At 47.6% G+C, this 57,116-nt stretch overlaps 3 protein-coding genes across 3 annotated transcripts; 2 read left to right on the forward strand and 1 right to left on the reverse strand.

Moving 5' to 3' along the window:
• Positions 1–6,137: 6,137 nt before the first annotated feature.
• Positions 6,138–14,238, reverse strand: Slc66a1 (solute carrier family 66 member 1). The gene is made up of 7 exons (XM_059255292.1): positions 13,978–14,238; positions 10,329–10,458; positions 9,689–9,776; positions 9,139–9,281; positions 8,894–8,986; positions 8,020–8,205; positions 6,138–6,597 (listed from the first exon to the last, which is right to left on the reverse strand). Exons 1-7 carry the CDS (start codon positions 14,139–14,141, stop codon positions 6,520–6,522), a joined length of 882 nt encoding a protein of 293 aa, XP_059111275.1. The 5' UTR covers positions 14,142–14,238; the 3' UTR covers positions 6,138–6,519.
• Positions 14,239–17,690: 3,452 nt separating this feature from the next.
• LOC131904233 (aflatoxin B1 aldehyde reductase member 2) lies at positions 17,691–25,194 on the forward strand. The gene is made up of 7 exons (XM_059255293.1): positions 17,691–18,012; positions 20,438–20,625; positions 20,799–20,903; positions 22,759–22,855; positions 23,036–23,135; positions 23,815–23,944; positions 24,330–25,194. Exons 1-7 carry the CDS (start codon positions 17,691–17,693, stop codon positions 24,489–24,491), a joined length of 1,104 nt encoding a protein of 367 aa, XP_059111276.1. The 3' UTR covers positions 24,492–25,194.
• Positions 25,195–39,388: 14,194 nt separating this feature from the next.
• LOC131904234 (aflatoxin B1 aldehyde reductase member 3-like) lies at positions 39,389–45,513 on the forward strand. The gene is made up of 7 exons (XM_059255294.1): positions 39,389–39,664; positions 41,736–41,920; positions 42,109–42,213; positions 42,428–42,524; positions 42,765–42,864; positions 44,592–44,721; positions 45,106–45,513. Exons 1-7 carry the CDS (start codon positions 39,451–39,453, stop codon positions 45,265–45,267), a joined length of 993 nt encoding a protein of 330 aa, XP_059111277.1. The 5' UTR covers positions 39,389–39,450; the 3' UTR covers positions 45,268–45,513.
• Positions 45,514–57,116: the final 11,603 nt, after the last annotated feature.

A 57,116-nucleotide genomic window follows, 5' to 3' on the forward strand; every position in this document is an offset into this window, starting at 1 on the left:
CTTTGGAGATCAGTCTTCTGTCAGATGTGGGGTTGGTGAAGGTCTTTTCCCATTCTGTAGGCTGTCTTTTTGTCTTGTTGACCGTGTCTTTTGCCCTACAAAAGCTTCTCAGTTTCAAGAGGTCTCATTTATTAATTGTTGCTCTCAGTGTCTGTGCTACTGGTATTGTATTTAGGAAGCGATCTGTGCCACTGCATTCAAGAGTACTTCCTACTTTCTCTTCTATCAAGTTTAGTGTAACTGGATTTATGTTGAAGTCTTTGATCCACTTGGACTTGAGTTTTGTGCATGGTGACAGATATGGATTTATTTGCAATCTTTTGCATGTTGACATCCAGTTATGCCAACACCATTTGTTGAAGATACTTTTTTTCCATTGTATAGTTTTGGCTTCTTTGTCAAAAATCAGGTGTTCATTGGCCGGGCGGTGGTGGCGCACGCCTTTAATCCCAGCACTCGGGAGGCAGAGCCAGGTGGATCTCCGTGAGTTCGAGGCCAGCCACACAGAGAAACCCTGTCTCGAAAAACCAAAAAAAAAAAAAAAAAAAAAAAAAAAAAAAAAATCAGGTGTTCATATGTGTGTGGATTAATGTTAGGGTCTCCAATTTGATTCCATTGGTCTGTATGGTAACCACATTTTTTTATGTTTTTTTTTTCTTTTAATGTTTCCCTTCTGTAAAACTACTCGTGATTTTACTCCTTAAAAGGGGCCCAAGAGATGGATTTGGGGCTGCTCCCTTTAACCCAATGTAGGAGGCAGTTGCTGGTCAGTTCTTGGGTGCACCCCAATGAAAAAGATCAAGCTTGCTTCAAATTTGGCTCAAATTGCAGTAGTGGTCTTATTCTCCAAGTTGGGATTAACACTGGTTGTCCTAGAACTCACTATGTAGACCAAGCTGGCCTTGAACTCACAGAGATCCACCTGCCTCTGCCTCCCTCTGCCTCTGCTGGGATTAAAGGTATGTGCCACCACAGCCAGGCCTGAGGGGCAAATTTTACAGTATGGATTGTCTCTCTTTGGGACCTGGGACTGTGTAGTTGGAAGTTTCTTGGGTCCCACCAAGCACCCCCCCCCAGTCCCATCGCCCACTTATAGAATAATCATTCAGAGGCTTAATATTATTTATAACTGCTTGGCCATTTGCTCAGGCTTATTACTGACTACCTCTTACACTTAAATTAACCCATAATTCTTATCTATGTTTAGCCACGTGGCTTGGTACCTTTTCTCAGTTCTGCCTTGTCATCTTGCTTCCTCTGTGTCTGGCTGGCAACTCCTGACTCAGTCTTCCTCTTCCCAGAATTCTCCTCATCTGCTTACCTTGCCTATACTTCCTGCCTAGCTACTGGCCAATCAGCGTTTTATTTATCAACCAATCAGAGCAACACATATTTATAACATATAGAACGATATCCCACAGCAGGGCTGTCTATGCAATGTAACATGAATAACTAGGGGTGAAACTCTTGACTATCTGAGCCTGCTCCTTAGAGGGCAGAATCCTCTATAATCAAGATACCTCAAGATAGATTGTGGAGTTGGGTGTGGTGGTATAAACCGGAATCCCAGCACTCGGGAGGCAGAGGCGGGAGGATCATCCTTGGCTACCTCTAGAAGTTCAAGGTCAGCTTGGGATATGTAGACAGTTCCCTAGGACAAACTGGCTGGTGCTTTTTCTCCCTTGCTCTAGAGTTAGATCTTAATTTGTGTCTCCCTTACTCTGCTCAATTGCCCAGGCTGGCCTTCTTACTTGGGTCTTGCTAAATTGTCCAGGCTGGCCCTTTTACTTGCTTTGTAGCCCAAGCTGATGTTCAACTTGTGCTCAGCCTCTCCAGTGCTGAGATGAAAGGCCTATGCCACCAAACTTGGTTTTCTTTTCTTTCTCCCTCTTTTTTAAAAAATTTATTTCTGGGGGGGGGAGGGGCAGAGGAGTATCAGATCTCCTGGAGCTGTAGTTACAGGTTGTGAGCTGCCTGATGTAGGGGCTGGGAATCTGAATGCAGGTCTTCTGCAAGAACAGGATGTGCTCTCAACCACTGAGCCATTTCACCAACCAAGCTTAGTTTTCAATAATTACTTTTAAAAGCATGAAATTCAGAATATAAACATATAAACTCACAAAACTCTTGAAATCTATTTAAATTGCTGTTTTTTGTTTTTTGTTTTTCCCGAGACAGGGTTTCTCTATGTCATTTTGGTGCCTATCCTGGATCTCACTCTGTAGACCAGGCTGGCCTCGAACTCACAAAGATCCACCTGGCTCTGCTTCCCGAGTGCTGGGATTAAAAAGTTGTGTGCCACTGCCACCCGGCCTTTTTTTTTTTTTTTTTTTAAGATTTATTTATTACATATACAGTGTTCTCCCTGCAGAACCAGAAGAGGGCACCAGACCTCATTACAGACAGTTGTGAGCCACCATGTGGTTGCTGGGAATTGAACTCAGGACCTCTGGAAGAGCCAGTACTCTTAACCTCTGAGCCTTCTCTCCAGCCCCAGATTGCTGTTTTGGTGCTTTTTTGCACTTGCTATTTTTAGGTTTTTGTTGTTTTTAAGACAGGGTCTCAGCTGTGGTGGCACACACCTTTACTGCCAGCACTTGGGAGGTAGAGGCAGGCAAATCTCTGTGACTGTGAGGCCAGTCTGGTCTACAGAGTGAGTTCCAGGACAGCCAGGTCTGCTGTTACACAAAGAAACCCTGTCTCAAAAAAGCAAAAAAAAAAAGACAGGGTCTCTGGCTGGAGAGATGGCTCAGCAGTTAAGAGCACTGGCTGCTCTTCCAGAGGACCCAGGTTCAGTTCCCAGAAACCACATGGTGGCTCACAACTGTCTGTGATTCCAGTTCTAGGGGACCCAACACCCTCACATAGTCATATTTGCAGGCAGAACACCAATGTAGCCTAGGCTGGCCTCACAATATCGTTAAGGATGTGATGGACACCTGCTTCCTCGGTTCAGGTCCCAACGAGGATGTGTGGAGTCTGTGAAGAGAAAGGAGGAGACAGACACGATCCGAGGGTGAATGGGGATGGCTGCCCTCAAGTTTATTGAAAGAAAGAATACATCTTTTAAATGTTATACTTGCATGGAGGACTATGGCAGAAAGGAGGCATGTGAGCTGGAGTGTGGCTTGAGATCAGGGATTGAGGAAGCTAGCATGGGCCTTGACAAGTTAATAGGCTCCAGTCATGTGTTGATGGAAGGGCCACGAGTTCCTCTTGCTGGACATAGGAATTTGTCTCCCTTTTTAGCAAGCAGGAACTTTCTTCAAGCCCCTGAGGAAATGGGGACTCGCCTAAACGCCTGACTTTGGGAAAAGGATTTTCTTGGGGGAACCTGACACTCTACTATAGAATATTGTAGTTTCTTGTATGGCTTAGTTATCCAATTAACTAAAGCTTAAAAGTGAGCAAAGAAGAGGCTAGACAAATATTATCATGAACCTGAGTATACCTTGGGAGTTTATAAATCTTGATTTTCAAATTTTTTTTTTTTTTTTTGGTTTTTCGAGACAGGGTTTCTCTGTGTAGCTTTGCGCCTGTCCTGGAACTCACTTGGTAGCCCAGGCTGGCCTCAAACTCACAGAGATCCGCCTGGCTCTGCCTCCCGAGTGCTGGGATTAAAGGCGTGTGCCACCACCGCCCGGCAAATCTTGATTTTCAAATATCAAGCATATGCTACTTATCTAAATATTCTAGCAACTTGGTATTAACTTGTGTGGGAGTAGGTAGTTATCACCCTGTATGATTCTAAGGTGGAAGGGATTTTTTTTCCAAAGAATTATTTTGTTTAGAAAACCTACCATTGTACACATTTGCATCCTTCACCAAAGCCAGCACCAAATTTCCCAAAGGGAAAGGCATAACAGTGAGAATCACTGAAAATGAAAGTCAAGGGTGCTGGAGAACTGTGATCTGCAAAGTTGACATCTGCAACTTTGTCAAGCAGCAATGGTCGCCGTGTGGTCCATGCCAAAGACAGTTGCTAGTGGCAGGCCAGTCTCCCCACTGCCAGTCTCTAGACAGTGTCTCAGGCGTTTTATTGAGCATCTATCTACTGTATCCTGGGGACACAGTGGTGTAGAGACAGATGCTCTTTGCCCAGTTTTCTGATGGGGGTTTGGAAGTGGGAGTAGCTGTATCCTCAGAGCTGTGTTAGGTGTGGCTGGGACAGAGGCTAGGAACTTATCAATTGAGCCCATGGGGAAAGCAATCTCTGAAGCCAATTCAGAAGGGGTGGAGAAGCGTGATTTGGGACTCCCTCTCCAGGAGAAGAAGAGATCTGGAAGCCATACTGTGCTAACTGTAGTAAGTAAAAATAAATAAATAAATAATAAAAAAATCCCAGGTCTGATAAATAATCAATGAGAATCCTAGTCTGGGAGCTGATGTGAGCTATAGTAAGACCCTATCTCAAAGAAATAAAACAAATCTCTCTCTCTCTCTCTCACACACACACACACACACACACACACACAACTATCTGACTCACTATAGGAGGAGTCTTTGCAGGCACATGGTCCAGCCTCCCCTCCCTTTGAGTGGCTTGAGAAGACCCTCCTGGGTAGGTATATTTCCATTTCCGTGGCTGAGCCTGGACTGGAACCAAAATGCCCACACACGAGGCCTGAGGAAAGATCTGAGGGGCCTACTGTACCTTCAGGCCACATCGAGATGAGCACCCCACCACTCCTTGACTTGTAAAAAGCAGCAGAGGTGTGGGCGAGGGAGGAGAGGGAAGCCAACTTCTCGTTAGTCAAACTGGCTGTTTCTCCAGGAGCCTGAGGAGATGGCTAAACTCCCTTGGATGGGGACACTAACAGAGTTACCATTTCTTCACCCATGTGCCAGACACCAGGACATAAACCCAAAAATGAATCTCATGCGGTCAGCACAAATACCTTCTACGGCCAATAACACTGTTTTTTTTTTTTTTTTTTGGTGTTGTGGGAGAGGGCAACAGGCGTAGGGAGCTGGCCCAAGTCACAAGGCTCACCAGTGGCTGAGGCAGGCTTGAGATCCTGAAGTCCCTGAACCACTCAGCAGGGACAGACCTGGCAAACATAACCAGGCTCTGCACACCTCCTACTCTGACCCCTACAGGAACACTAGAGCAAACCTCCAACTAGAGGACTCAAGGTTAGGTAGGCTGCGTGGTCTGTGCCTGAGTAGAGACCACACCTTCTGTCAGACAGGCATTCCCACAGCAAACACATCTCCCCTGAAGAGGTGTCACCCGACTGGACAAACGGACGGGGGCTGTTCGGGCAGGACTGTCACTTCCTTTTCTGCTGCCCACGCAGCTTCAGTTCGACCCTGAACCTGAGGTCATGTGCCATGTGGAGGCCCCAGATCTGCAGACTTGGAAAGGTGCCATCCGGTCCTAGGAAAGTAGCAGAGAGCCAGGTCCCAGGATGGGACGGGGCTAGACATCCGGCTGCAGCCGGCAGTCAGTGGGAGCACCGCATGCCTTGCCTGGGTCTGTGCCAGGACCCGCTCTCTGCAGCTGCGGGCAGGGAAGCTAAAGGAGCACTCTGAGGTGGCTGCCCTCTCGTCTGTCTGTCAGGTGGCCTCTGGGTTTCTGGACCTAAAATAATATATGTGAACAAGCTGGGGCTAACAGGAAAGGTAGCTAGTTCTCTGTCCCCAAGTCACCCAAAGTGGTGGCCCGCAGGAAGGAGGAACGAAGTGAGCTGGAAGCCACCTTTCTCCGTCTTTCCGCCTTTGTCACTTGTGTGTCCCCTCTCCTCCTGTCCTCCTCCTCCACCCACGCTTCCAGTCCCCACCTTCTCCAGGAAAGCACTGGTCTGCCCCTCTTCTCTACCTCCAAGGTGACCTTCGCTGAGCTCTGACTCTACAAGACACCTGACCACATGCCTCGCTCTGGGCTAAACCACCTCACCCTATGCAACCCCGGCGAGCACGCAGGGAAGCACGGTCAGGCCAAGCCTCTGGGACCGTCCAACCAAACCCCACCTCGTTATCTGCCTCGCAGGGAGCCACTGATGGGTAGGGCCCACCAGGGTAGGACACATCAATAAGAGGACATGGATGCTGGACATGGGTCCCCCACCAGTCTGGACTTACCCTAGGTCCCTGCCCAGACCCCAAGCACCATGGGAGGGAACAGCAGAAACAGGTCCAGCTGAAAGGTATCATTTACTAGGTTGTATCCAGTCACAGGGACAACCCTGGGTCCCCTGGATATGATATAGCCTGGGGTACACAGGCAGACTGAGGTAGGTGGATGGGGGGTGGCCACACCATCTTCTGTGGTCTCCGCTATGGGTCCCCTACAGGCTCCTGGAGCAGCTGTCTTATACCTGAGAGGTATGTCCCGGCACAACATGATCCAACTCCAGACCTGTCTAAAGGCCAGGCATGCAGGGGAGGCAACCAGGCCCAGAGTTCCAGGCCTCCCTCAGGCCGCCTCCTAGGCCCAGTCCAGGGGCAGCAGTATCACTGCCCACACTTCGCTCTTCCTGGGATGGCAGCTGAGGTTCCCGTCATCTAGGGCACAGGTCAGCTTGGGAGGAGGGGCTCTCGCTCTGAGGCGGCAGCAGAGGTGTGGCTCCTGTACACCAGGAACTGGACGGAGATCTGAAGACGGCGTTAAGACCACAGCAGACACCCTGGGCTGGCGCTGTTCCCACCACTCTTCCCTGTTCTGCAGGTGACAGGGGCCCCAGGACCTCCCAGCCTTGCTCTTGCTCGCTCTCACACCGCCCTGAGTGCCACCCCCGATCCCCCAGCTCGGCCATCAGGAACCCTGGAATAAGACCGTCTTCCTCTCTACGACACTAAGAGGCTGGGTCATTTGGGGCCTTTCTCTCTCACTACACCCCACGGGGACGTAGCAAATGTTGAAACAAGGGCCATGTTTACTTTCTGTCAAGTGGGACCCAAATAATATCCAGTTGGGCCACTTGGCAAACATTGACAGAGCACTCACTGAGTGCTGGGTGGGCCACAGGGGAGGATGCTCAGACACTGATGCCATCAGCTGTTACCCCGGCGAGCCAGCGACTACTGACTCAGATGAAAGGAGAGAAACACTGAGGACTGATGCTTTCCGCTGTGTCCCTCAGTGAGGAGGCAGTGGAGGTCAGGAGCCGAGCCCACTCCCGCTTGCCTTCATGCTCTAGCTCTCGTTTCCAATGCAGGGGTGCACTGACTTTTCTATTCCTCGGGGCCTTTGCACAGGCTGCAGCCGGACTCTGCTGCCTTGCTTTTCCCTGAATAACTTCTCCCCCAGTCCAGGTGAGATGACACCTGCTGAGGCCTATTTACCCCGACCCAGGGCAGTCCAGTGGTGATACGCTCCTGCCGTCTTTCCCTGCAGCACTTGGTACCACCGGAGCGAAGTAACTACCTAAAAAACCCGGTGCTTCTGTCCTTGCTCACGGATGGTGCTGGTCCTGGCTAGGTGCCTGACACACAAAAGAGGTGCATACTCTTGATGAACAGATGGACTGATGGATACAGGATGGACGGATGGGGGTGGGTGAGTAGATGGAATGATGGATGAATAAATGGGAAGTTGAATGAGTGTGTGGCTGAGTAGATAGATGGATAGGGGGTTGGATGGATAGATAAATGGACAGATGGATGGATGGGTGGGTGAGTGGGTGGATGGATGAGGCTGGAAGGGTAAACAGGATGAATGCAAGGTTGGACTGTAGATGGGAAGATAGGTAGATGAATGGATGTGTGGATGAATACATGAATGGATGGGTGGATGGATAGACAGGTGGAGGGGTGAGTGTGTGGATGAGTTGTGGGTGGGTGAATGGATAGATGATGAATAGGATGATGTTGGATATGGGCAAATGGAAGATGGATAAAAGGCTGGATTGTAGATGGAAGGATGGGCTGATGAATGGATGTGTGAGGGAATACGTAAATAGATGGATGCGTGGACAGATGTGTAGATGGAGGGGTGGACTGATGGGGATGTGCATGCCGAAGCAGAGGCTGCCTTGCCCACATGACTTTGCCAACACTACACACCTTAAAGGATACAACGGTGTCGAGCAGCAGCACACCCAGGCTGCCCACGAGCCAGGGCAGGTGGTGCAGCAGGTAGCTGCCCTCGCTCTGGCCTGCCTCAGGGTTCTTGAACAGCACGCTCAGCCCGTACAGCGTGTTCCCCAGCATCACCAACGCAAACAGTGAGTAGGAAACGCCCTGGGTTGACTGCCGTAGGAACTGGGAGAAAAGGAGGTGATGTCAGAGACCTCAGAGGGTTCTTGTCTACAAGAGCAGCACTTGGGAGGCTAAGGCAGGAGGATCATGAGTTCAAGGCCAGGCTTACACTATATAGCCAGTGAGGGGTCAATCTGGGCTACAAAAAGAGCCCCGTCCCCTAAACCAGAAAGGGCTCTTATCACTCCGGATTGTAACCGTCCGTGTGTGTGCCCTGGGTGGTACATACTCAGCTGGTTTTTCATTGTGTGCCCAAGGCCCAGCATGGACTTGGCACCCAAAACAGCCCTATCCAGGGCCCAACTCCAAGCACTTCTCCCAGGACCCCAGACATCACGGCTGCCTATGCCTGCTGGCCGCCGGCTCTGAAGCCCGCAGGGACTCTTCCTGCCGGGCAAGCCTCCAGTGGGGGGTCCTCATCATCTCCTGTCCACTCTCTGGCTTCTCAGCTCAGCAACTCCCTCACACCTGACCTCCAATGTTGCTGAGACACAGTCTCAGGCACCCCTCCACAGCAAGTGTCATGGGGCCAGTTTCCCAGAGGCAGAAAGAGGCTCAGTCAGCTGGGTGACTTGGCCCACATCAACAGCTGCTGTGGTCAAGATCTTCTGAACAAAAACTCCCGCACCGTACCATTGCTCAACCTGCCAGTCCTCCTTCCGTGTGACCCACACCCCTACCGAAAGCTCACATTGGTGCGGATCTGAGGCAGCCTTGAGAGCAGGTACAGCACGCTGGAGACGGAGCCAATGACAAAGCCGATGACCTCCTTCTTTGTGAATGGCTGGGGGGCGGAGAGGCGGAAGCGGGCATTCACTATCTGGTGGGAGTTTTAGGGAGCAGTCCCCCCAAGAGGGAGAGTAGCCCCCACAATTTAATATCTACATGATCATGCAGGGGAATGAGATTCAGCCCACCCATGTTACCCTCCCCTACCTTATTGCCAGGCTCCACAGACAAGAGCATCCGTCCCCGGAAGCCTTCCCTGGGGAGAGCCACAGGATCAGCGATGCTTAACAGTGGTGTGATACACACCGTCCCCAAGATGAACAAGAGCACAGAATTGATAGGGGTAGACACTGGATTGAGGCAGGAGAGAAGCCAAGGTTAGGTATCTAGGTGACAGCAGACAGCCTGGGATGGGAGTCCCAGCCTTGCTTTTCAGTAGCTGTGTGACCTTGGACAAGTGACCTAGCCTCTCTGTGCTTCAGTCCTTCATCTGTAGAATGGGGATACAACAGTACCCTTCCCCTAGGGATACAAAGGAAAGACAGTCAGGGCAGAGGGGTCAGCACTCTGCCCTGGAGGCTGCTCTATGACTCACCCTCCTTTCTGGCTCTGAACCAGAGAGAGGAGAGAGAGGAGAGAGCAAGCGGGATCTCCCTGCAGCTTCATCTGTATGTGTCTCCATCTCAGCTTGCTTCAACTCAGGTCCCAGACCGTCCAAGGCCAGCAGAGCCCGACCCAGAGTGACCCCTGGACTCACATGGAGAAGGCCGGTTCTTGAACTTGTAATGGAAGTACAGGGTCAGCATCACGAGGTCAGCCAAGACGTAATACACAGCCGTGTAGGTCTGGGAAAGAGAGGCAGACCCGAGTAATGGCTGCTGTCCTGGGCCGATGCAACCACCCTGGCAGCCCTCCACTGCACCCCAGCTGGTGACCAGCTCTGGTCAGAAGGCTCCCTGTTCCTACCTAGGCGAATGAGGGATCAGGTGGACAAGGGGTCCTGCAAGACTCCAGCCTGGACAGCCAACAAAGCATCGAGTGCCAAGAGTTGAGACAAACAGCCAAGGCCTTCCCGACTGACCCTGGTTCTGCTGGCCATGGAATGTCTGTGGTTCCCAAGGAAAGCCCCATTTGCTACTTTGAGGGCCCCATGCTCAAAATTTTAAGTTGGGCCCCCAACCTCTCAGAACCACAGACTATGGTGTGGTATGCTTACATGGCAAACGGGGAAAACTGAGACTTGAACAGAAACCCTGACTCACCCATGGTTATACACAGCATGGTGGCCATGGAGTGGCCGACAGACATGAAGTCCCAGCCTCTCCTCCCACAGCTGCTCCCACTTGTCCTTAGCTGCCCTGCTGTGCCTGGGACCCACCCACCTGGGACCCACGCACCTGCAGGGGTAGCTGGTCTGCAAGGAAGGAGCCAATGAGGTTGCAGGAATCTCCACCGATCCAGCCCAGGAGGAACCAAAAGGACAGGGCCTGGTCCATGTTCCCTGTCTTGCAGGCCTTGATGTATTGGCTGAGGAAGAGGAGGGGACACGTGCTCAGAGGCTGAGGCCTAAGAAGCCACTTTAAAGGGCCAATAAGAAGACCTTAACAGTAGGACTTTGGCAGTGATGGGCAAGAGATGGCCCAGGGGCTTAGGCTGGAACCCAGAACTTCAAAGGCAATATCCTCAGAGCATTTCTTTGATCTGTGGAGGAATTTTACCAGTGGGAACCCTTACCAGCCCAGGAGCACAGCAGCTGTGTATCTTTCCAGACAGGCCCACAACCTTATTCAGGGTCCCCCCACTGCACCCTGGCATCTCCAGAAGGGACCAAGGGTCTGTACAAGTTTCCGAAGCATGTGCCCGGCCTTGAGAAACACCTTGGCTTATTTTTAAAATCTGGTTGGTGGGATTGAAAGCATGGGTAGGGCAGCTGAGGTGGGTCTGAGGCCCGGCCCGGCCCGGCCCGGCCCGGCCGCTTTTAGGAGTCATTGATGGTAAGACACGCAGACCTTCAGCCTGGTCACTGTAAGGGTGGCAGAGAAGGAAGGGTGGCCAGACCCCGGTAGCTGTTTCACAGGCTTTTGGTCCCTTGGCTGTCTGCCCTAAGGCCCTTCATGCTGTGGCTGGGTTGGGTATGAAGCCAAATGTAATGAAGCCGCTGCTGCTAAGGGGTCTGGGCACGGACCTAAGCCCCCTGTGGCAGTGACTCCTTGAGTCCCAACACAAGGACGGTCAGGTCGATGAGGACACTGCACACTGGGGACCAAGATGGTTGTGTCACTCCTAGGATTCACCCTGGCCAGAGCCTCTAGCCTTGATGCTCCGTTGCTCCTGTCACTACTTGCTTGCGACAGGCCTCAGACAGTCCAGGCTGGCCTCAGACCCTCTGTGTAGGCATCCTCTCCTGGGCCTCAGACAGTCCAGGCTGGCCTCAGACCCTCTGTGTAGGCCTCCACTCCTGGGGCTCCAATCCTGCTCTTGACTGTTACACATGGTGGTTCACAACTGCCTGTCACTCCAGTTCCAAGAAATCAGACACCTTCTTCTAGCCTCTGAGAGCACTGCACACGTGATGCACAGACATGCATGCAGGCTAAACACTCATACATACAAAAGAAGAAGAAGAAAATTAAAGAGAGAGAGAGACAGAGAGAGAGAGAGAGAGAGAGAGAGAGAGAGAAAGAAAGAAACTCAGAGCCAGGTACAATGACACATGCCTTTAATCCCAGCACTCGGGAGGCAGAGACAGGTGATTCCTATGAGTTCGAGGCCAGCCTGGTCTACACAGTGAGTTTCAGGCTGCTGGGAATAGATAGTGAGCCTCTGTCTCAAAATTAATTAATTAGTTAATTAATTAATAATAAATAGCCAGGCAGTGGTGGCTCACGCCTTCAATCCCAGCACTTGGTAGGCAGAGGCAGGCTGATCTCTCTGAGTTTGAGGCTAGTCTGGGTCTACAGAGCGAGTTCCAGGACAGCCAGGGCTACGTAGAAAGACTCTGTCTCGAAAAACAAAACACAACAAAATAATAATAACAATAATAATAATAATGAAAAATTTTAAAAAGAAATTCATGAGAGTAGAGAGACAGCTCTACAATTGAGAGTGCCCGCTGCTCCTGCAGAAGGCCCAGATTCAGCTCCCAGCACCCACATGGGGGCTCCCAACTATCTGTAAACTACAGTCCCAGAGGATGCAGATACTGTCTTTGGGTACCAGGCACCAAGCACACATGTGGTGCACTTAAATACATACAAGTAAAACAACCAAACTCATAAAATAATTTTTTTAGAGAAAACAAAGAGAGACTCAGGAGTGGATGCTACATGTATAATCCCAGCAATTTAGAGATGGAGGCATGAATATCAGGAGTTCAGGGTTACAGGGTCTCCCTAGATAGCCCAGGTTGGCCTTGAACTCATGATCCTCCAGTCTCAGCCTCGCAGAGACTGGAAAGGGGATGGGGTATTACAGGATACATGTTATGCATATGGAGGTCAGAGGACAACCTCTGGTATTAGTCCAGACCTTCCACCTCGTTTGAGGCAGGGTATCTTGTTCACAGCTGTATATGCCAGGCCAGCTGGCCCACAAGCTTCCAAAGATTTTCCTGTTTCTGCTTCCTACTTCACTGGGAGCACTGGGATCACACACATACACCACCGTATCCACCTTTACGTGGGTTCTGGGGATTCAAACTAAGATCCTCATGATGAAGTAGCAAGCAATTTACACTGAGCGATCTTCCCCAGCCGACAAGCATACATTTTTTTAAGATTTATTTTTAGTGTATAAGTGTTTTGCCGGCATGAATGTATGTGCACCATGTGTGTCCCTGGCGGAGGCCAGAAGAGGGTGTCAGATCTCCTGAAACTGGAGTTAGAGGCAGTAATCATATGGGTATTGGGAATCAAACCCAGGTCTTCTGCAAGAGCAGTGAATGCTCTTAACCACTGAGCCATCTCCTCAGCCCAAGAGCAAATTTTTTTGTTTTTTAAGACAGGGTTACTCTGTGTACCCCTGGTTGTCCTGGAACTCTATAGACCAGGCTGGCCTTGAACTCACAGAGATCCACCTACCGCTGCCTCCCGAGTGCTGGGATTAAGACTGTGTGCCACCACAGCCCAGCCCAAGAGCACAACAGCCTTGGACGATAGAACTCTCAGTGAATTTCTGATTTCACTTCTGCCTGCCTCACCCTTCACGATGACCAGCCAGGCATGACGGTAGCTGTCCCTTCTCTCACACACCTGCTGTTCCTGGCCAGCTGCTTCCTGCCTGCTAATAGCTCATACCCCCAAGTTCTTCCTGGCTGCGGCCCTTCCTGCCTCTGCTGAGTGGCCAGGGGCTCTCTTTCATGCTTCACGTAACTGGACACTGGCACTATGCCAGCTTTCCAGCTTGTGCACATACTGGGTAAATGAGATCTAAGGCCCAGAGCAAGGCAATGTGACCCGGGTCACAGCCAGGAGGTGGCAGAGCTGAGTGTGGACACTCTGGACCCCTGTGCAGTAATGTCCTTATCCCCCAGCCCAACAACAGCCACACGATTTTGTAGTTCCCGCTTCCGTCTTCACCATCAGCCTGTCTTTATTTGAAGGACACAGCCGTGTCTAGTGCATCCCAGCCTGCCCATTCTCCAACCCCATCTCTTTCCAACAACAAACAGCACATTACCTAGCCCTCATCTTGTCTGGAAAACAGGGAAAGGAACTCTGCCTATTTCACGGGGCTGTTAATGAGGACCAAAGGAGGTAAACCCCACCAGCACTTAGACATGGGCCAAGAACACAGTGGGGGCTCAACACATGGTAGAAAATGTTACTGTTTCAGCAGCAGCATCCCTCAGCATGAGGTCTGGCCTGTGAGGACTCCATGCAGCGTCCCACCTTCAGAGCAAGCTGGCCTCCAGTGAATGTGATCAAGGGAGGGAGTAGACCTGGCCTGGACTCTAGACCATCCAGTGGAACCCTCAGGGCAGGACAGGGACTGCTACCAACCCCGAAGCCTCACCTGCCCCTGCCACAGAGTCATATATATACTCACGGGAAGGTAGACGCAGCAAAACAGAGAATGGAGGCCAAGCCCAGGCCCACGCTGGCCTCATCCCAGCCATCCTGAGCACATTCACCAAACACATCCCAGATCCACTGGATGGAGCCGTTGGGGCAGAGGGAAAAGTTGCTTGCGCCCAGCGTCCTCCAGACCATGGCTGCAGAGGGAGGGTCCCAGCAGGGAGGAAGGCGGAGGTGTAGGGACACAGTTCAGAGGCTGTCCAAACGCTCGTCCTACAAAAAGGGAAAGAGGTCTTCAGCGCTGGGAGGTCTAGCCCTTTCCACGATCCTGTGATGTCAACTGGCCCTGTCCTCTACACAGTGAGGATAATGTCAGGCCCTACTTCATATAGCTGCTGTGAGTTAAATGCGTTCATATGCAGAGGGGGCGGGCCTGTATGCCAACAGCAGCTTTGGATACAACTTGTGAACATGTAGGGTTTTTTTCTGTTTTAGAGGTCAGATCCAGAGCCCTGCATGTGTTGGACAAGATGTCAACAACTGTCTTGCGTCCTCGGCATTTTTTTTTTAACTTTGTATCTCAAGAGGGTCTCACAAATTGCCCAAGCTGGCTTTAAACCTTCAACCCCCCTGCTTCAGACATCTGAGTGCTGGGATTACAGGTCTGAACCACCAGGCCAGGCTTCCATTCCTGTGTCATTTCTATACTCTGACAAGGTCTCTGAGGCCAGGCCTCACTGGAGGGAAGACTACCCTTGGCGTCTTTTGTGTACGAATGAGAAGGTGGTTCCTAGGGTTGCCCAGGTACCCGGATAGGATGCTGGGGCCCATGTTCCTCACAAAGCCTGAAAGACATGCATGACACCTACCTGCAAGGAAGCCACAACCCACACCAGCGTATGGCTGGTGGAAGGATCAGGAAGAAAGGAGTCCTCCTAGTTCCTTGTACCTGCACAGAGTAGGACACTGTCACTTGTGCATGAAAACCTAGAGAGGGAGGGAGAGTCACCTCCTCCAGTCCCTGGCATGCGTTCACACATTCTGTCCTCGGCCTGACTCAATGGCACACTCCTGGCATATTCTGGAGGAACCTGAGACCACAGTAGGGAAGTCATCTGCCAGGGCCACCCAGCCAGAAAGCAAAAGAGTCAAACCCCCAAGCGTGAGGCTTCATTGGAGGCTGCCATGGCTTCCCCTTTTGTCACTGTGCTAAGAGGGTGCTTCCTCATCCAGATGGACGCACTCCTGGACTTTCTTAGTTCCCGCTTATGCCAGGGAGGCCTGACCGCCTCACAAAGCTCGGCTGGACCCAGGACTGTTGAGCTTGCGATGATCAGGCTAGGGAAAGGAAGCAAGGCAGCTCCTTTTCTCACGAGGCCCAGACTCTCAGAAGACCTAACGTGACCAGCTACCAGAGCTGGGGGGAAGGGTGCCCCAGGTCACTGTGTGGCCAGCTTATTGGGGTAGCTCCAGTATGGGGCAGAGAACGGATGGAAGGCTCTTCCCTGGTCTCCGTGGCTGGTGCAGATAGTATCAGCATAGCCAATTTTGAGAGCAATTACCTGACACCTTAATTCACACACAGTCCAGGTAAGAGCTGTGCCTAAGAAGCCCTCTTGTTTATCAGCCACACACATCCTACTGGCCTCCCCTGCTCCATGCTCCCATGTAGGTTCTGAATAGGCCTCCACAATTCACACATCCATACACTGTCATCCCTCAGGCCGGGTAGGGAACACTGTCCCCATTTTAAAGGTAGGGTTGAGTGGCTTTGGGCAAGTGAGTCAGCCTGTCTGAGTCTGTCTATGAACCAGGGCTAATATCGTTCTGAGCTAAACATAGCTCTGAGCCCCACATCTGACCCATATTAGTGATGTTTTAAAGATGAGAACGCAGTATCTTGACCACTGTGGAGTCTCTCATTCCCTCTCACCAGGCTAGGCAGGAAGTGAAGTAAGAAGCTTACACTGTGGGTGTAAGCAGTCCTCCCAGCTTCTTTGAAGACTCTTCCCTTGATACCAAAGTTTGAGCCTAGGACCTCATACATGCTAGTCACGTGCTCTACCACTGGGCTACATCCCTCAGTCTGAAGGATCCTGACTCTCATGGTTCATTTCCAGAAAGGCTGGCTGGGAGACAAATCTCTTGAAATACCCCACTCCTCGCCAACTCCAAGCAAAGCCAGGGAGATGCTTCCCAACAAAGTAGATACAGGTTCCATTTTGATACTGGATCAAGTTTGAATTCACAGAGACAGGGTCCCAAGCACCCACAAGAACTGTTATCCTAACTTCATTTCCTAGCCCAGGTCCTCAGAGTCCCAGGCACCTGCACACGCTGTTTCTTCCTCTAAGGAATCCTTCTCCACCACAAATGCCTGGTAGAAATAGCATGACCCATTTCTAAACTGTCTTCTCCAAGAGGCAGTTGCAGTGACCTCCTCTTGTCCCCCGGAACACACTTCTGGAGAAGACGCATCCCTATCCTTGTTAAACATTGCTCTTCAAACAAGAAGTCTCTCTCCTTCTCCCTGTTTGTGTATTTCCTGTTCTCGTGGTCTGGATTTATTAGCTGCACAACAAAGGCTCAGAAATGCAAAAGAAAGGGGAGGTAGCATGAAAAAGAGGAGAAAAGGGGAGGAAAGAAAAAGACATGAGAAAGGAAGAGGGGAGGAGGAGAAGGGAAGGGAGGAAACTTGTGAATTTCGGGGGGGGGGGGCTAGGACTGAGAAGTCCCTCTGAGCAAGTAATGGAGCTTCAGCGTTCTGATGCATATAATAAAGGGAATCATGAAAGGTACTTACCTCCTAGACTGACTGCAGACTTCAATAAAACCCAGTCCAAGCCATGATAATGGCATGAGCCTAGGAACTCATACATGTCGGTCAAGTGCCCTACCATTGAGCTACAATCCCCCAGTATTAGGAAGGACTCTGACTCTCACGGTTCATGTCTAGAAAAGCTAGCCAGGAGACAGTATCTCCCACCACACTCAACTCCTCCAACTCCAAGCAAAGCCAGAAAGATGCTTCCCACTGAAGCACATTTGACACAGTCAACAGTAACATTCTGTTCTTGCTGTAGTCCCCTGGGTCACATAGTAGCACACAGTATACACTAACTGAACAAGATCTGAGACTATAGCAGCCCTCACACTTCTAACCAACCCTCCTTGAAATCCTGCCGAGAGAGGGGGCATTCTGGACTCCCTACCTGCGGACCTGGGGAGAATGTGTCAGGAGATCCCGCATTGACTCCGGGATCCTACCCACTCTAGGCCTCCAAACCAAGGCTCTAACTCCTTCCGGTGACTCTGCCGGTTCCGAGGGATAATGACAGGGCAGACGCTGGGGCAAGCGCCGCAAGGCCCCCGCCCAGTCTGGGGAAAACAAGGCAATCAGAAGCCAAGAGACCGGAAGGCGGGGACCGGCAGGTGAGATGTGGAGCCAGACCCGAACTCGGATCCCAGGCCAGACCGGGTATCCCGCGCCCCCAAAGGGGACCGGCGCCAGGGGTTGTGCGGGGCTGGGGGAGGGTGTAGGGAAGAATTGACAGGGCCCACCTGGAGTCCCGAACCCCAGCCAGGCTGCCGCCAGCCCCCTGCAGTCTCACCAAATGAGGATCCACAACCGGACTCAGCTTCAAGGTCCGTACCCCGCCTGGGTCAGCTGATCTCCGCGACGCCCCGCCCCGCCGCGCGCTGTGGGCGGAGCCCCAGGCGCCGGGGCGCGCAGGCGCAGTCTTCATGCTGCGTGCGGCGTCTCGAGCCGTGGGCCGCGCTGCGGTTCGCTGTGCGCGTCGCTCCGGGCCTTCCTTAGCGCGTCCTCTCGCCATGTCCCGGCCTCCGGCACCCGGCGCCACTTCGGGCGCCCCTCTCCGGCCCGCCACGGTTCTGGGCACCATGGAGATGGGGCGCCGCATGGATGCGAGCGCCAGTGCCGCGACCGTCCGCGCCTTCATGGAGCGCGGCCACAGCGAACTGGACACGGCCTTCATGTACTGTGATGGCCAGTCCGAGAGCATTCTGGGCGGCCTGGGGCTTGGGCTGGGCAGCGGCGACTGCACAGGTAACCGCTACACCTGCCCCCCCACTCCCTGCACCGAGTAGAGCTGAGCTGGTACCCGCATCCGGAGTGCACCGCCCAGGGTCTGCACCTGGGAGCTTCGTGAGCTCCCATATCCACAGCTGTGTGGACCCCAAGCTCCTAAGGCACCTGTAGTCCTGAACTACTGAACTGAACTTTGTCCCGCCTGTCCTTTGAAGCTTCTGGAGTTGCAGCTCGGGGGCCGGTGCTGGGAAGCTCCCTAATCTCACCTCGAGCCTGTTCTGGCCCCTTGCTTCCTACCTCAATCCTTGCCTCCCAACTCTCCATTTGCCCTTAGCCGCCCCCTCCCCCCAACCAGGCTTTGTGCTTATGCCCTTCTCTCTTACCCTCACCAGCCCTGTGCTCCAGGAGCATGTTTCTCTTTCCGGTCTTTGGTCATCTCCTAGACTTTGTCCTGTGCAGTTAGTTGACAGTGCCTGTGCGTCTTAAGGAGATCTGTGGCAATGCCAAGGGCCCTAGGGGGCGGGGGTCGAAGGTAGCGTGGGGAGAGGGCACTTCCAGCCTTTCTATCCACGCTGTGCCGGGTCTTGCAATGGGGGCGACTACAGTGGAGAGTGACTAACCCACAGAGGGAGTTCCGATCCCTCGTGGAAGACTGAGGCCGTGATTGCTGGGGAGTAGCTTGTGGAGGCCCCGGGGAGAGCAGTAAGCAAAGCTCATAGAGCACTGAGGCTAGACCTTAACAGTGTAAGTAGCACTGTGCTGGGTAGAGAACAAGAGAAAGGGGGCACTGGAGGCTGAAGGCTTAGCTGTTCCATGATGGAGCTTGAGAGTGCAAAGTACATGTATGGGGCAGGATGGTCAGTGGCATGTGTCCCTTGATGGAAGATGAGGGGAACCGTCCCTCATTTGCTTGAAACCATTGGAGGTCTTAGGAGTGTGCCTGATATATAGGGAGGTCTCTTCTTTGCCTTCCCGAGACTCCTCCTCCCAGTTCCTGTGCAGTGGTCCTCCCCAAGGCCCCTTAGACTCACCATGGTAGAACTGGAGGGGCATAAGTAAGCCAATCTCTCAAGCCCAACACTGCAGAGTTTACCTGGCCGATTTGTTTATAATGATTTTCTCTTTCTTTCTTTCTTTCTCTCTCTCTCTCTCTCTCTCTCTCTCTCTCTCTCTCTCTTTCTTTCTCTCCCTCCCTCCCTCCCTCCCCACCCCTTCTCTTTCTTTTTGGTTAGTCCTGGCTGTCCTGGAACCCCCTCTTGACTCACTAGAGGCCAAAGTCCTCAGGTCATTCCTGTGGCAGAAGTTCACATGAGAAGGCCTGGGGGGGGGGGGTTGTAGCCAGGAGATGCTGTGGTCTTCTCTATCCTGTGGGTAGATCAGAGGGCTCCCCTTTGTCTTGCTGAGTCCACATAAGCAAGTATCAGCGTACAGAATCCATCTGTCCATCATCAGGCCAGGTAGTTGGGGTTCCCTCTCTGGGAAGAAATAGTGCTGAGTCCATGACTGGGGAGCATCTGCAGTGGATTGGAGGTGCAGGCTTCTGGGGGTCTGAAAGATTGATTGCTGTCAAGGAACACATTCAGGTCCCTGTATCTCTTCCTTAATTTGGGGGGGGGTTGTTTTGTTTTATTTTGATTTTTCGAGACAGGATTTAGCTTTGGCTGTTCCAGAACTTACTTTATAAACCAGGCTGGCCTTGAACTCAGAGATTCGCCTGCCTCTGCCTCCAGGGATTAAAGGCATGTACCACCACTAACTGGCTTTTATATTTTTTTATACTTGGTTAATTTATTTGTATCTGTGCTTTGCCTGCTTGTATATGCGCCCACAGAGGCCAGAAGAGAGGGTTGGGTTTTGGGAATCGGACCTGAGTCCTCTGCAAGAACAATAAATGCTCTAAACCACCGAGCATCTCTTCAGCCTCCGTTGCATAAATTCTTACATAGCACTTAGTGGTCTCCCTGCTTTCAGGCCTGTCTCACTGAGTTCCTTCTCTATTTTATGGCCAGAGGGAGCGAAATGATGGGCTCGTCATCCTGACAAAACTTGGAACATCAAGTCTAAAGATGGGATGGTGTTTGAGCACCTTTGGGGTGGAGTCTGCACTCTTCTCGTGTCTCAAATCCTGTACCCCCTGCCCTGCGATATATATAGTCTTAAAATTCAAAATGCAGCCTTGTGTGGCAAGCACCTTTATCCACTGAGACAGATTACCAGCCAACTTTTAATTTTTTTTTTTTTTTTTTTTTTTTTTTTTTTTTTGGTTTTTCGAGACAGGGTTTCTCTGTGTAGCTTTGCGCCTTTCCTGGAACTCACTTGGTAGTCCAGGCTGGCCTCGAACTCACAGAGATCCGCCTGGCTCTGCCTCCCGAGTGCTGGGATTAAAGGCGTGCGCCACCACCGCCCGGCTTACATTTCTTAATCATTATAATCTTCCTGCAAGTGAAAATTGCCACCAAGGCCAACCCTTGGGATGGGAAGTCACTGAAGCCTGACAGTGTCCGGTCCCAGCTGGAGACGTCACTGAAGCGGCTGCAGTGTCCCCGGGTGGACCTCTTCTACTTACACGCTCCTGACCACAGCACCCCAATAGAGGAGACGCTTCGTGCCTGTCACCAGCTGCAGCAGGAGGTGAGGGTGGCCCCTGAGCTCAGAGGGGTGATCTTTATACCTCTCATCCTGACTCTGCCATGACAGTGAGGCTCACTGGGCACCCAGGACAGAGCTGGGCACAGACGCCACTGCCACCCAGTCGGTTTTCCCTTCCTGGTTCCCTGGGCTGAGCTGGGTCCTCTCCCCTGCAGGGCAAGTTTGTGGAGCTTGGCCTGTCCAACTATGCCTCCTGGGAGGTGGCTGAGATCTGTACCCTCTGCAAGAGCAATGGCTGGATCCTGCCAACAGTGTACCAGGTGAGGGGAACGTGGTGTGCTGGGGCTACCTCAGAGCTCAGCTGATCCCAAGTCGTCTTGTGCTTCAGACCCCTCCTTAGACTGTAGCTTGAGTTTTCCTGCCTGGCCCACAGTCAGGACAAATCTCTCTCACCTGCCAGTCCCACAGCCGCTCAGACCCGACCAAGTAAACACAGAGACTTATGTTGCTTTCAAACTGTATGGCCGTGGCAGGCTTCTTGCTAACTGTTCTTATAGCTTAAATTAATCCATTTCCTTTAATCTATACCTTGCCACATGGCTCGTGGCTTACCGGCATCTTTACAAGCTGTTTCTCATCGTGGCGGCTGGCAGTGTCTCTCTGACTCAGCCTTCCACTTCCCAGCTTTATTCTCCTCCTTGTCCCGCCTACACTTCCTGCCTAGTCATTGGCCAATCAGTGTTTTATTGATTAATTAGAAACACATTTGCCATACATCCCACAGCATTAGACCTCTCCAGAGTAGCCTCCGCAAAGCCTGTGGGTACCACCTAGTTTCTCACCAGCCTCACAATGGTGCACCCGCTTTCTTACGGCCTGAGCACACACACCTTGATCCCTTCCTCCCATCCTGCATTGCAGCCTAGAGCATACCTCCCCACATCCTAGAAGAAGTACTCACCTTTGACCCAGAAGGCCCTTTCCTGGGAATCCCCTCCCCACAAGCCCTCGGGGCCTCCAGTCTCTGAACGCCATCTTCATCCACTGAGCCACCTTGAGTACCTCCTTCGTCTCAGAGCCCACCTTTACTGCGTTTCTCCATGGATTTTTGTTATTGTGTGTGTGTTTCCTTTGTGGTACTGGAGATTGAACCTAAGACCTGACACAATGCTTATACCCCTCAGCCCGCTGTCTATCTTTTTAATTTTATTATTGCATCTTTTGGAAGCAGAGAATTTGCTAAACTTTTGAGTAGTTGTGATTTCAGCATCCAGCCCATAAAGGAGGCCTAGAGATATCTGTAGATTGATAACCCAGGCCAGTTTCCCCTCCCTGTGCCCAGCACTCTCAACCCTACTCCATACTACAATCTCTAGAATTTAAGAAAAAAGTATTATTTAGTCCCTGTGCCCTCCAGGTGAGATTTGAAATAATTGAACCTGGGAAGGTTTAGATTTAGAGTTTTCAAAGCAGAAAATTTCAAATCTGGGCATACATACAGGCACACACATGGATGTCTGAGGCAGGAGGATCACTATGAGTTCAAGGTGAGCCTGGGCTACAGAGCAAGACTATTTCAAAAAACAGAAACCAGATTTAACAGGTGAAAACACTTGGTGTGCAACCATGAGGACCTGGATTCTCATCCCCTGGTTCACACGCACAGCCAGGAGTGATTGCCCAGTTCACACATACAGCCAGGTGTAATTGCCTGGTTCACACACACAACCAGACATGGTTGTGTGCACCTGTTACCTAGTGCTATGAAAGGAGACAAGGGAATCTTTGGGGCTTGCTCGGTGCCCACCCAGCTCCAGATTCGGTGAGAGGCCCTGTCTCAGGAATAAGGCAGAAACTGGTACAGCAGGACCCCCAACATCCTCCTGTGGCCTCTGCACCATACACATCTACAACACATACCTACAGACACACAAAAATAAGTAAAAAGTGGAGGACTAGCAGGCACAGGGTACAGGTCCCTAACCCCACCTACTGGGGAGGTTTAGGCAGGGGGATCACTTGAGCCCAGGAATTTAAGAATAGCCTGGCCAATTTACCAAGACCTAGTCTAAAAAAGACAGGCTTCCAAAATAGATTATTTTTAAAAAGAGGAAAGGTGGGTCCCTCTCCTTGATACATCCACACTTTGCAACAAACCCCTCTCCTTCCCTGCAGGGCATGTATAACGCCACCACCCGGCAGGTGGAGAAGGAGCTCCTCCCGTGCCTCAGACACTTTGGATTGAGGTTCTACGCCTACAACCCCTTGGCTGGTATGGGCTGCCATGGGGACATGCTCCTGGAGGTGGGTGGGCGTGTCAAGCCCAACGCTGTGGATTACTGCCCTATTGATGCCCTTTCCAGGCTCCTCCTCCTCTCCAGAGCTGGGTGGGACCAGGCAGCCTCTGGGCGGAGTCTGGGCCAGGGTCTGACTGTGGCCACCCCTCCCACAGGGGGCCTCCTGACGGGCAAGTACAAGTATGAGGACAAGGACGGCAAGCAGCCCGTGGGCCGCTTCTTTGGGAACAGCTGGGCTGAGACCTACAGGAACCGGTGAGCTGGGCTTCTTGGCATCAGGATGGGTTCTTAGCTGTGCTCCCAGGGATAAAACCTCCTACTGCACACTCTCCCCGTTTCTCGATTCCTTTTTTTTATTTTTCGTGGTTTTTCTAGACAAGGTTTCCCTGTGCGACAGCTCTGGCTATCCTGGCATCTGCTTTGCTTTGTAGCCCAGGCTGGCCTTGAACTCACAGAGATCCACCTGCCTCTGCTGAGTGCTGGGATTAAAGGCGTGCACCTCCACTGCCCAGCTGTGATTCTTATAAGAAATAGCAAATCCTAAGGTTTCTCTTTTTCTTCTACCTCTGTAAGGAAGTGAGGAAAGCCCAGACCTTGTGGTCACATAAGCCATTGCTACACCGAGAAGTGCCCTGCCAGGAGGGAACCTTGGGTAGAGGCTTGGGCGGCCAGCGCCAAGTCTGGGTTTACAGCAGCTTCTCTGTTGCACGAGGCGGATGGTAGACAGGTCTAGGAGTTACCAGTGAGGCATCTAGGGAGCAAGTGGGCAGCCCAGGAGCTTCTTAAGCCCTGTAAAGGAGGAGGTCTACTCCCAGGGAGAGAGAGACCTCCTTTCCATGCTACAAGATGGGGTGGGAGCAGTGTCTTGATAGGCTCTGGCTTTAGTTCCCAGTGTGACCCAAGATTCTCACCCCTGGCCACTCTCCCCACTCAGCTTCTGGAAGGAGCACCACTTCGAGGCCATCGCCCTGGTAGAAAAGGCCTTGCAGACCACCTATGGCAGCAGCGCCCCCAGCATGACCTCGGCTGCCCTGCGCTGGATGTACCACCACTCACAGCTCCAGGTAGCCCAGCACCAGGAACTCATTTTCTGCCCCTTTAGGGGATCCACAGTTGCCTTTAAGTTATTTCTAGAGAGAGTACTTCCTCCAGAGCTAGAGAGGTCATTTGGTGTATAAAGTGCTTGCCAGGCAGGCACGAGGCAAGTGTCTTATAAAGAGAGGGTGGGTTTTTACTTAAGTCTCCCCAGGGACGAGCTCCTGTGACAAGGGGCAAGAGTGGAGTCACATACATTGAGCTGTCAAAGACCCCTTCAGACCTTCCTGGGTGTTCAAGACAGATAGACACAAAGATCCCAGAACTTAAGAGGGGACAGGCAAGGAGGGGCATGTACGACAGGAACCACCAAGTAGCAGAAAGGTGCTGAGATCGGGCTGTCTCCCCTTGCAGGGCACCCAAGGGGATGCAGTCATCTTGGGCATGTCCAGCCTGGAACAGCTGGAACAGAACTTGGCCGCCACTGAGGAAGGGCCCCTGGAGCCGGCTGTCGTGGAGGCCTTTGACCAAGCCTGGAACCTGGTCGCCCACGAGTGTCCCAACTACTTCAGATAGAGTGTCCTGGCTCAAGCTGCCAAGGCTTTCCCGCCACCTCTTGGGTTCACACCCTGGCCGTTCCTTGCCTTATGCCGACTCAGTGGGTCTTTCCTTCGATCTCCACCCACACAGTCTTCTAGATTGCAGCCCTGCTCCCTGTCACCTTCATGATGAAGAAAGGCTGGCTGGGCTGAGTCCTACAGCAGCTCTTCCTGTCTAAATAAAGCAGGCATCTGGCCTGGCTGCAGCCAGGACTGAACCTCAGACTGTCTCCTCTACTGCTCAACACCTGCTCCCTCCATGCTGCCTCAGGACCCATGAGAAAGGGTGGAACCAGGAGCTGGGGCTTCAGAGAGCATAGATGTGGGAGTGTCTGACACTGCCTGGCAAGGATCCCCCCACTATGTCCTGATCAAGCCTCACCCTTCAATCTTCTGCTACAGGCTGAAGCAGAAATATGAAGTAGAAGCCTTGCATTCTGTTGTAAGAGTCGGGCTGCTGGTAGGTCTGAGGCCAGTTCTGGGAGAGGAAGGGAAAGGAACCACGATGGAGAAGAATGAGGATGAAGATGAGGATGGAGACGGAAAAGAGTTAGAGTTATGAGAGGACAGGAGGAGAAGGGACAGAGAGGAGCTGAGTATAAGAACAGAATTGAAGCTGTGTAGATAGAATTTAATCTCAGAGGAATAAAGAGGACGGACAGAAGAGCTCCTTTTCCTCAGATTATTCTTGCTGTTAGTAGTGTCTCTTCTGGGCCCCTGGGAAGGAAACTAAAGGGGCTGGACCTCAATAATTTCTGAAACCCTTCTACATGTGACAGAATGGGTGGATATGGATATGCACACTTGTTAATTCCAGCATTCAGGGGACTGAGACAGGAGGATTGCCCCCAGAGTGAGGTCAAGACTGATCTATATAGTGAGTTCTAGGCTACCCGGGGATACTTAAGGAGACGCCCTCTCAAAAATGAACATGATGAATTTAAAAGGCATGGGCTCTGACACTCCTTCAGACTTGTCTTACTAAATCTCAGAAGTAGAACAATTTAGATAAAATGTATAATTACAGTACAGTGAAAAGGATAATGTTAAGCTGGGCAGTGGTGGCGCATGCCTTTGATCCCAGCACGGGAGGCAGAGGCAGGTGGATCTCTGTGACATCAAGGCCAGCTTGGTCTACAGAGCAAGTTCCAGCACAGCCAGGGCTACAGAGATGAACTCTGTCTCAAAAAACTTTAAAAAATAAAGTAAAATAAATAAAAATAAAGAAGAAGAAGAATGTTAATATTTACCAGGATTCTTTTTTTTTTTTTTTTTTTTTTTGTAGACTTGGTTTTGTTTATTTGTTTTGAGGGTCTCAAGTAGACCAGGCTGACCTCAAATATGCTGAGGATGACCTTGAAATTCTGATTTTTCTCTCTCTGGTATGTGATAGACATGTGCCAGCCACTGTGCATGGTTTATGTAGACCTGGGAGTCAAACACAGGTCATAATGCATGCTGGGTAATGTGATGTAGCTGTTTTTGTTGTTTCTTGATTTTTTTGAGATGGTGTCTCTGTGTTGCCCCGACTGACCTAAAATTTCAGGATTCTAGTGGTCTCTAGCCTAACCTCCAAACAGCTGGCATTACAGGGGGCACCCCACCATACCTTGTGGGGCATTTCTAACACTTATCATCTCAGCAGTGGCTTTAGTCTTAGCTGAAACCTCCTGACTCATCATCCCTTGATTCCTTAGCTTTGATCTGGGCCTCCTGTTGGGAGGCAGTATCCAGAATGACCCAGGCTCATGGTAAAGGCTTGGACCGCAACTGCTGCTCATTTGTGAGGCAGGCTTAATAGGAGAAAGTAGGTCACTGGGCGTGACCGTATCATAATGTTCAGATTTGCTATAGGGCCAACACCAAGGCTGAAGCCATGAGCCAGAATTAAACCCGTACCCTTCAGCTGTTTGGCATTTTGTCACTGCCACTAAAAGCTAACTAGTGCAGGCAAATATGTGTCCATTTTCTTCCCCAAATTCCTTGTACAAACTTGAAGCAGGAAAGGCTAGAGAAGGGAAATTCCAGGCCTGATAGTTGCCTCTTGCCTGTTCCCATGGCAGCTGAATACTAGCATGGGGTTTGCTCAAGGCAGCAATTGTTGGGCACCTGCCAACCACCAGCATTTAGTCCCTGGGAAGCAGGTAAGAGGCTCAACTTGGGATCCCAGGTGAAGCCGCCACTCTACAGGACTGTGTCGAGGAGGAGCCTTGCAGACAGGTTTGTGTATACTCAGACATGGTCCTGTGTCCTCATCTGTAACAAGCAAAGCCCCTCCCACTGGGCTAATGGTCCAGCTTTTGTTGCACAATGAGTCACCCCCCAAGGTAAGTTGTGACATTGTAATTACTCAATATGAAGGGTCAAGGTACTGTCTGTTAAAGTCCTACCTGTCCATGCCAGTCAGCATGCCACAGTAGCCCCTATACTCAGGAGGCTGAGGCAGGAGATTTTTTTTTTCTTTTAGTTTTTATTTAATTTTAGCTCTTTTTCCTTTCTTTAAATTTTTTTTTTCATTTTGCACACCAACCCCTGTTCCCCCGCCCTCCCCTTCCCCAGTCCCCTCCACCTCCCCCCCCCCCCAATTGTCCTGAGCAGTTTGTAGTCCAAAACTGATCTTTGAGTTGTGTTTGTCAGCTTGGTGTCATTATCATTGTCCATGTGGAGTCATCCTTGTGGGATTGCATCATCTTTTCAAAGACTTCAAAGCTCACTGTAAGGTGTGGTCATTATTCACTGCAGAAAATCTTTTTTGTTGGATTTTTTTTCTGGATGATTTGTCCTTTTTCTTTAGATGTCTTATTTGTTCAGTGTTCAAATTCCTTGGCCTTTATTTTCCTGAAAGACAAAACAAAACCCTTCCCCAACCCTAACTTCGGGGAGTTTCCAAATCTAATCTTTATCAATTTTGATTTATGGTTTCTCCTGAATTTTTTGTTCTCTCTGCTGTAGCTGTTCTATCATCCAGAGCAGTATGATTTTTTACAATAGGAATTAAGTTCTTTAATTGCTCTGGGAAGGGGTTTCCTTCATGATGGTAGGAAAGGACTGAACCGAATTTGTCATGAGGGCATGTGAGATGCCCCTCAGGGAGTTTCCCAGTGGCAAATGCAAAGGATTACCTTGTCTGTCCCTTGTTGATCTACATTTGTTAGTCCAATGTTTGCCTTTACCATATCTTCTGCATAATCCAGAAAGGAGGGGCATTCTGTTGGGATTATTCCTAACAAAAACATTATTTTTAGGAATGCCCTGTTTACAGTCCCTTTTTAGGTGACCTTGTTTACCATAATTGAAACATCTGATATTACTATTTTTCTTCAAACCTCTGGAAATTACCTCTCCTATCCAAGTATCATCAGGGTCATGAGATTCAATATTCATTGTGTCTCAGATCCATTCCTCCAAGGGTGCTGATCTTGACTTTAATGGCCTAATTGTAGATGTAACCAACTGTCTTATTAAATAAGAAACACAGAACCAATGCAAAGAAGAAAGCCAAGAGGTCAGAGCTAAGAGCTAAAACCTTACCCTTCCTTCTGCGGTGGTCCTACCTCTCTGAAAAAGAGCTACTTCCTGTGTTAAAGTCTTTATATAGACTTTCCGTTCTGCCTTCTCATTGGTTGTAAACCCAACCACATGACTGCCTCGTCACTGCCTGTCTGTATAGACCTCCAGGTCTTCTATGATTGGTATTGAGATTAAAGGCATGTGTCTCCAATGCTGGCTGTATCCCTGAACACACAGAGATCTACCTAGCTCTGCCTATCAAGTGCTGGAATTACAAGCGTATGCCACCACCGCCCAGCTTTCCTATGGCTTGCTAATAGCTCTGACCCCCGGGCAACTTTATTTATTAACATACAAATAACATTTTAGTACAAAATAAAATATCACCATACTTAATTATCCTTTTGCATTGTGCATTAGCATTTTCAAAAGCCAGAGATTCAATTATTATCTGTCTAGCTTCTGAATTTGGTATCATTCTATTTACTGCTGAAGACAGCCTTTGTAAGAAATCAGTGAAGGTTTCTTCTGGGCCTGTAGCTGTGTGAGTGTGTGGGTTCATGCAGTCCGTGGAATGAAGACACAGAGGCATCTTAAGAATGGCTGCAGGGGGGTCAAGCCTCAAAGGACTGAAGCACTCTTCCCTTAGCCTAGGGCATATTTATTTACTCTTTTTTACAGTTTAGATAGTTAATTTCCATACCTTCAAAGCAACCCAAAAGGAGCTCCCAGAGACCAAATGCCAGGTGCAAATTACTTGATTTATCAAGTACCATGGTTTTCCCGGGTTTCCTGGACCAAGTTTTGCATAGGCCTTTGATCCTTTGGGGACTCTCTGATCCTTGACTCTCAAACAAGATTCACATAGGGTGATAAGAGAAACAAAAGGTAAGAGAAACAAAAGGTGTGGCTAATCAAAGGAAGGATTAGGGCTAGGTGCTGCTCTCTGGAGCCAAGCCAGGAAGTCAGCAGGAATGCCACTACATGGGCCCTTTTGTAAATGACTCAATTTTCTTTCCTACTTCAATTCTGTCCCAAGCATTCAAGGCTGCCATTCATCATAAGGCCAGGGTGTAGTCATCATATAGAGATTACCTTTCTATATTAGCATAATCTCCCTCTACAAGAAGTTGATCTTGGGAGATTTCCATACCTCTAGCCCTATTTTGTTGTTCAATGGTCTTAGCTTCATCCTTCCACCAGGTCCTCCATTGTAATTGGGGACCAGCTTCTAAGACAACTGTAACCAAATCTTTCCATTATTGAGGGATAATTCTATTACAAGTTGGCCATGAGTTTAACATCTGCTTCACAAATAGGGAATGCATACCATATGACACTATTGCTTCTTTGAATCTCCTCAAATCTAACATTTGCACAGGAGTCCAGTCAGCTCTTAACACAGCCTTTAGCATTTGGCAGTTCCTGTAAGGTTACTGGATAGATTAAGGTTGGCTGTTTGAAAGCCGTAGGCTGTTTCTGTAACCACATAATGCAATGTTGAGATTGGTTCACCTTTAAATTCCTCTGTCTGGGTCTGAATATCTCTATGATCTCTTTTAACAAGTTTTTCTAAAATTTTTATCTTGGCACTCAACATTAACCAACTTTTTAAATGATAAAACAAATGATTCAAACAAATAATATTTATAATTGACATTACATACATTCCATCTATATTAATTATCCTCTCATTTAATTGTTCCATTTTCAGACCGTCAATTGTATTATCAAACAGAGACCAAATTCCCTCCATTGTAAAAATGTTTCTTTTTTAATGTGAGAAAAATTATTTTTTAACTAATTTCTCCCTTTAAGAAATCTCAATTGTCTCACCAAATCTGCCGAAAATGACAATTCAGATGTGAGGCTGACTGCTTCTGCATAGAACAATAGAAGCCCAAGCAGGTTTTAAGGCAGCTACCTAGTGTGGTAGCAGCCCGAGTTGGGGATCCAGGGAGAGCCCATAACCCATCAGGAGAGAAGAAGCCAAAGAGCCAGCCATCTGCACAAGGGACTGTGAGAAAGTTACTAATTTGTATGGTTTTTGGAGCCCCAAAAAACTAATGGAGTTTGCTGCAGAGAGGTTGCAACAAAAATTTAGCCAGCTGGTTAGGGAGTCCGGCCCAGCCAGGGGGAGATTCCAGGCACATGCAGCTCAGGTCTGAGCCAGGGCCTGCAAGACCACAGGTAAGCAAATTTTTCTTTAATTCATGCCCCACAAGTTGGACGCCAGATGTTGTTTGAATCTAGAATGGTCTTTTAATAAAAAAAAAAACCCAAAGCTATATATATCAGGGTGAAAGCTGAAAGATCAGAGAAGCAGAACAGCCAACCACTAGTTCTTACCTCTATGAAATCCTCTGTCTAAAGTGAGTGAGTTCCTGTTTCCTCATGCCTAATATATCTGTCTCTGCCCAGACATCACTTCATGGGATTAAAGGCATGTGTGCTTCCCAGTACTGGGATTAAAGGTGTGTGCCAACACTGCCTGACCTCTATGTCTAATCTAGTAGCTGGCTCAGTCCTCTGATCCTCAGGCAAATTTGTTAGGATACACAATATATCCTAACAAACAACTTCCCAAACTATAGAAATGACAGAGACAGATGGCTGCCTGGATAGTCACCCACGGTTCCTCTGCAACATCCAGCTTCAGTCTACAGGCCTAGAATATGTGACAGACATTTCTGTGAAATCCTGTCCTACCTTGTCTTGACAAAGTTTGGCAGTAGCCTTCTTTTGTTACCTGCTTGTCCAGTTTGGACAGCATCTGTCAGCAGTTGAGGCAAGAGCAGTTTCTTGCCCAGTGGCTAACTTCACATAAATGAAAGAAAACTCCATATGGAGGTTCTTCAATAAAGATCATCTTTTCTGAAGTAAATTGGTATTGACAGGAGCAGATGTACCTTACTATCATGAAAAGCCTTATGTTATTAAAACATCTTACTATGCCATATTCTGTAGGTCTCTGAAGTGTTTGAAGACCATCTTTCTATCTAAACTACATCTCTGTTTGACTTTGAAAACATACCTAATATGACTACAAGTTTGATTGTTATAGATGACTAACTAGTAACTTGCATTTCTTAATTATCCTAAATAGTTTGTAATAATAGCTTTCAAGGACTAGAACTTTACATTACATTTTTAAATGAGCAGCATAGGTACAATAACTTAAACAAGAGTAGAAACACACACACACACACATATATTATGTTAAAACAAAAATAACCTTAAATTTGTATCAATATACAAAAATCCATAGCAATATAAAATATTTGAGACTAGTAGTTGCTTTTTAGTCTAAAAGTAGATTCAGTAATCTACCCTTTTATCCTATCATTCCTACATCCCTCTATTTTCTTTTCAGAAAGCAATCCCTGAATCTAACTTCCTTTGCTTAGTTTTTTCCCTGACTATGACCAGTAACAACTTGCAACCCACCCCCTAAATGATGACAAACATTCATAACTTACCAAACAACCAAAAACCACCCACCCCACTACTTTCTGCTGTCTAGAGGACATCTTTAGGGGGCCCTGAGAAAATTGGTATAATGGTCAAGTCCTGGAAGAGCTAGCTGTATCATTTGTTGTCCAATCCCTGTATAATGGGAAAGTGCAGGGCTCATCTGAAGTCTTGGCCAAAGCAGTCTGTGAGGCTGGACCCTCTCAGCTAGCAGCTTTGAAGTTGTCCTGAGCAATTTGTAGTCTGAAACTGATCTTTGGGTGATATTTGTCACCTTAATGGCCTTACTACAGTCCTGGTAGCTTTGTCCTTGCAGGGCCCCATAACCTTTAGGAGACCTCAAAAGTCACTGTTAGGAATGGCCATGGTTCACTGCAGATAACTTACACGTTTTAAATGTCATATACAGCCAATCTCTAAAAGGTTAGAAGGCCACAATCTATTAAGTACAACCAGGGTACACAAACTTAGTTCCAAATTACCTGCTTCAGACTCAAACCTGAAAACATGAACAGAAAGCTAGAAGAAGCTTATTTCTAGAATTAGTTAGTACTCTGTATGACTACTAATATCTTGAGAGAAAGTTTATATATACACATAGTAAACTTGTGTATTTTGAGATAATACTGGAGTTATAAATAGTTGTAAGCTGCCTCATGTGGGCGCTGGGACTTGAATTCAGGTCCTCTGCAAGAACAATACATGTTCTTAGCCACTGAGCAGTCTCTCCAGCTCCCCTGGGCTCAATTTTTGCTGTTGTTTGTTTGAAGAGAGAATCTTACTATATAGCCCTTGCCGGCTTAGAACTCACTCTGTAGACCAGGCTTGCCTCAACTCACACATATCCAACTGCCTCTGCCTCCCTGAGTGGTGGGATGATAGGTATTCACCACCACACCCAGACCATGCTCAGTTTTACATGCTGTTTTTTTCTTTTTATAATAATCCATGTGAGAGGCTGGGTATGGTGACACACAACTTTAATCCCATCACTCAGAAAGCAGAAATCAGGTGGATCTCTGAGTCCCAGGCCAGCCTGGTCTACATATTGAGTTCCAGGACAGCCAGAATTACATAGTGATACCCTGTCTCAAATAATAATAATAATAATAATAATAATAATAATAATAATACATGTGAAAAAGGTACAGATAACCATGCCGATTAAGCCAATTAAAATGATCTGAGTCTTTTATTGACTAGTGACCAAGAGCTGGTTTAGATTTATGCCTCTGAGTCTTGGTGCGGAAGCTCAGGGTACAATGTTTTTATAGGCAAAACCTACAAAGACCATAATTTACTTCAATGTTAGATGAAGGTCAGAGTAACCTTGAAACATTCATTTCTGACAGAGCATAGTAATTTTTTCCACATTATGTCATATCATGATGGTTATTTGCTGGTGGCCATGTCAGGAGCAGCAGAGAGTGTCAGCCCATCAGGAGGGAAATCCCTGATAGGTAAATCTGGGTTAGGCAAGGCCCTGAGACCACAGACTCCAGAGTGTCTTTTGCTTCTGCTGTCCCTTTACATGTTTGCCCCTGCCATCTTTCTCTGGTAGCTGGCATGGTGTGAATGGGTGTGGGGAGATCCCCACTGCCTGAATCATAGTATGTTTTTCTCATGGAAACATCCTGTTCTACTGGGTGTTTTTACCTGTAGATTAATATGAAGAAGATTCCTTTCTAAGCTGTACTGTCTAATTGATAATAATAGTGTTAGTTTATACAGAGTTTTGATGAATAAAAATAAATACAAGAAATGTCACACAGCTAGGCCCTATGAGTTTCACCTAAGGAGCTGCATAGATCACAGTTCAGGTTAATGATTAAGGAAAACAATTGAGTCCCTAGGAGCCAGGCTGGCTCCAATTCTCTTAATACTGAAGGATGCAGTCACAGGTTTCAGTGTGCATCATTAGCTGAAACAAAGCCTTAAACTAACTTCAGATTAGACCAAATGTTTTGATAATAGCTTTAAGATAAAAAACAAACAAACAAAAAACAGAAACAATCTAAAGCTCACAAGGACACATAACTGAGTTAGAGATTCATTAGGTTAGGATAAAAAAAATATAAAGCAGCCCAATAGTTGATAGCTGATGTACTTTCCTTGCTAGGTTTGGTTGATGATCAAAGGTGATGATTAATTCCTTGTGCTCATTTCTGCCCTCAATCTCCTGATATAAAAAAAGTATTGATGAGTGGGTAGGTACTCTAAACCTTTAAAGTAGAGCTGACTGATTTTTTTCAATATACAAAAGTTTAGGTTTGTGATTCCTTTAAGATCCTTGTAAGATTACTTTCAAGATAAGTAATAAAGTAATTGCCCCCCCCCTTTTTTTCTGTTTTGTAACTGCAAAACTACAACCTGCCAGAAAAAGACCTAGCTGAGAAAAATATCTTACTTGCCTATACAGTTAATCTATAACAAGTTGCTTGGTTATGAGTGTACCCTGGGGCATAGCTGTGTGGGCTGCGAAGCTCCTGCAACCCAGAAACACTCTGGCACAGGCAGAGTGGTGGGGCTGTGTAGCTGCGCCATGGCCACATCAGCCTGGTGCTGCCTGCATTGCTGCAGGGACAGCAGGACCCGCCATATTCCTCTCAAGGAGATGCTGGCTGTACTGCTGGACATGCAGCCCATGGGAAGAAATGTCATTGTGAAGAATGGAAGAAGAACCTGAGGCACAGGAGGTTTTTTTAGCCAGTGTGCCTCTTCATCAGAACAAAAGCTACTTTGAGTTCAAAATCCAGTCTACAGGAATCTGGGGTAAAGGTGTTGCAACTCAGAAAGTTAACTTGAACCAGATTCCTCTTGGCTGACACATGCATAGTCTGGTGGTGATAAATGAAGGGGCCCAACAACAATGACTCTAACCAGTCTAGAATGATGCCGTTGTACCTAAGAACACTATTCAGGGATCAGCTTTGGACTGCAAACACTTCAGAACAGTTTCAAGATGGGATGGTCCTTTATATTACACTTCTAGCCATTACTCTGAGACTAGCTACAAACATTACAGCTAGTCCTATTGAGACTTAACCATTTAGCTTTCTTATACGATGTTTCTAAACAGCAAGAAGCAATTTTAAGAGAATGATGTCCCCTCTCCCAAAATTTTTCATTCAGGGTTATGGATAAGTTGTTATAGGGTTGGGAGTGGAACAATAAAAATTTAGACTCAGGATTCCTTTTTTGGAAAAGAAAAAAGGGGAATGGATAGGTACAGTATATTAAGGTAGATTATTGTGTCTACTAGCAAACTAATTTAGCTAACTATCGGCCTTAGATAATTTACACTGATATGGATTCTTGTATATTGATACAAATGTAAACCATTTTTATATTTCTATTTAAGGTAATTTATATATTGATACAAATTCAAAACTATAATCATTATATTGTATACATGTTCCTACCCCTATTTGAAATATTGTGTTTATTGATACAAATGTAAAATTATATTTGTCATACTATATGTATGTTCTACCTCTGCTTAGGATATTTTGTATATAGATGCATATTAGGGATATTGTTATCAAATTGCACTATACATTTCGACCTCTGTTTTAAGATATTTTGTGCATTGTCACAAATTTTGAGGTCATTGTTCTTATACTGTATATCTGTTTACAGACTGTTTACCTTGTTAATGTGAAGCCTTAGTCCTTAGGTTATTTAGGTAGATAAGACTTACAGATTTATAGTCACCCATGCTTGTCATATCTATAGTTATGTTAGTTAGATTTTCCAGATTTACAGAAACTTATGTGAGATGGATAGGTAGTCTTCAAACACTTCATAGACCTAGAGAATGTGGCATTTAAATGATAACTTAGAATTCTGTTGACATGAGACATGATTGTTCCTGGCAGCACTGATCTACTCCTGAGACAATGTTGGGATTCTAAGACACTCTGTTTGAAAGTCTGTCTTCTTCTTTGAACAAAATGGCTGCTGGGCAAAGAACTTCTCTTGCCTCGACTGCTGACAATATGCACACTGTTCTTTCCAGATGAGCAGGATACAAGGAAAAGAGACCACTGAACTCTGCCAAGACAGGATAAGATGGTCTTTCAAAATTCCTGTTTCTGAAAATGGTCTGTCAGATATTCTAGGCCTGTAGCCAAATTGGATGCCCTAATGGTGCTGAGAAACTTTAGATGACTGTCCTGGCTGCCAGCCATCTCTGTGTATTCTTGCAAGAATTTCAGAAATTGCTTGCTTGCATTTTCTATTTTCTCAGTTATTATTATGTTCCTTCTCAGGTCTTTGATGGGATTGATGACTAGATAGTTACAGTTATAATCCTCTCATATCTTAGCTAAGAACATTTCAGATACTAAGTTAGATTTTTTTTAAAAGATTTATTTATTTATTTATTTATTTATTTATTTATTTATTTATTTATTATGTATACAGTGTTCTGTTTGCATGTATCCCTACAGGCCAGAAGAGGGAGCCAGATCTCATTACAGATGGTTGTGAACCACCATGTGGGTGCTGGGAATTGAACTCAGGACCTCTGGAAGAACAGCCAGTGTTCTTAACCTCTGAGCCATCTCTCCAGCCCCCATTAGATTTTTTTTAGGATAGGACACACCATTTACCTATGTTCTGGACATCTCTGGATTTTAGTATGTGTCTCTTGTTTGATGTTGTTCTTGCTGGTTGTATTTCTATTTTTGTTTAAGTTATTTCTTTTCCCCTCTCCTGGACAATACTTGATAATCATTCTTATTGTTTATAGTTTTGTATTAGGTTAGAACGTTGTGGTTGATATATTGAGTACCCTCATAAACTTATTTGAGGGTCAGAGAACAGAACAGCCACTAGATTAGACATAGAGGCCAGAAAATGGTGGCACACTTGCCTTTAATCCTATCACTTGGGAGGCAGAGATCCATTCGGATCTCTGTGAGTTCAAGGCCACACTGGAAACAGCCAGGCATGGTGGCACATACCTTTAATCCCAGGAAATGATGGCAGGAAGCAAAAAGGTATATAAAATGTGAGGACCAGGAACTAGAGGCTTTTAAGCTTTTAGGCTTTTTAGCAGCATTTCAGCTGAGATCCATTCAGGTGAGGACTCAGAGGCTTTCAGTTTGAAGAGACAAAATCAGCTGAGAAGTTGGTGAGGTGAGGTTGTCTGTGGATTTTTCTGTTTCTCTGATCTCTGAACTATCACCCCAATATCTGGCTCCTGGTTTTCTACTTATAAGACCTTTTAAGATTCATGTTACAGAATGTTCTTATTTAGACAAAAGGGGGAGATGTAGTGGGTAGCTGTTCTGTCTATGACCTTGAAGCGCAGCCCCTACAGATGTAGCAGGTAACTGCCTTACCTACCTATGACCTTGAAGTACCTGTCCCTGGAACATGGCTCAGGGCTACCCTTAATACCTGAGACACACACACACACCCACAAAGACCTGAGACACATGTAGGCTCTCTTCTCTCCCTCATGGGCTTGAATGTGGGACTGACTCAGGCAGCTAGAACAGTGGTCCAGAACCTGTGACAATTCTGTTCTGTACAGTGAGTTTTTCTCCCCTAATAAATTCCTTTGCCCTTCAAGCAGACTCCATGGATTTCTCACTTTATATGTGGGTTCCTGGGATAATTTTTCACCTGCAATACGTAAAATGTTTAATCGTGTAAGGGATATGGAAAACATGATGGGGTTTTTTTACTGTTTGTTTTGTATTCATTGTAATCATTCACTTGAAAAACAGAATATAACCACATTGTAATTTTTATATTGCCTGAAAGATTTTGCTGGGATATACAAGCTCTAAGAAAAAGAATAAAGATTGAGTTAAAATGGGCTAGAATGAAAACATCAAGACGAGAGAGTTCTGGTCCCCCAGGCAGTAATAGTCATTTTTCTACTTACACCTTCTTCAGTTAATGCTAAGTTTGTGTTAATATTAGTTATTTTGGTTAATACATCTGAACCATGGTCAACTTCTTAGAAATCTCAACTGTGCTGGCAAGGCAGACATGACTGTTATGGCCGTAGAGTGTTGAGAACTATCTAAGCCAGCTTGTAGCTAGAGTTTTTCTCTCTGGGTTCCGCCAAGTCCCAGCAGTCCCGTAGCCCACTTACAAAATAAACACACAGACGCTTATATTATTTAAACTGCTTGGCCATTAGCTCAGGTGTAGCTAGAGTTTTCCTGCCTGGCCCACAGTCAGGACAAATCTCTCTCACCTGCCAGTCCCACAGCCTCAGACCCGACCAAGTAAACACAGAGACTTATATTGGTTACAAACTGTATGGCCGTGGCAGGCTTCTTGCTAACTGTTCTTACAGCTTAAATTAATCCATTTCTATAAATCTATACCTTGCCACATGGCTCGTGGCTTACCGGCAACTTCACATGCGGCTTGTCATGGTGGCGGATGGCAGTGTCTCTCTGACTCAGCCTTCCACTTCCCAGCTTTATTCTCCTCCTTGTCCCGCCTACACTTCCTGCCTAGCCAATGGCCAATCAGTGTTTTATTTATTGACTAATTAGCAACACATTTGCCATACAGAACATCTCACAGCACTCAGGCCTACCATTGTCTAGCTCTTACTCTTATACTCAGCCCATTTCTGTTAATCTATATGTCGCCACGTGTTCCGTGGCTTTACCTGCTGCCTCTACATGATGCTCCCTGGACTGCAGGCTGGCGTCTCCTCCTCTCTGCCGCCTTCCTGTTCTCTCAGTTTTCCTCTCTGCTAGTCCCGCCTATACTTCCTGCCTGGCTACTGGCCAATCAGTGTTTTATTTATACGGAGCGATATCCACAGCACCAGCTGTTATCAATCTGTGAGTCAAGACCCCTTTGATCAAATGACCCTTTCACAAGGGTCACCTAAAACCATGGGAAAACAGATATTTACATTACAATTCATAAGGGTAGCAAACTGTTATGTTATGAAGTAGCAACGAAAATAATTTTATGGTTGGGGGTCCCCACAACATGAGGAACTGTATTAAAGTGTCACCAATTAGGAAGGTTGAGAACCACTGGTGTAAGCAAACACAAAATGGAATCAGGACAAGATGGCATTACCTTAGTCCCTGGGTACTGAATCAAGGACCAGGCAAGCACTTTGTCAACTGAACTATAATCCCAAACATTTGAAGTAGTCTTATTAGGCTTGGCAGACCTGTTATTGCCTATGTTGCCCAGAAGAGCCTTGACCTTGTGTTGGTTCTCCTGACTCCGTTTTCGAGGGCTGGAATCACAGGTGTGGGCCACCACACCCCTTGCTATTTGGTTGGTGCTGGCCTAGTACTTGCTATGTAACTCCAGCTGGCTTTGAACTTGTGGCAAGCTTCCTGCCTCAGCCTCCAGAGTGCAGGGATCATAAGCATGAACCACCATACTGACTTCAACTGTCTTTTTAAAAGATCATCACGAGAAAAGGTCTTTTCCGTTTACCGTCCCCCCACCATGTCACAATTTCCCACAATCTTCATTTTGTGTAAATCCAAATGCCCTACTGCATAAATGTTTTCAAAGACTGCCTGTCATGAACGTTTGCTACGTGTGATTCTCTCCATCTTCAATTCTCTGAACAATCCGGACTGCCTTAAAGTTTAAGAAGACAGCAGCCTGCGGTTCCCCCACCTGCTAAACTTCTTCCAGGAGGGTACAGAGACCCCAGGGCAACTCAGGAATGGGCCAGAGAGGCAGAAGCCTTAGAGGTGTCTGCAACCTAGCTCATGGGGATCTGCCACCGAGCTCCGGATGGCACATACTACTATGCAGAGAGTTCCCAGATCTGCCAGCACGTTCCTGCCTTTCCTCCCTTAAGCTCCGCCCTAGTGGGAGCGGTCACTGAAAGCTACTTAATGCCCTGGGTACGTGTGTGCCCGCTACAGCAGCAGCTACTGACTCCAATCTTTATAAAACAGTCTACATCTTTCCCTGTCTTTCCCTTCTTCCGCACCGCTATGTTCCAGTCGCCGTCGCGGACCGTGCCCGCCACCGTGTTGGGTGCCATGGAGATAGGAAGCAGCTTGGATGTGACCTCCAGCGCCGCGGTGGTGCGCGCCTTCCTGCAGCGGGGCCACACGGAGATTAACACCGCATACGTGTATGCAGACGGCCAGTCCGAGAGCATCCTGGGGGACCTGGGGCTTGGGCTAGACCGCAGGGGCTGCAAAGGTATGGGTCACGCCTGTCATTCACCCACATTGAACAGAACTGATTCCTCCCCAGTACAGCTTCGTCCCACCCCTGAGGCTCTGATCTTATCATGTCCGCCCAAGAGCTGTGAGAACCATGAACTCGGCAGTCTATGTTTGCACAACACCATAGTGGTCTCCTCCCCTTCTTCCAGAAGAGTGGCCTAGGACCTTCTTCCCACAATACACCAACCGTGGTTCAGCCAAATTCCATGAGGCTAGCCTGTCTCTGGGGCTTTGAACATGTTGGGACTCTCACACTGTGCAGCCTCTCCCACCTAGTCCCTAGCGGGTAGGTGCCTCTGTCACACCTCATCAGCTGGACTCCCTGTTTTTACAGCCACCACAGCCCCAGCACAGACTTTGGACCAGGCAACAGATCTGCTTTCTATCTCAGCCTTGTTCAGGGCTCTGGACTTTGCTTTCTCAAACTCTGAGTGTCTGTTGGCTTACCAGTGGCTTCAGCTTTACCAAGGAGTAGCCCCTCAACTGGCATAGGGAAACAGTCATGTAAGCCTGTGGGGGTGTCTTCAACCACCATGACCAGCAGAGTAACAATCTGCGGGAGGTAAGAAGGCAGTATGGTTCAACACAACTGAACAGCCAGTGTTGGATTCTAGGGATACTGAAGCACAGCACAATTTGGTGGAAACTTTCCTGGTGGTAACTGAATCGTGTATGCACAACAGGGCGTACACAAATCTTGGGGGACAAAGTCAGCTAAGTGAAGATTAGACACAACTACCGAGCCACAGAAAAGAACACAGATTAATAGAAACGGGTTAATTTCAGTTATAAGAGCCAGTTAAAGACAAGCCTAAGCTGTGAGCTGAACTTTCATAATTAAAAGTAAATCTCAGTGTCATTTTATTGTGAGCTGGCGGCCCAAAGAAAAATCCATTTACACCCCCAGGCCAGCGTCCATCTCCCTGCTATGGAACCGCACGCTCTTCCCTGCCTCTTTCTCCATAGCCAGCTGTCCCCTGAGTAACGGTCCTAGTGAGGACACCAACTGCCTGTATTGTCCCCTGTCAGCTAAGCCTGATCAATTCTGGGGACGTTTCTGTAAACTGTTACCGGTTTTACTCCCATTTACAGTGGATAGTATTGTGGAGAGGAGGGTAATTTAGTCAAGGTCACAGCTACTAACGGCAGAGCTAGAACTTGGCAGAGCTGGCCCCCCTACCCCCGCCTCCAACCCACTGCCAGTATATCACCTAGCCCAGGTTAGTCTCATATTCAATATCAGCCATGGATAGCCTTGCAATTCTGACCTTCCTGTGTCCCCCTACCAAAGGGTAAAATTTTAAGAATGCGCCACACCTGGGCCAGCTCTACTCCTTAACTGTTGCAGTAAAGTAGCCTGAGTATCATATTGTGTGTGGGTGTGCACGTGTGTCTTTATGTTGGTCTGTGTGCGTGTGTGCCTGTGTGTGTGCTCCTGCCCATGATGACTTGGATGTTGAGACCAGAAATATGTATGTTCCTCTGTCGATTCCACCTTTTTTGTTTTGTTTTCTGAAACGGTGTCGCTCTGGCTGTTCTGGAACTTGCTCGGTAGACCAGACTGACCTTGAACTCACCTAGATCCGCCTGCCTCTGTCTTCTGAATGCTAGGATTAAATGTATGTGCCACCACTGCCCGACTACTTCATTTTTTTGAGACAGGAACTCTCCAGCTGAACTTAGAATCCACCATTTCAGGCCGCGTGGTGGCGGTGGCGGCGCACGTCTTTAATCCCAGCACTCGGGAGGCAGAGCCAGGCGGATCTCTGTGAGTTTGAGGCCAGCCTGGGCTACCAAGTGAGTTCCAGGAGAGGCACAAAGCTACACAGAGAAACCCTGTCTCGAAAAACCAAAAAGAATCCACCGTTTCTATTAAACTGCTAGAGAGTGAGCCTCAGGATCTGCCTATCTTCTCTCCCTAGCATCTGGGTTCTAGGAAGGCCCTGCCAAGCTCTCCTTTTTCATGTGGCTCACACTTGCACGGTGAGCATTTTCCACACAAAACTGATCCCCTACCTCTTAACTTCTATTGTTCTCCCCCAAAGTGAAAATTGCCACAAAGTCTGTTCCAAGCCTTGGGACACCAAGGGCACTTAATATTCGGTTCCAGCTGGAGACGTCACTGAAGAGGCTCCAGTGTCCCCGGGTGGACCTCTTCTATTTACACATGCCAGACCACAACACCCCTATAGAGGAGACGCTGGAGACCTGCCACCAGCTGCATCAGGAGGTAAGGGTGGTCCCTGAGCTTGGGGAGATGCTCTCTGACCTTTTCAACTTGACTCTGCCAGGAGAGTGAGTGCTGGGAACACTCAGCAGAGTCGGACACAGACCTCCCTCCAGGCTCCCCACCCAGTCAGTCTCCCCTTCTTTGTCTCCTGGCCTGAGCTGGGTTGTGATGGAGTCTCTCCCCTACAGAGCAAATTTGTGGAGCTTGGCCTGTCCAACTATGCCTCCTGGGAAGTGGCTGAGATCTGTACCCTCTGCAAGAAAAATGGCTGGATCATGCCAACTGTGTACCAGGTGAGGGGAATGTGGTAGCCAGGACCATCCAGACTTTGGGGTCCAAGACTCCACTGATCCTCAATCTTTGAGCATCACCATGACACTAGTCACCAGCACTAGGTGAATGCCCTAGTTGTGAAGGTCTAGGATGGTTAAGGACTAAACTGAGGAACTTAGGTAGATATATTTGGGGTCTCTTGACATGTCCCCCTTTTCAACTGTCTCCCTGCAGGGCATGTACAACGCCACCACCAGGCAGGTGGAGAAGGAGCTCCTCCCCTGCCTCAGACACTTTGGTTTGAGGTTCTATGCGTACAGCCCTTTAGCCGGTATGTGCTGCCATGGGCACGGGCCCTGTGGATGGGTGGGTGGGCATGCCTGTTCTGTGTTTGCCTATTGATGCTCTGATGGATGCCCAGTCCAGGCCCCAGGAGGTGGGAGGCTTTGAGAAGGAGATGGCTTGTTGCCCTTCTTCCTGGGCTCCCTCCTGTTCTTCAGTTCTAGCAGAGAATAGCCTGGCTATCTGTGGGAGGAGTCTGGGCCAGGTTCTGACTGCTGCCTTCCTGCAGGGGGCCTGCTGACTGCCAAATACAAATACAAACTAGAAGATGAGAAGCAGCCCTTGAGCCGCCTCTTTGGGAAGAAATGGGATTATTTCTACAGGGACTGGTGAGCTGTGTTGGGGGCTGTGTCTGGCTGGAAGTTCATACCCCAGCAGCCACATAACCAGTCATTCTCCGTTGCTTGCGTGCCTATAGTACAGTGTTGAGCTGAAACAAGATCACTGGCCTTGCTTGCTGCTGAGCCTAGGCCCAGTAAGAGACCCAGTTTATTTGTTTGTTTGTTTAATGTGTATGGATGTTTTGTCTGCATGCATGTCTGTGTACCACATTCATGCATTGCCCGAGGAGGTCAGAAGAGGGCATCAGATCACCTTGAAACTGGAGATGCAAAAAGTTCTTAGCTGCCATGTGGAATGGAGAACTGGTAAACCATGTCCAGCCCCCAAAGGCCCTGTTCTAAAGATGGGCAGTGATAGATCAGGACACTGACATTTTTTTTCTGGCCTTTGTGTGCACACAACTGTACACATTTGTATGTGTACATATGCACACATAACCCCAATACACAAATCAAATCAAATGAAATCAAGTAAGATGAAATGAGAAAAGGTGGGGTTGGAGATGTAGCTCAATGATAGAGCACTTGTGTAGCAAGTGCAAGGCCCCGGGTTTGAGTTTTGTCCTCAGTTCTGAGAGAGAGAGAGAGAAAATGAACTAAGAAAACACAGAAAGAAGAAAAAGTAGCAAGACTGTCAACTATAATATGTGCACAGTGATAGTTAAAAGGAAATTGTTTCCTGTCCTAGTCTCTTTTTCTTAGATAGGGCTCACTATGTAGCCCAGGCTTACCCATAACATATGCTCTTCTTTCCTGTCACAGCTTCTTAAGTACTAGAATTAGATGTGTGTGCCACTACGGACTGCCACTTTGTAAATAAAAAAAAAAAATTGGTATTGGTATTGAAAATAGATTCTTCTCTCATACAATACATCCTGACCACAGCTCCCCTCCCTCCACTCCTTCCAGATCCCCCCTGTAGTGTGTCTTTCTCTGTCCTGTCAGCCAGCTCTCAATCACTACACGGAGACTTATTACTAATTATGAAAACTCAGCCTATAGCTTAGGCTTGTTTCTAACTATCTCTTATAATTTAAATTAACCCATTTCTATTAACCTATGTGCTGCCACATGGCTTGTGGCTGTTACCTCTCCTCCTGAATGTCTTGCTTGTTCTCCATGTCTCAGAGTCACCTTGTGTCTCTGCCTTCTTCTTTCCAGCATCCTCTGTGCCTGGAAATCCCACCTAGCTATTGACCATTCAGCTCTTAATCACAGTGACATATCTTTAAAGGGTAAAGGAATATTCCAGAACACATCCCCAGATCCACTCCTCCTCTGTATCCCCTCAGGAAAGAGCAGGCCTCCAAGAGACAATAACCAAACATGACAAAAGAAGACACAATAAGACAAGGCCAAAGCTCTCATACTGAGGCTGGACAAGGTAACCCAATAGGAAGAAAAGAGTCCCAAGAGCAGGCAAATGATTTTTTGAGACAAGATTTCATATATCCCAGACTGGTCTTGAACTTGCTATGTGGCTGAAGATGACCTAAATTTCCAGTCCTCCTGCCTCTACCTCCCTAGTGCTGAGATTAAAGATGTGTGCTGCCACACCCATTCTATGAAGAGGTAGTGACTGAACTCAGGGCCTCCTGCATGGCTAGACAAGTGAGCTGCCTCCCTGCCACCAGCCCCCCAGGCCTGCAAGGAGTAGACCACACTCAAAAGACACCAAGCTACTGACCCCTGCACTTCCTTCCCCATCCAATCAGCTTTTGGAAGGAAGACCACTTCAAGGGCATTGACCTCGTGAAGAAGGCCTTGCAGACCACCTATGGCAGCAGCGCCCCCAGCATGACCTCGGCTGCCCTGCGCTGGATGTACCACCACTCACAGCTCCAGGTAGCCCAGCACCAGGAACTCATTTTCTGCCCCTTTAGGGGATCCACAGTTGCCTTTAAGTTATTTCTAGAGAGAGTACTTCCTCCAGAGCTAGAGAGGTCATTTGGTGTATAAAGTGCTTACCAGGCAGGCACGAGGCAAGTGTCTTATAAAGAGAGGGTGGGTTTTTACTTAAGTCTCCCCAGGGACGAGCTCCTGTGACAAGGGGCAAGAGTGGAGTCACATACATTGAGCTGTCAAAGACCCCTTCAGACCTTCCTGGGTGTTCAGGACAGATAGACACAAAGATCCCAGAACTTACGAGGGGACAGGCAAGGAGGGACATGTACGACAGGACCGCCAAGTAGCAGAAAGGTGCTGAGATCGGGCTGTCTCCCCTTGCAGGGCACCCAAGGGGATGCAGTCATCTTGGGCATGTCCAGTCTACAGCAGCTGGAGCAGAACTTGGCCGCCACTGAGGAAGGGCCCCTGGAGCCGGCTGTCGTGGAGGCCTTTGACCAAGCCTGGAACCTGGTAGCCCACGAGTGTCCCAACTACTTCAGATAGAGTGTCCTGGCTCAAGCTGCCAAGGCTTTCCCGCCACCTCTTGGGTTCACACCCTGGCCGTTCCTTGCCTTATGCCGACTCAGTGGGTCTTTCCTTTGATCTCCACCCACACAGTCTTCTAGATTGCAGCCCTGCTCCCTGTCACCTTCATGATGAGGAAAGGCTGGCTGGGCTGAGTCCTACAGCAGCTCTTCCTGTCTAAATAAAGCAGGCATCTGGTCTGGCTGCAGCCAGGACTGAACCTCAGACTGTCTCCTCTACTGCTCAACACCTGCTCCCTCCATGCTGCCTCAGGACCCATGAGAAAGGGTGGAACCAGGAGCTGGGGTTCCAGAGAGCATAGATGTGGGAGTGTCTGACACTGCCTGGCAAGGGTCCCCTCACCATGTCCTGATCCAGCCTCACCCCTCACTCTTCTACATGTGACAAAATGAGGTGGGCTTGGGTATGCGCATCTGTTAATTCCAACATTCAGGAGACTCAGGGAGGTTTGCCCCCAGAGTGAGGTCAAGACTGATCTAGTGAGTTCCAGGCTAGCCTGGGACTCTATCTCCGAAGGATAGAAAGTGAACCCAAAACCACCACCTTGTGGAACTTGTTTTGTTTTGTTTTGTTTTGTTTTGTTTTTTGGTTTTTCGAGACAGGGTTTCTCTGTGTAGCTTTGCGCCTTTTCCTGGAACTCACTTGGTAGCCCAGGATGGCCTCGAGCTCACAGAGATCCGCCTAGCTCTACCTCTCGAGTGCTGGGATTAAAGGCGTGCGCCACCACTGCCCAGCTGTTTTGTTTTTGAGACAGGGTCTCTCTGTGTATGAGCCTTGGCTATCCGGGAACTCGATTTGTAGACCAGGCTGGCCTCAAAGTCACAGAGATTCCTACCTCTGCCTCCCCAGTGCTGGGATTAAAAGCGTATCCCACCACATTCTGCTGTGTGGAATATCCTTAGCACTTGTAATATCAGCAGTGGCTTTAGTTTTAACTGGAGCCTCCTATTACATCATCCCTCAGGTCCTCAGCTCACTTTCTTTTTTTTGCACAGTCCGGGAACTAACTTAAGGAATGATGCTATTCACAGTGGGAATGGTCAAGACCCAAATATAAGGCAGGACCAAGGGATGCACAGGCCCTTTTGGAATGAGGAACAGCAGCAAGCATCACAGCAGAGTAGCTGGTGACCTGGTTCAGATGCCGCATTCTATCTTGTGATAATTGTGCATGGATTGCTTGTTAATAAATGGTAAAAGTAATCTTTTGACTTCCTTCATCAGAGGACCATGCCAGAGAGAATGAGAGCACCCCGGTTACAGAACCCTAGCTTCAATAAAAGGCTTCCAGGAGCCAGCCCCAATATGATGTTAGCACGAAGACCATCTTTCCATCTTTCCCTGACCCTCAGCTTCTCTCCCTCCATCCCTCAAGACACTCACTCGTTCACCTCCTCCTTTGTGCAGTTGGTAAAGAGGAGGCCAACTTCACCTCGCAACTTCTTGCTGACCTGAAAAATGAAAGTGAACACCCCTGCTCCTTCACTCAGGGCCCTGTATCCACAGATCACAGGTGTTATCATCTAAAACCTCTTCTGATTGGTACAACTCCTAGTAGGCAGGGCAGGAGGACATAAGGGGAACAACCCCATAGGTCTGCAGATTAACACAGATTTAAGCCAAGCTTGGCCTCCTGGACCCAGAGATCCCAAAATACATCTCCTTCCACAATCCAGGCACCCTTAGTCCCTTGGGCTGACTGCTGGATTTGTCACAGTGGGGCAGCAGGGCTCATCCCTACTGACAGAGTGCTCTCAGTGGCAACCCTAACCTCCTGGCTGAGGTAGGACCCTTTCCTGTTGTAGGGCATGGTGCACAGGCCATCAATGGCTAGGTCAGCTATGGGATGATAGGTACAGTTCCTCCTTTTGTAAAAGACAGGATTTTCCTAGGTGGTGATTGTGCAGGGCCTTTACTCCAGGCACTTGGGAGAAAGAGGCAGTTGGATCTCTTAGTTCCAGGCCAGTTTGATCTACACAGAGAAACCTGCTGGGAGCCATGTGACTTCTTCAGGGGACAAAAATCAGAGAATAGCATGAATAAATAACTTCTCCTGGGGGCAAGGCCCTGGAGAACCTGACCCATTTTGGCAAGGCCAATGCGTAGTTTGCTGCATAATTCTGGGCATGAGCCCAGGAGCATGTGTGCTGCCCGCTCTCCTTGCTTTCTTTATATGAATGGCATTGCTGGCTGCCTCTAGTCTCACTTTCTCAGACTACAGATAAAATAGTGATTACAAAAGGAAAACTTCCCCCTCTGATGACTCTCCTGTAGGTGAGCCAGAGGGGATGCTGTTAAAAACATACAGAGGACCTGATTCAGCTCCTAAAGTCTTTGATGTTTCAAGTGTGACCATGAATTCAGGCTTCTTAAGAACAAGACGTTGTCTTTCCAACGCACCTGTGACTAGCCCGGAAGAGTTGCCGTAGTTCACGACTTTACAATTTTACAGCACTGTTATGGAGAGAATGATTTTAACCACAAGAGTCTGGGAGAAGGCTGGGTGGCGGTGGCACACGCCTTTAATCCCAAGCAGAGTCCAGGAGAAATGTTAATAGATGATATCAGGAGTTAATGGGAACAGTCTGTGAACAGGGAAAGAAGTAGAATCATAGAAATCCACACTGCCCTCCTTTCTAATAGCTGTGCCAATAACAGTAGGAAGTCCAGAGGAAGGAGACATGAGAACAAGGGATAAGCAGTGCCAACCATTAAGAGTAAGTTTCCAAGTTATGTTGCCTACAGGATAAATGGAAAACCCTGGAAGAGATAGACTAGTACAGAATGAAGAATGAAACGATTCAGCTTCGGCTGGTGAGTTGACTGTGAGAACTCAGGCCCTACCAGAGGTAAGTATTAACCACTAGAGACAAAACTCTCCTCCATCTTTCACCTTGCATGACACTGTAACCGCAAATGCTACCAACTGGGCACATTGTTCTGTCTCCATCTACCTGTAGGTGTGCCTAGTTAGAAGACTTCCTTTGTCACTTGCCACACTGCTTACGCTTGCTTCTAACGTCAGAGCTGTGAATCAAATAGGTAATAGTTACCGGTAGGAGAGTTGGGGGATGGCAGGGGAATGAGGTAAAGGAGCAAACTGGCAATTATTGTAACCATTATTCGCAACAAAAGGAAACAAATTTGATTGTAAAATTGTTCATGGAAACTATTGAAGCTGTATAAATAAAAATGGCCCAGGCTATCAGGGCTACTTTGTTTGAAAAAGGTGGTCATAGTTTCTTCGCTGGGTGGACTTCACACATCTGTCCTAGATTGTTGGATCCGTTTGGAATTAGTCTTCCAGCAGGTGGCGCCCTGAACATGCCTGAAAGAACCATAAGTATCAAACGTTTGTGGTGTGAAAAAAAAAAAAAAACCCAACCCGGTTTCTACCCAAGGGAGCCCCTGGCAGTGAGAGCATTGTGGAAGGGTAGATAACCCAAGGACTTGTGAGGGGCACGTGAGAAAAATGGGACAGACTGAATCAAAGGATCGGGTCCTTTATGGAGACATTATCAAACATTCCCTTAAAGGGAGAGGTATAAAACTAACTTCTAGCCAGGTTATGAAATTTCTACAATTTATGCAGACAGTCAGCCCTTAGTTTCCAGACCTGAGAATTTCAGATGTAGAAACATGTGCACAAGAAGAGACAGATATTAAAAATTGGTATACAGTGAAATGGAAGAACGGACATGCCTCCTGTAGCGTTTTCTAGTTGGAATGGGCGCCGACAGGTGATAAGGAGTCCATACATGCTCAGGAATCCTTTCCTCCCCCTCCTCATGAGGGAACTTCTTCCTTGTTACCTTATTCAGGATCTAAGAAAGAGGCAACAAAGTATTGTAATCCTGATTGGCCTCCCCTGCAACGCCCGATTGTAAATCACTGCACACGACCACCTGATAAACATAAAGACGGGTCAGTGGTATTTGTTGTCGCCATAGTCAGGCCTACCAACAAGGTGAATCATTAGGGAAAGAAAAGAAAGAGTTCACTTGGAAAATGCTCACAGCCATGAAAAAACAGTTTGGAGGCTGCGCAACCCACACAGAACAAGGCAAGCCTTGCCGACAGTGTCTGCTGCCACGCCAGGCCCCGACAGGAAACTGGAAATCCCAAAGGTAATTCCCCACCCTTACTTTAATCCCAGCCTTCAGGATCATTCTACTTACTCATCTCTCCAGCCGTCTTCTCCCTTTCCTGCTCCGAGTACTTGTCTCTCCCCTCCCTCTGGGTAAGTGTCATTATGGAGCCCCCTGTCTGAAAAGCCATACTGGTATGCCAGGAAGCTTCCTCTAGCCCTACTGGGCCCCCCATCACATGGAGAGGAAGGCCTCTCCTCTGTGATTTGGGACATTTTTCAGTCTGTTTGGAGATATCCCGGATTGAAATTCTTTTTACCAGGACACTCACCCTCTCTCCTTCTTCATAGTGCCTCTTTTTTTTTTTTTTTTTTTAAGATTTATTTATTTATTATGTATAGTGTTCTGTCTGCACGAATCCCTGCAGGCCAGAAGAGGGCACCAGATCTCATTACAGATGGTTGTAAGCCACCATGCGGTTGGTGGGAATTGAACTCAGGACCTTTGGAAAAGCAAGCAGTGTTCTTAATCTCTGAGCCACCTCTCCAGCCCTCATAGTGCCTCTTCACTCCTTCCTGTAACTGCTGCACCTCTGCCTTCTCCGATTCCCACTTGACCTTGAAGCCACCAACATATTGTAAACTGTTAAAAGGATAGTTTAAAAATATAAATTATGGTTAGTCACCTTGTAAATGATCAAATATTCATTTTTTATTTTACGTGCATTGGTGTTTTGCCTGCATGTGTGTGTGTCCGATCTTGGAATTACAGACAGACAGACAGTTGTGAGCTGCCATGCAGTTGCTAGGAATTAAACCCTGGTCTTCTGGAAGAGCAGTCAGTGCTCTTAACTGCTGAGCCATCTCTCCAGCCCCTCAAATACTTTAATATGTTCAGAACTGTACTTGTAGTCATGCTATGTGGTAATGTAATTAATTTCTTTCTTTTTTTTTTTTTTAAAAGATTTATTATGTATACAGTGTTCTGCCTACATGCATGATTGCAGGCCAGAAGAGGGCACCAGATCTCATTACAGATGGTTGTGAGCCACCATGTGGTTGCTGGGAATTGAACTCAGGACCTCTGGAAGAACAACCAGTGCTCTTAACCGCTGAGCCACCTCTCCAGCCCCCAATTAATTTCTTACTTAACTCACCGGCATTTAAAATGTTTAAGCTTCCCATAATGGAAAGAACGGCCCCCAAATTTCTCATCTTTTTTTTTTTTTTGTTTTTTTTGTTTTTTTGTTTTTCGAGACAGGGTTTCTCTGTGTAGCTTTGCGCCTTTCCTGGAACTCACTTGGTAGCCCAGGCTGGCCTCGAACTCACAGAGATCCGCCTGGCTCTGCCTCCCGAGTGCTGGGATTAAAGGCGTTTGCCACCACCGCCCGGCTCATCTTTCTTTCTTTGTAAAAATCAGGCCACAGACCTTGCTTTCTTAAGACTATTACCCACTCTAAAAACAATTTCTCTTGCTACCAGATTCCAAATAAGAAATTAACTCACCAAACAGGTTTCAAAGTAACTTTTTAACTATTCCTTTATTTAAAAGAACCTGCTTTACAATGATCGCTTCAGCAGTCAACCGCCTTTGTCTCCTGATGAATGACTGGATAAAAAAGGGTTCTTACAGGCTTCAGGAAATCGACTCAGATCCATCTCTCAGGTCAAAATGGACTCCAGATAAGTACTGCCAATCAACAGTCTGTTTCCCCACCTGCCTATTCCTGAGAGGGTAAGATCTCTTCCCTTTTCCCCTGCTTTTGGGACACCCCTATCCCAGCTGCCAGGACCATGAACCTGAAAGCCTCAGATGTAGATCTAAGAAAAAACTTTCTCTAAAATTTCTTAACTTCGGGCTGGAGAGATGGCTCAGAGGTTAAGAGCACTGACTGCTCTTCCAGAGGTCCTGAGTTCAATTCCCAGCAACCACATGGTGGCTCACAACCATCTGTGATAGGATCTGGTGCCGTCTTCTGGCCTGCAGTCATACATGCTGTATACATAATAAATAAATAAATCTTAAAAAAAAAATTTCTTAATTTCATTTTTTGCACCTTCTTTGTGAGTCACATTTATGTGCATTCCCAACTTCCTGGTCCCGTCCATGAGGGCAATGCCCAGGCCAATTGGCTTACACACTTGACTCTCTGTTCCATACAGGAAGCCACAAAGGATCACGTATTACATCATCAAAATGCCATAGCTCTCCGTTTACAATTTCATATTCCCTATGAAACGGCACACTCAACTGAGATTCCCTATAATCCTCAGGGACAGACCATTGTGCAATGCTTTCATAGAGTATTAAAATTTCAATTTCACAAGCTTCAACAGGGAGGGTATAAATATTCCCCCCTTTCACATTTTAAATCATGCTGTCTTAATTATCTTAATTTAGACTCAGAGGGCATTTCTGCTCCCCAGAGACATTCTGACTACCAAATACAGAAGAAACCTATGGTTAGATGGAAAGATCTGTTAACAAAAAAAAAAAAAAAAAATAGAAGGGACAAGATGTCCCTTTGACTTCCGGAAGAGGGTATGCTTGTATCTTTCCACAGGATGCTGATATCCCACTCTGGGTTCCAGACCGTTTGATTTGGCCATATGTCAGGCTTTCCAATTCCACCTCTGCCCCTGTTGAACTGAAGGCGTCACAGAACTCTGCTGCAGCCCCAACTAAGCCCTTCTCTTCAGCTACTGCCACTGCTCATGGGGGAGGGCACGGATGATCGTGATTCACCTGAAGCTGCCCATCCACTTCTCTCTCTGCATTCACAACTTAGTTTACAGTCAGTGCGACGTGCCAAGGCAACCCGGAAGGTTTCTTTGCCAACTTGGAAGGTGCTAATATCGCATGCTGAAGATACAGTCAGGGGTCGAGGAGTAGATATAATCCCTTCCTCGCTTTTTCTGGCTACGATGCCCTGCTCACTGTCTAGGTATTGTTTTCTATTGGACTGTCATGCAAAGCTCAGGAGCAGTGTTGGACCTATGTCCCTGAGTCGCCACCTTGTTCCATCCTGCAACTTGGGACTACGAGGAAGTTAAGGTTGTGGTGAGTGACTCAAAGTTAATGGGGGGTGACCAAGATGCCTTTGCACATCATATGGTTTCTGATATTTTAAACTGTATGGGTTATGCAAACAGACTGCCTATTTGTTTCTCCTCTATGGGAATTTCTCCTCCCTCGGGATGCATTCATCTTTCTTTTAGGATTTTGTTAGCCTATTCTCCTGGGCGGGGCAGATCTAGGGACAGTCATCATTTTTGGACATTGGGCTTTGTATCTGTAGCAGATAGGCTTCCTCTAACAGCTTTGGCTACCTATCACAGGGATCCACAGTGTGATCCCTGGGTGTTCCCTGATAAAGGAGTCATTTACACTGTTAAGGGCACAAATGATAAGACTTATGATTGGTCAGTTTCCAGTCCAGGCATTGATTATAGAATCTATTTTATTTTGCATCCCTCTTTTTCTTGGTCTGATGGCTTTATTTTATTTTTATTTTTTTTTAAAGATTTATTTATTTATTATGTATACAGTGTTCTGATGCACATATCCCTGCAGGCCAGAAGAGGGCGCCAGATCTCATTACAGATGGTTGTGAGCCACCATGTGGTTGCTGGGAATTGAACTCAGGACCTTTGGAAGAGCAAGCAGTGCTCTTAACCTCTGAGCCATCTCTCCAGCCCTGATGGCTTTATTTTAAAACCAGCTCCTGTGGATATCGGTTTTCCCCAGGATGGGTCATGCCCATGTTTTTAGCTAAACTCTCCCACCGCTTCAAAGACATTTATATAAACTCTTTGCAGCTACTAATTATACTGTTATTAAAAGACCTTTACAAACGTCCCCTGTTTATTCTGGCTTACAAGTCTGTGTTACTGCATCTTTTGCAATACTTGTTAAAAGTTTTCTTGGTTCACTTTCAATTTTTTTTGCCTGCTTCTTTACTAATTATCTCAATCTAACCATGTCTCCAGGTTCTTTTCTGGTTGTCCGTCAACCTCCCTATATTCTTCTCCCTGTTAACCTTTCTCGACCTTGGTATGATGATCTGGACATTTATGCTATGGAAACTATTGCTTTCTTGTCCTAAATGCTTCAGCCCTAAATTGCAGCCCTGATTTGGGGGTATCACTGCTTTAATTTCTATCACTGGAACTATGACTGCCTCTACTATGGCCCTTGTACAAGTACATACAGCTGATCATACGAATACATTGTCTAAAAATGTTTCTGTTGCTTTTTTACTCAAGAATCTGTTGATAAGGGCCTTGCTGATAGGGTCAATGCATTGGAGGAGGCTGTTTTATACACAGGCATACAGATTCAGAATGTTAAGGTTGGTGTCATTGCAGTTTGTCAAATTATAAATGGATCTGTGTTACACCATTGTCTTACAATGGTTCTGATTATCCATGGGGACAAATTCAGGCTCATATTAGGGGTATATGGAATAGTTCTAATGTAGATATGAATATTCATTCTCTCCATGAACAAATTGCAACTATTTCTTGTGCACACCTTCAGATGTCCTCCGATGAAAAGGTTACATTTCATTTTTATAATTCAGTTTTACCTCTTTTGTGACCACAAAAAAACTTTTGGACATTTATCTTTATTTTGGCTATTGCTGTTGTCTTATTTTTAAATTTAATTATCCTCTTTCCACTCCTCTACAAACAATTAAGACTTGCCCTTCACATGGTTCTCCATGATGCTTGCAAGCTCCAATTAAAAAACAAAAAAAGAGGAGATGTCGGTAGCCATGTCCCAGGTCATTGGACCCATTTGGAGCAAGGCTCCCTGTAGAAACCCTGTGTTGGAAAACCAAATCTAAAAAAAGGAAAGAAAGAAAGAAAAGAGAGTACCAATAGTCAACCAAGATTTCATTCTTTATGTAAAAATTAACAAGCACCTCTATCTCATTAGCATAGTCTTTAATGAATGATAAAATTGCTTGTTACCAAAGAATTATTTTCTAAGTGTTTTTTTACATGTATTATTATTATTGGTGTGTGTGTGTATGTGTGTGTGTGTGTGTGTGTGTGTGTGTGTGTGTGAACAGAGGTCAGAGAACAACTTTAGGAATCAATTGTCTCCTTCCACTTCATGGATCCCCAGGAGCAAACTCAGGTTGTCAGGCTTAGCAGCAGGGCGAGTGCTTAACCCCTTCAATGGAGAGCAGTGTCTCTGGCCACCTCAACTTTGTTTTAAAGGAAGAAACTTTTTTTTCGAGGCGGAGTCTGGTGGACCCCAGAATGACCTGCCACTGACTGTGTAGCTGAAGATGACCTTGAGCTTCCAGTCCTCCTGACTGTCCCAAGTGCTGGGATGACAGGTGTGACGCAGCATACCCAGCTACAGCAAACTTCTTCAGGACTTAGCAACAAGTGTTTGAATTGTATGCCTATCTCTATATACCAATGTGAGTGGAGCCTCAGAAAAACTTATCAAATCAAAAGCGGTGGCCAATGGGAAAAGCTGGGAAGCCTGTGCTCGCCAAGACAGCCCTTGAGGAGCTATAGTTGCTGAACCTCAATTTTTTACTTACTTGGGCATTTTTGTTGTTGACTTGAGACGGGGTCTCATGTAGCCCTTGAGTCTCCTGCTTCTCATCCGGAATGCTGGGTTACAGGTGTGCCCCACCACACTCGGCTTATGTGAGGTGGAGAAACCCAGATCTTCGTGTATTAGGCAAGTGCTCTAACAACTTAGCTACACTCCCTAGCCCTCTTTTGACATTTGGAACAGAGTCTTGCTGTATAAGCCTGGTTGGCCAGGGGAAGGGTGCCAGGCTCCAGCCTTCAGGCGTGCCCGCACCTTATCTCATGGGGACCTACCACCTACTTCCAGGGGGCGAGGGTAGGTGCAAAATTATCAGCACGGGTACAGAGGGCCCCCAACTCTGAAGAAGCCTCTTGCACCAGCCTGCACAATCCCGCTCCACCTCTGCTCACTCTGCCCCATGGCTGTGGCCACCACCAGCTGTTAAAGCTGTGGGCGCCTCTGCACAGGCTAGAGCTGCAGACTGCTGGGCCCACCATCCTCTCTTTTCCTTGACCTTCTGCCACCTCTACCAAATTGTGACAACTGAATCCTGCCTTAGCCTATGGGGTGTGCAGGGTCACCTTGCCGTGGCTACCTTCTAATTATTATTTTCTTCTTTTGGAAGTATGATCTCATACTGTAGCCCAGACTGGGCTGGAACTCACTATGTAGTCCAGGCTAGGCTCCAGCATGAACCAATCTTCTCAGACATGAGCCAATGACACTCAGCAAGGTCACCTATTTTAGTGTACAGCTCTGAAGGCTTTGACAGTGGCGTACAGTCTCGAGTCACCCTCACAATCAAGATACAGTCCCATCATCCAACACAGCTCCTCATGACCTTCTCTCCCAGAGGATCTTGGTAACCAATGATACATCTTCTGGTGCTGGAGTGTTGTGGGGTACCCACCAGAGAAGACTGCTCAGACATGAGTTTAAGCCAAAAGAATCTCTATTTCAGCCAATAGGTTTCTATTAGCTGGCCAGTGACTACACTGGGTATTTGAGATCCCAGTGTAGCACTGAGCCTTTCTCATGGTGAGCTTTTAAGCACAAAAACCATATTCTGGGTTGACATACTTCTGTTAACAAGAAACATTATCCAGAAACAAGTTATCCAGAAACGGGATTAGAAAAGACAAAAAGGAAGGTGAGTACAGTTAGAAACGTCCCCAGAACTACGGACCTTGGTGGATTAGGTCTTTGTTTTCATTTTGGAAGGTGGTACCGTCTCCATGCTGAGTTTAGTCGCCCGAATGGTATTTCCATCATGGAGTCAGTTGTGCTAAGGTCTGAGGGCCTCCCTTACAGGAGGCATCCAGAGAGGCCACTGGACCCTCTGGAACTGTAGTTACAGAGGGTTGTGAGTTGCCATGTGTGTGCTGGAAATCACACCAGGGTCCTCTGGAAGAGCAGCCAGTGCTTTTAACTGCTGAGCCATCTTTCTAGCCCTTGGTGTTTCTGTCCATCTAGAGTTCTCTTTGCAGCAGGGTCATGGGTGCAGAATCATAGCGTGGGGCCCCAAGGCTGGCTTCTTTTACCCACTGAGATTAATCTGTTCCTGTGAGTTCAGAGCTTAGTGCTCTACCCACTCTACCCTGAGGGACATTTGGGTTCTTTCTGTATTCTGCCATTTCTAAATGGACAATCCTGAAGTCTCCTTTAGGGCTGGAGATGTGGCTCAGTTGGTAGAGTGCTCCAAGACCACACAATCCTGGTGAGATTGCTCACACCTGTCATTACAGCACTTAGTAGGAGTAGGCAAAAGAGTCAGAAGTTCAAGGACATCCTCAGCTAAATAAAGAGTTGAAGCCAACTAGAGATACAGGAGATTCTTTCAAATATATGTATTTGTGTCTGTGTATGTAAAAAACATATAGGCTTTTGTGTGAATATAGCATTGCATATCATTGACTTAAAAAAAAGAAAACCAGAAGAATAAATTGCTGAATCACTGTGACTAACCTTTGGTAAACACTTAGGTGAAAGATTGGTAGGAGGTACCAGTTCCGACCTTTGCAGGACCTATCACGTGACAGACGAGTTTACAACTGACCTATGCCCTCAATTCATTTATAAAGCTATTTGTTTTAGTTTCTAAGAGAAAGTCTTTGGTGGCCAAGGTGGACTTTGAGTTCTTAATCTTTCTGTCTCCACCCA

This window comes from Peromyscus eremicus, chromosome 2 (assembly GCF_949786415.1).
Source record: "Peromyscus eremicus chromosome 2, PerEre_H2_v1, whole genome shotgun sequence".
Classification (NCBI taxonomy): Eukaryota; Metazoa; Chordata; class Mammalia; order Rodentia; family Cricetidae; genus Peromyscus; species Peromyscus eremicus.

Bases quoted from the DNA above. Each gene is read 5' to 3' on its own strand.
- Slc66a1 (XM_059255292.1), bottom strand. From the start codon at position 14,141: ATGGTCTGGAGGACGCTGGGCGCAAGCAACTTTTCCCTCTGCCCCAAC. The intron at 9,282-9,688 runs GTGAGTCCAGGG...GCCTCAATCCAG, and splicing joins CAAGAACCGGCCTTCTCCAT to TGTCTACCCCTATCAATTCT. The intron at 8,206-8,893 runs GTGAGCTTTCGG...CTTTTCTCCCAG, and splicing joins TGCCTCAGATCCGCACCAAT to TTCCTACGGCAGTCAACCCA.
- LOC131904233 (XM_059255293.1), top strand. From the start codon at position 17,691: ATGCTGCGTGCGGCGTCTCGAGCCGTGGGCCGCGCTGCGGTTCGCTGT. The intron at 18,013-20,437 runs GTAACCGCTACA...TCTTCCTGCAAG, and splicing joins GGGCAGCGGCGACTGCACAG to TGAAAATTGCCACCAAGGCC. The intron at 23,136-23,814 runs GTGAGCTGGGCT...CTCCCCACTCAG, and splicing joins GCTGAGACCTACAGGAACCG to CTTCTGGAAGGAGCACCACT.
- LOC131904234 (XM_059255294.1), top strand. From the start codon at position 39,451: ATGTTCCAGTCGCCGTCGCGGACCGTGCCCGCCACCGTGTTGGGTGCC. The intron at 42,214-42,427 runs GTGAGGGGAATG...GTCTCCCTGCAG, and splicing joins TCATGCCAACTGTGTACCAG to GGCATGTACAACGCCACCAC. The intron at 44,722-45,105 runs GTAGCCCAGCAC...CTCCCCTTGCAG, and splicing joins ACCACCACTCACAGCTCCAG to GGCACCCAAGGGGATGCAGT.